This window comes from Rhipicephalus sanguineus, chromosome 1 (assembly GCF_013339695.2).
Source record: "Rhipicephalus sanguineus isolate Rsan-2018 chromosome 1, BIME_Rsan_1.4, whole genome shotgun sequence".
NCBI classification, from domain to species: domain Eukaryota; kingdom Metazoa; phylum Arthropoda; class Arachnida; order Ixodida; family Ixodidae; genus Rhipicephalus; species Rhipicephalus sanguineus.
In genome coordinates this window covers 327,258,516-327,330,604 of record NC_051176.1, presented here as the reverse complement: position 1 = coordinate 327,330,604, position 72,089 = coordinate 327,258,516, and the positions used below count along the sequence as shown (strand labels likewise).

Sequence of the window (72,089 nt, the reverse complement as noted above, 5' to 3'; positions counted from 1 at the left end):
ACATATGTTCCCTTAGCCTTCTGTTTATACATCTGCCAGCCTGCCCTACGTACACATGACCACACGTCAAAGGAATATTGTACACTACATTGTTTACACATTTAACAAACTGCTGCTTCTTGGTACACATTTAACAAACTAGTAGTGATTCGTTACGTACGCGGGCTATCTCACAGAATAAAAAAGGTAGCTGGAAATTACAAAGTTAAGGTGGTGTTTTTGGCCAAGAACAAAATCGGAGGTATGTGTGCTTTGGTTGACCAGAAATGTGAGAAACTGAAAAGTGTACAGGAAGACTACTGTGGTGTTAAATACAAGCACCAGTTTGTTAAATGTCCAAACAATGTAGTGTACAATATTCCTTTGACGTGTGCTCATGTGTACGTAGAGCAGACTGGCAGATGTATAAACACGAGGCTAAGGGAACATATGTCGAGTCTGAAAGGTCGCCCTAACACACGTTTAGCGTTGCATTGCAATGAGTACGCATGCACGCCTTGTTTAGTAGCACCACCATTGAACACAAGCAACGCAATCAAACTTCGGGGAAGATAGTGGAGGCATTTTTGATTGACAAGCAAAAAGAAAAACGTGTTAGCCACCTTTCTGTTGCTTTGCTTGAGAAAGAAATCTTGCTGTTGTCATCTGTACGTTAAGGCATGTGATCACAAGCTGTGCCATGTGCGCTTTTGACGAGTTTTTTTAGGCCAAATCGCGCAGATCGGAGGTGTGTCAAGTGAAGGTTTTCGAAAAAATAAACCAGTTGTTAGATTGCGCTCGTCGTTGCGTATCTCTTCCTTGTCTCCGTGTGCTTGTGCGAATCCGTGAAGGTTGTCTGCTTGCTTTTGCAAGTATCTGCACTTAAAATATTTTGATATAGTTGAAATCTTGATGGCATCTGTTGCATGTTCTTCTTTGTCCGGAGTTTTTTGAGGAAGGAAAACCTGAACTGTGCCATTATCCGTCATGGTACCGACATTCGTGGCGTGCGAGCCTTCCCGAAGTTCAATAAAAGCATTAAACCTGAGCATTCCAGCATTGTTGCAATGGTAGTCCTACATTTAAAAATTAGCCCCTCAGTTTGTATGTTAGGCTGTATGACGAGCACGTAGCAAACGTATATTTTCTGCTAGTGTTGCCTAAGTGGGTCTTAATCAGCTACCGTAGTTCACTGATAGGCATTTCTCAATGCACGAAAATGGATCTGTGTCCCGTCATTTTTCTTTGCCTAAAAAGGCAGAGCACAAGTCCCCCCTGGAACCCGTGCAGCGGGTTGTGAATCCTCCAAGCGTCGTAAGCTCCGCGCCACAGCGGCAGTGTAGCGCCACTACGAAGCCCGCCTGTACCCATTTGAAACCGCTGGGTGGGCGGCCGGCACTGGGGATCGAACCCGGTACCTCCCGTATTGGAAGCTCACGCCCAAGCGTTTCGCCACCAATGCGGTGGCAGAGCACAAGTCTGCAACAACCATAGTGAACTTAAATCATGAAATTAGGGAAATCCTGTAATGAATTGTTCTTGCAGTCTCTTCCAGGCACTACAGTGCTGCCCAAAGCCTTTCGGAAGAGGAAGCGAAACAGGCCGCCCAGAACACCAGGCTTTTCGCTGTCCCAGAAGACAACCAAGTTGAGGCGAGGGCAGAAAAAATAAACAGAGAAGTCATTTTCATTTCCAAACTACTCTGTAAGGCTTATGTTTTCGCCCGTGGCCATGTAAACATGCATGTTTTCATTCAAAATGCACTTAAGGAAAGGCAATTACACCTGGACCCGTCGTGCAAAAACACACCAGCCCCGTTCTTGCCAAAACACGCCAGTCCGAGTCTCAACAAAACACGCCAGCCCGGTTCTTGCCAAAACACACCAGTCCGGTTCACACCAAAAACCGGTCGTATACACCAGACCCGGGACACCCGCCAGAAACCGTGTCTGAATTCCCGCTCTGGTGGGAACGGGAAAAACACACCAGACACGGCCTGGTGGATTTTTCGACTGGGATAGCCATTTACAGAAGCGGCAACGAGCGCCCCAAGACCGTGTCATGTAAATCATGCCGTACCTTACATGCACGTCATGATTTGCATGTTAAAACCTCTCATTTATGTTCGTCATGCCTTCTTGTCACCCATTTTGGTATACATCATCTTAAATAAACGGTCGCGATAGCACGAAGACCCCAGCATATCAATCGCGCCGTTCATGACATCAATATCATGATTTTCATGTTACGACCTGTCATATATGTTCGCCATAAACGCTTGTCACACCGTACCACTTTTGGTATATATCTATTTAACCAAACGGCCATGAGAACACAAAGGCGTAGGCGGCTAGGTAGACAGATAGATAGATACGCTCAATGTCGCAGAATTTCAATAAGCAGTGTTTCACTTTTAAAAAGATGGGTGACACGTATTCGAGGCACAAGCGCGGCACGCGCAGTTCCGTTTTGGATGCCTGCATCGGTGTGACCTCGCGAATCCCAACAGGGGTGACTACCCCTGAGCAGCCTACCACTCTCAGACAACCTTCCGCCTGATGCTACCTCGTGTAAAATGGAAAGCGCAGCCCTCACGTTCGTCTGCCCACGTTCTGGTGCATGTGGAAACGCTCCATAGTTTCGGTTCATCCAGGTCGAAGCTATCCTCGATCTGCACCACGTGACTTGGGAGATATCTCGGTTCCACCATTTGCTTTGCAACCTGTCTCCTAAGGTGGCTCAAGAGGTCGCGGACGTCAAAGCTCTACCTGTGAACGACGCCGCGTACTAGCGACTGAAGCAGAGCATTCTAGACCGCATCAAGGCGTCTGAAAGCGGGCGCCTACAGCAGCTGCTTACCTCTGAAGAGCATGACGATCGCAGCCCTCACAGCTGCTCAGAGGCATGCGGCAGCTCCTCGGCGCAAGCGACGTCGACTTGAACCGTGCGCTTTTGAGAGAGCTCTTCCTGCAGTGCTTGCCGCAGCCTACCCGTCTTGTCTTGGCTGCTACAGCAGAGTTGACCCTCGATCGCCTTGCCCTGCTCGCTGATCGAGTCCACCACGCGACTTCTCCTTCATTCACCGCATTCTCACAGCAGAGGCCTCCGCCGTGTCTCAGTTGGAGTGCCGGATTGACCAGCTCGCCGCTTCCGTCGACGCCTTTCGGACATCCTATAGCGACCAGCGTGGTGTTTCCTCGTGCGAAAGCCGTCGTTCGTCGTCCTCGAGTGGTGCTTGCTCGCGCAGTACTCGAAGCTCACCTCTGGCATCATTGCACTTTGTAGCATCGCGCCCGCGAGTGCATGTCTCCATGCAGATGGACGGGAAACGCTCGCGAGATCACTGACGGCGGCACGTGACCTCACGCTGCAACGCGGCTGCCTCTTCTTGGTCATACACCACATCCCCGGCATACGCTTCCTCGTAGACACTGATGCCGAGGACAATGTGCTGCCTTCCTCTAAGACACCTGGACCTACGCTCCGTGCGGCGAAATTAATCCCATCGCTATGACCAGCATCTCACTCTCGACCTGGGTTTGCGGCGCACGTTACGATGGTTCTTCATAGTAGCCTACGTAAGGCGGCCCATCCTCGGCTCCGACTTCCTGACATATTCGACCTGGACTTCAGTATGCGTCGTCATCGCCTCATTAACAGCAAAACGCACCTCTCCATTACTGGCGTTTTTTCAGCTGTCACTCCCACTGGCATATCTACGCTGATCACACCATGCCCGTACGCCAGGATCCTCGAAGACTTTTATGATTTCACGAGGCCTTGCAATGTAAAGCAGCCACCCAAGCACAGTGTAACTAATGTAACAAATGTAACCAATGCAACAAATGTTTTAAATGCAAAGCATTTCTAAACGAACTTCAATGACTTTGAGCATGTCTATCTATCTATCTATCTATCTATCTATCTATCTATCTATCTATCTATCTATCTATCTATCTATCTATCTATCTATATATCTATCTATCTATCTATCTATCTATTAGGGGCGTAGCCAAGGGGGGGGGGGGTTCGGGGGATTCAAACCACCCCCCCCCAAATTTTCAGTTTTGCTTGCGTATATATACACGCACACATACAAATGCACGCACGAACATACAAAAAGGTACGGTTGAACAACCCCCGAAAAAATTTCTAGCTACGCCCCTGCTATCTATCTAGCCACCTACGACTTTGTGGTCTCGTGGCCGTTCGGTTAACTGCACATATACAAAAATTGGTATATATGATGAACATGTCCTGGTCTCGGGGCACTCGTGGCCGTTTTATTAAACGCATATGTACCAAGATTGATATGGCGAGACATTTCTGTATGACGAACATAGGTGACAGGTCATAACATGACAATCATGACATGAATGTCATGAACAGCATGATTTACATGCCACGGTCTTTGTGCTCTTGTGGCCGTTTGGTTAACTTGATATATACCAAAAAATTGGTATGGCGTGACAAGAGTGTATGACGAACATACGTGACCGTTCACAGCGTGCAAATCGAGATATGGATGTCATGTACGGCATGACTTACATGCCACGTCCTTGGTGCGCTCGCGGAGGGTTCGCTACCTAGATATACACCAAGATTCAGGGGCGTAGTCAAGGGGGGGGGGCGTTGGGGGTTCAAACTAGAGGTGTGCACGGGCTCCGGGTAGCCCGAAAGCCCGAGCCCGACCCGGCCCGCGGGCAGGGCTCGGGTGGGCCGACGTATTTTCACCTCGGGTCCGGGCCGGGCTCGGGCTACTTGGAGTTTTACTTGGGCTACTTGCAAAGCCCGACTCAAGCCCGAAATATAGAGAATGAGCGGGAATTGTTTTCCAGCACGCATACAGCACCTTTTTCGCGACCGCCCTTTACCGCTTTTCCTTTCCATTCGCTTCTTTAAAGGGGCCCTGCAACACTTTTTGAGCTGGGTCAAAAAGCGCTGCCAATCGGTAGTCGAGGCTCCCGAGAACACGCGAGCCAAATGTAATAGCGAAGCGAATTTACAATAAATTCTCAAAGTCAGCTGAAAATCGCTTCCTCTTCTCACGACAAATGATGTATTAGTCCGCAATATATGACGCGATTGTCGGCAGTTCCACCATTGGCTGATGTTATAATTACGATAACACCCTCATTATTACCTTAGTTGTTAATTTTGAGTTCAATAAGTAGATAATATGTATGTTTATATTGTGTTATGCCGTTAAAACACCGTACAAACATTAATATTAGCACTTCCGGTCTCACCGACAGCTCGTCTGCTCGCAGTTGCGTGGTTGCGTTTCGGCACCATGCGCAGTGCCGAAATCGTGAATATTTCTGTGCTTTTGACCATCGCTGGTTGCCTTTGAGAGTGGCAGCCGTTCGAGTGTTGCCTCGTCAGCTGGAAACTGCATCGTCGGCACGTTCTCACGAGCGACCGAGGCAGCGGTGCAGCATTTCTGCGATAACAATGCTGGCGCCGGCTAGCTTAGGATACCTGTGTTCGCTGTATGGCGAGAGTCCCATTCGCTTTCTGTTCAGTATGTCATCGAGCCGTACCTCGGCGTATCCTCCCCGTAGTCTCAGGTTCCCGAGAAACCGCGACACAGCAACCAAGCAGACTCGCATTTTCAAGGTAGCTGCAGACAGCCGGGGGATGGGTCCGCGCCGGCCCGATGCCCCACGATCCTTTCTTCTAGTCTTTAGTTCTTTGTTGTCAGCCCGCACTCGCTGTGCGCCCGCATTCGAAGAGCAAACAGCATCGAAGTACCGCCACTGGGAGAAGGGTGCACGCAGCTTTGCCGTGTTGAATACGATTCAAGCGCGAGCAGTGCGACGAGCGACGAGGCGGTGTATCGGAGTGTGGGTCGAAACCCATCTCAGCTGTCATTCGTTCCAAACGCGCACGCAGGTTTGCGCCCATGGTTGGCAGAGCAATGAAAACACTACGGCAGTTCGAGGTGCACACCCAACATTACCAAACCGACTCGCAGTTTTCAAGCACGCGCGATACACGGTGCGATGGCCTTCGCTCGACGACGAGCGCGCAAGCCGACCGAAAGTGGCGCCACAGACCACGTGGTTGCGCCGAGACGCCAGAGAGAAAAAAATGAAGAAAAAAAATGCCGCCGTACCTCCTCGCACCTCCGCCCTCCCTCCCTTCACGCCCCGCGCGGCTTTCCGCGCGCTCGCGGCGTAGAGTTGAGGGAGAAAGCTGCGGAACGTGATCTCTATAATTTGGTAACACCACTTAGACCTGACGGATTGGAAAATTTTTTGCGGCATATGACTCGTGAAGAGTCATACGTCAATAATGAGACTATTCCAATATAACTAAGAAAGGTGTTGCAGGGCCCCTTTAAACAAAAGGGGAGCAGGTAAAGCACTGCCTCTGTTGCACTCCGACAAACAGAGAAGTGGCGCCACCTGAGCTAGAGGCGGCGCCACGCGACTGTTCGCGTTAGATTTAAGGCCAAATCCCATATGAGTGAAAATGTACGCGACAGCGACGAGCGACCCGACGTAGATCGCCTTCGTGCAAGCTGACGCTTGCATGGGCATACCCCATACACGTGACGGCTTTGGCGAGCGAACTCCATTGTTGCTGGCATGAGGCCGTCTACTTGCTTGCTGTTTTTGCACGACAATTTGTAATCTGTGTAATAGAGACTGTTCGTCGTGTGTCGTTTGATCACATTTGCTATGCTCAATAAAACGCCAAATTACCGGAAAACGATGTTTTGCTTTCGCAGCGAACCTTCAAAAAGCCGGGCCGGGCCCGGGATTGTGTTTTCGTACGTCGGACCGGGCCGGGCGGGCTCGCAGCCCTTTGCCGTCGGGCTCGGGCGGGCCTTCGACAAAGTCAGCGGGCCCGGGCCGGGCTCGGGCTCGGAAATACGGCCCGTGCACAGCTCTAGTTCAAACCCCCCGAAATTTTTCAATTTTGCTTGCGTATATATACACGCACACATACAAACGCACGCACACGAACATACATAAGGTATGGTTGAACTCACCCCCCCCCCCGAAAACATTTTCTGGCTACCCCTCTGCCAAGATTGCTATCGCGCGACGTGAGTGTATGAAAAAATGTTGTAGTGGCTTAGCTCGGCTATGCCAGGATAACGTAGCGTTAGCAAAGGTTCCGCTAATTATTCTTAGCTTTCCTGATTGCCTATGATTAGCTTGATCATCATGCTTACTGCTGCTCCAATGACACACACACGGTATACGTATTATGCGGCACATGTATCTTTGTTTTGCCAGGCAACTACTTCGGGATCCGATGAGTTAAGCTTCTCCGCTCTTCTGCGCCGTTGAGCAGCATTTGCGCTCTCCTTCTCCATGGCTAAACCACACTGGCAAACGCCAGTCAGAGGCGCTATCAAGCGGCTCCAGCGCAGACGGCGACTGCACAGCGAAGGAGAACAGCTGCGCGCACGCCGGCGCCAATACGTCTACCAAGGCTACGATGTCACTCCCCTGGAAAGCGCACACCGGCGGCGGTGAGTCGCGTGCAGTGGTGGCGGAGTTCGCGGGAGGTGCCGGCTCCCGTGCGTGACATCACTGATCCTAGCGCATGCGCTGCACTGCTCTTGCGGATCCACGCGAAACTGGCTCGGCTAAGCCAGTGTAGCTAACGCTACAAAACATAAGTGACAGGTGGGAACATTACAATAATGATGTGCGTGCCATGCATGGCATGATTTGCATGCCACGCTCATGGTGCGCATGCGACGGGTTCGCGAGCTTGATGTACACCAAAATTGTTAATTCGTGACGCGACTGTATGACGAACATAAATGACAGGTGGTAACATGAAAATGATGGCATGCATGTCATGTACGGCATTACTTGCACGCCACGCTCATGGTGCTCGCGGCCAGCTCACCATCTCCTATACACCAAGGTTTCTGTTGCTCGACGTGACTGTATGACGAACCTAAATGACAGGTCCTAACATGCAAATCATGGCATGCATGTCATGTACGGCATCACATGAGTGGGTGACGAACATAAATGTAAGGTCATGCACTGTATATACCACAATACACGTTTTATAAGCATCTTACATAGTAGATTGTACTAGATACATGCATTCATGAAAAGCATGCAATATACAGGGTGTCCCAGCTATCACGCAGCACGATTTCAAAAAAAGGAACGGTGTTACGCGAAGCAAACCTACTGCATATTGTTCCTAGCACACTGGAGTAGCCACTGCTATTTTTTTTGTTTTATTAGGTTTGAATAATTAGTCATAATTATATTTGCAAGTCGACAAGTACTCACCTAATTGTCAAAATGTCAATGAGGCGTATGTAGACATGTTCAAATGGCATCTAACTGCGCTACTTTCAACAACGTGCTAATTGCGTGCTCGTTTTTTCCGCTTGATCAAGTAAGCCCGCGAAATATGAAAACTGACACGTGACTAGACTGTTGTGCGCGTCGGGAACCAGCGCTCTCAAACAGGCTCCTATGAGGTAGACAGTATCAAAGAAAAAATGCAGAAAGAAAAAATGCGTCGCCCTATCTGCCACTCCCCGACCTAAGAAACGCACCGCTTGGTTTTACAAAGTCAGGCCGTAATGAGTACACCTGCCCCGTTATAAGTGAGAACAGTCGGCCGTGAGATATGGATAATGATTGTGGCGTACTATGGAACGGAATGAATCTCAGCGACATTGCACGCATATCGTTGGCGCCCGACCTGTACCAAGCGGTTGTTTGTAGTAAGCTTACTCGAGGGCGCTGGTTTCCTTTGCAGGTGGGAGCGTAGCCACGTGTTAGTTTTCATATTTCGCGGTCTTTCTTTATCAGCCGGAAAAAATGAGCACTTATTAGTACATTGCTAAATACTGCGCAGATAGATGTCCTTTCAACAAGCCTACATACGCCTCATTGACATTTTGACAATTAGGTGAGTACTTGTCCAGTTACAAATATAGTTATGACTAATTAATTAAACCTCAATAACGAAAAAATAGCAGTGGTACTCCAGTGTACTAGGAACAATATGCAGAAGGTTCGCTTCGCGTAACCCCGTTTTTCTTTTCTTTAAATCGTGCTAAGTCAATTTGTTAAATCAATTTCGAGAGTATTTTAAGCCACTTGTTTTAACGTACTAGTTACCAGCGGGGCGGCCCATTAGATTTCTTTATATTAAGCTTAGTTTTGCCACAGCTCATATTTACTGGGCGTATAAGGCACGTGCCAGCAAGCCACTGCTCCCATTTGACTCTTGTCATTCAAAGCTAGTGAAAAGGTCCATTGCCACAACATGCTTCATTAGCGCTCTCAAGAAGTCATGTTCGCAGGTAATTTCAGATACCTTTAGTAAACAGCTCGAACGTCTCAAGGCGGCAGGGTATCCGCTACATCTGTTAATTTCTGTCGCAGCGTTCCTTCTAAAAAAGCTAAATGGCACCCAGGACAGGCAATTAGCATCAGATTGCAACAGAGATCCAAAGTTCACTGTTATACCATATATGCATGGGATTGCGCATAATCTGAAAAAGATAGGGCAACATGCCGATGTGAGAGTGCTATTCTGTGCGCCAAGAAAGCTATCGTCTATGTGCGCAAAAGTGAACAACACAGCAAGTAAGCAGCGGTACTGCGCAATAAACCATAAACTCAGCTTCGTAGAATGCGCGGCACATGTGGTGTATTCGATCCCGCTGTCCTGCGGTAAAAGATACGTAGGTCAAACAGGAAGATGCTAGAATGTAAGGTTGAAAGAGCACGAGCATAGCGTACAAAAAACTATCAGCGGCCACCTCGGTATCTATTGTAGGGATTGTGGCTGCGTACCGAAGTCTCGCGACACAACTGTCATTGCCAGACATAAAGAAAGAAGAACTAGATAAATATTTGCATTATAGAAGCAGCGCTAAAAGACGTAGACGAAGAATAAACAAGCACACAGGAATGCATACGTACCAACTAGCCCAACTTTCTATCCTCCTGCAGAAATATTTGAAGCAGCCGAAATAGTACGCCTTAAAGAAAAATGTGTTAGTATGCCATCTGTAACCCTATCTGAAAAAGAAATTGACTTTTTTATTATTGAGATGGATCACGCTTGTTTGTGACACCGAGTGATGATGCGGTGATGTCGATGTCAGGGGCATGTTAGCACATTAATGTCAGTCACGTGTGTGTACACTGACATGGTATAAATGTGCGTACTTCACAGAAATAAAGATCAGTTGTAATCAGCGCCTGTCGTCGTCTGTCTCCCTTTTGTGTTCGTCCAAAGATTCGCGCTGCTTTCCCTCCTTGCACAATGAACCAACTTGCCCAAGCCTTAAAGGAGTACTGACATGAATTTTAAAAATTTTCGGGTTGTTGCTCTAAATGAAAGCACGGTTGTCGAGAGCCCTAAAAAGACTGTCGTGGTGCCTGGGGATACATTGCATATATTTTTAATACCGCTTCTTTCAACCAGCAGTTTCGGTTTCGAGAGGGCGGCTTCATAGTGACGTGTCAAGTCTGTCCGTGACGTCACGGGCAGACTGCAACCCACGAAATATGCACCTGCTGTCCTTTGTTGTCAGTCGAACGTGGTTAACGATGAGTGAACTGTCGTCCAGTGCCTCCGACAGCGATTTCTGTGATTTAGGCTGCATGCAGAACCCAGACTTCGCAAACCAAGTGAGCTGACTTGAAACGTCATAGGGCTCTCCATGCGGTGAAGCTGCCTTGCAGATGCTGGGAGATGAAAACGTTAAAATCAGACTTAAATATTTATACGTGTTTCCAGGATGCGGTGTGGGGAGAGCGTTAACACTACATGCCAAGGAAACCAAAAACGTTCGTTGTGCTGCACTTCAAAATCGTGTACTCCTTTAATCCTAGCAATCGAAAAAAAGGTTGAGCGGGAACGTACATCTGCTGAAGGCATCCAGCTGGAACGGCAGACGGATTTTTGTGGCGCTGGCAGGGCTCACAAGCGGCGACATAGCGTCAAAAAGAACGGGCAAATTCAGGCCAAAAAAAACGACGACGTACACGGTCGTATGTGCGGGAAACGCCCAAGTCGCCCGCCAAGGGGCGTCATGAAGTTGGTGAAGGGCATTCGAACGCAGGTGTGCTGGTATGACGAGAAGTAAGTCGGAGCCGAGTGGATCGAGGTTGCGGTGGTATAGGATCCCGTCTTTGACGAGATACATTCGTAAAGGCGCGTCGCGAGGCGTTGACTCAAGTTGGTCAATAATGGCTCGTAAAGAAGAATCCTGGCGTTGCTCTTCGCCAATTTTGAGTAGCTGCGACACAGAAAAAACGTCTTCGATGTTGTCAGTATCGGTTACTTCCTCCACAAAGCAGCGCGATAAACAATCCGCATCCTGATGCAATCGCCCTGTTTTATACGTTACAGAGAACGTGTATTCTTGCAGGCGTAGAGCCCAGCGAGCGAGTCGTCCTGTGGGATCCTTGAGTAAGGCTAGCCAGCAGAGCGCGTGGTGGTCGGTGACGACACGGAATGGGCGCCCGTATAAGTATGAACGAAACTTGGCGACTACCCCCACAAGAGCGAGGCACTCGCGCTCCGTGTTTGAAGAGTTACGCTCGGCGGCAGATAGCAGTCGGCTTGCATAGGCTATAACACGGTCGTGTCCACGTTGGTGTTGCAAGAACAATGCTCCTATGCCATGCCCACTAGCGTCAGTGCGGACCTCGGTTGAAGCTGATGGGTCGAAGTGGGCCAAGACTGGAGGTGTAAGCAGGGTCGTCAATTGAGGAAACGATGAGGCTTGATCAGGGCCCCAGTAAAACGGGGCGTCTTTCTTCCAGAGGTCTGTGAGGGGGCATGCAATTGTCGCAAAGTCCTTAACAAATCGCCGGAAGTAGGAGCACAGCCCCACAAAGCTGCGAACATCCTTTGGGGACTTCGGAACATGAACGTTTATGACGGCGCGAATTTTCTCTGGATCTGGGCGCACGCCTGTGGCATCGACGAGGTGGCCAAGCACGATGATTTGACGACGAGCAAAGTGGCATTTGGAGGAGTTCAATTGAAGGCCGGCTCTACAGAAAAGACTTGCCTCTAAACGACCGAGATGTGAGTCGAATGTGGGCGAAAAAACAATAACGTCGTCGAGATAACACAAGCAGGTGGACCACTTGAACCCTTGCAGCAATGAGTCCATCATTCTTTCAAAGGTGGAAGGCGCATTACAGAGACCGAAGGGCATCACCTTGAACTGATAAACTGAACTGGTTACATTATAGCCTCGGTCAATTGCTTCCGTGAGAGTTTTCGAGACAAGAAAATGTGAGATTGCTGGAACTGTTTTGTTTTCTTTCTGGCTATGCACAACATGGTACTTGGGGAAGGACCACTCTGGTTTTGAGAGTGTGAAGGATTCTTCGGTGCGCCACCTTTTCAGGCGGGAAAAAAGTTGGCCATACGGAAAATTTAATGTTCGGCGGCGATGGTGGCCACCCACCACCGAGCCCAACATGGGGACGCTACAAGGTACAACACTTCAAGTTGCCAGCCATGCATCGCCGCTATAACCAAATATAACTACCCAAGGTTCAGTAACTACGCAAGGTTAACCCTTGCCGCCAGAAAAAATTGGAAGTTAACGGAAGAAAAAAGTAGACAGGAAAGATATAAAGTGAGAGAGATACACGAAGATGTGGGGAGAGAGAGATAGGAAAAAGCGACTGCCGATTCCCCCCGGGTGGGTGAGCCCAGGGTTGCCGTCTGCGTGAAGCCAGGGCCAAAGGGGTGTGTTACCTCTGCCGGGGGCCTGGAAGGTCCTAACACCCGGCGTCGGCTCAACCCCCCCGATCCCCTTTTCCCCTGACACGGCTAAGCCACGCACGGCAAGGCGTGGGAGGGGGTGGAAACCCCTCCGTTAGTTTGGCTCTGTGGTGACGCCGATCACCAAACACCTGCTTGCGCGGACGACCCTGCGGGGTATGAGGCCATGTTTAGTAGCGCTAAAGTGATCGCAAGAATTTGAGATCACACCACTGGAGAAGTTGTTGAGGCGCTAACAAAAGCAAGGGCTGTGTATGTGATCTGTTCGTTGTGTCAAAAAGTGTTGTTGTCGCGGTGGCAGTGTTGCCGTAAAGTGATATGTGATGCGAAGGTGATATTTACACCCTTTCCCTCTTTCTTGTACATTGGGATTTATGCTGTTACCATGTGCAATAAAGCTCAGTTGTTAGTAGCGCTGTGTACTCCTGTTTCCTTGCTGTATAACAACATACACCGCTGTAGATCAATTGGTAGAGCATCGCAGGCGTTATCCAAAGGTTGCAGGTTCGGTCCCTGCCGACGGCGAGTTGTCTTTTCGTACACATCAATTTCTTGATATTTACATCTTAAGTATTAAAATACACTTAAAAGACTACAAATAACGCCCCATGTACCTTCTTTGACTTCAATGTCTGTTGGAGTTCATTAAGGTTTAGACTAATCTTTGTAACTGCTGCAACTGCTCTTTGTAACCTCTTTTAGTGAATTCGTCATTGCCGTGTTTTTGTTTGTGTTCATTCTTTTTAATGCCCATATCTCTTATAATGTCCTATTGGCACCTTCAAGCTATAAATGAATAAATAAACAAATAGACCACCTGGGGTTCTTTTACGTGCATATAATTTTGTGTACACGGTACATTTTACCACCATAGAAATGCGGCCAGCGTGGCCAGAGCTTAGCAGCTGGCCTCGTGAGCAATCACGGCGGATATGAGTGAGGAACACCAACGGAGTCTGAAATACTGAAGGGGTTTAAAAAGGCGGCAGCCGCAGTCGTGTGATGACGTTCGGAAATTTGCGCCATGTGGGTTTCAGAGCCAAAGGAGCCCTGAGGAAGCACCACCTGGCCTCGATAGCGTCAAGGCAACAAGGACGCATTACTTTGTCTTGTATCTTGGAACTGAGCGAATTGGTAATCCATACTAACGACAAAGCACGCAGAAAACACCAGGAACGATTGAAGAACACCACACGGGGAGATAAGTCTCTTTCAGTGTTGTAGGGAACGGTGTTCCAAGGAACGACGCTCCAGGAACTAGTTCCTTTTTGGAGGAACGGAGGAACGCCACCGTTCCATTGAGGATCGGTGGAACTGTAACGGTAACTCGTTACGCTTGCGTGAGAACGGCAGAGGGAACGGCGTTCCTTCTGTAATCGTTCCTCGGCATTGAACAGGCTCACGCACGCAGCACATCGTGCAGAACAGAACGGATGGGCGACCGCGTGAGGTGGAAGAATATACCGCTCGCCTTTCACTAGACTATGCTGCATCTTGGTTTTCACTTTAAGGCGCCTGCCGGGGGCGCAGGGAAGCGCGCGATGCCGAGGAGGAAAAGCAGATTTTTTTTCTTTTTTGTGTGAGCCAGTGTGACAGCAATGAAGGGCCATTCTGGAGTGTAGACACACCTTGCAGAACATTTACTTGACATTCGAGACTCATTTAAAGGGGTACTGACACCTTTTTTCGAAGGCGAGTTTACTCTGCCATATATATCTCCTGTATGCAGAGACGGCTCTGAGCAAGTGTGAAGCTCAACAAATGCTGATGAGATATTTTAATTTGATATTAAAGGGGCCCTGCAACACTTTTCGAGCATGCTCAAAAAGCGCTGCCGATCGGTAGTCGAGGCTCTCGAGAACACGCGAGCCAAATATTATAGCGATGCGCACGGCCTGGAATTTACAATAAATTCTCAAAGTCAGCTGAAAATCGCTCCCTCTTCTCTCGACAAATGATGTATTAGTCCGCAAAATATGACGCGATTGTCGGCAGTTCCACCATTGGCTGATGTTATAATCACGATAACACCCTCATTATTACTTTCGTTGTTAATTTTGAGTTCAATAAGTAGATAATATGTACGTTTATATTAGGTTATCGCGTTAAAAACACCGAACAAACATTAATATTAGCACTTCCGGTCTCACCGACAGCTCGTCTGCTCGTAGTTGCGTGGTTCCGTTTTCTTCGCCATGCGCAGTGCCGAAAACGTGAATATTTCTGTGCTTTTGACCATCGCCGGTTGCCGTTGAGAGTGGCAGCCGTTCGAGTGTTGCCTCGTCAGCTGAGAACTGCATCGTCGGCACGTTCTCACGACCGACCGAGGCACGGGCGCAGCGTGTCTCCGATAACAATGCTGGCCTCCGGTAATGGCGGCGCTTCGGGGTCGTCTGCCAGTGCCGTCTTACGAGGCGGTGTATCGGAGTATGGGCCGAAACCGATCTCAGCTGTCATTCGTTCCAAACGAGCGCGCACGTTTGCTTCCATGGTTGGCAGAGTGATGAAAACACTACGGCGTTCGAGGTGCACACCCAACATTACCAAACCGACGCGCAGTTTTCAAGCACGCGCGATACACAGCGCGATCGACTCCGCTCGACGAGAACGACGCAAGCCGACCGGAAGTGGCGGCACAGACCACGTGGTTGCGCCGAGACGCCAGAGAGAAAAAAATGAAAAAAATGCCGCCGGCGCTGACGTCGCCTCCTCGCACCTCCGCCCTCCCTCCCTCCCCTCACGCCACGCGCAGCTTTCCGCGCGCTCGCTGCGTTGAGTTGAGAGAGAAAGCTGCGGAACGTGATCTCTATAATTTGGTAACACCAGGCCCCGGAAAGTCGCAAGTTCCAGCGATCGCCACAGAGGGCGAAAAAATCGACCGCGGCGAGTTCTAGCTTCAAACACAGGGAGTGGATCTACTAACCTCTGCGTTAGGATAACATGGCGACGTTGTGGTGGCCGCCATTCGCGCTATTTGACTTTTTATGTAGGGGCGCCCTCGTCGGGCCCAAACTTCAAATTAAAATATTCTTGAAATAAGGAAGTTTAGTTGTTTGCTTACTGTTACACTTCAATAAACAAATTGCTGTTTATACGAAGTGGCCTTGCCTTGCCAGTTACCACGTCATCAATCTTTTGTAATAGTTTTTGCTCCAACAGACTCGTAGTTGTCAGCAGCCTATCGGCATCATTATCTTCATTTCAAAATATACGGCGGCAGAGGCAACGTAACGGCAGGTAACGGCTCACGGTGCATTCGGATGGGTCTCGCGCTCTTTCGTTTCGCTGTAAATGTTTCCAGTCACTGCCGGCCGAGACACTCGCTTTCGTTCTATTTGTTTTGACTCGTTGAAATGCTTTCGCGAAACGCATTCAGCAGACTTCGGGAGAACGAAGGGACCGTTGAAGCGTTCACCGGATGAACACTCGTTTCAAGCTCGAGAATATACGAACCGGTGAGTATAAAAACCCACTGCTTCAGCTTTTTACCAATGACCGTGTGGGTGTCACACGGAGGCGACGCACTGCAATATTAAAATTTTCAACGTGTCAAACTCTGTCGATGAGAAAACGTGCGATCCTTGAGGCGTGGCTTCAAGTGGGAGCAAGTTGCTGAGTTTATCGTTCGGTTCACATTGACCAGGCCGCTGCAATAAAGAAAGGCAACTGCGTCACCAACGTCTCGCACGTATCTTCGTAACTAGCCCGCATATCAGTGCAAAAAAGATACGAGTTATATTTTGCCGCAGTCGCGTTTGAGAAGCCAGGTTTAGAGGCCTCATTTCTCCTATTGTCAGTTTAGGTTATTTTTACTGCACATTTAGTGCAACGAAAGCTTCACATAATTGTGAGTGCACATTCACTTTATTGTGATGAAGAAACCGGCACTATAATCAGAAATATTTTTTTTTCTGCCATAGTCTCCTGGTCTGACAAGGAAACAGCTGTGTGCAATGAGCAAGGCACCTGTTACATGACACGCCTGTAAAGAAGCTAGCCCGAGTGAAACAACATGCATTATAAGGTACGTTTACATATATGTATAACAAACCGCTGTTTTTGTTCACTGTGTTTATACGTTTATTTTTCCAAAGGTTTATTTTTCCAATACTTTATTATTCACTGATAATGCTTATCAATATCTGGTGATGTCATTGTTTTTCCAGGATTGCCGGGCAACAACAGGATGACTACCCCCGAATGTCCACCCTGCAAGTGCGGCGAAACAAGTGAACGTCTGCTACAACAGGTCATCTTGAACCTCACGCTTGCAATGCTGTATTTGTGAATGATTTACCAGGCATCTCATGGAGGTGTGCCTACAATCGTCCACAAGTATTAGCTGTCTACTGTGTCATGCAGTCTACACCGCAATAGCGTTGAAATTGAGCACTAGCTCCGTGCATTAGTTACGTTACCTGGCACTGCTGAGCTCAACGACGCAGGTTTTATACCCAGCCACGGTGGTCACATTTCATTGGGGGCGAAATGCAAAGACGCTCGTGTGCTTAGATCTGCGTCTGAAGTTCAGGGAAAGACGGAAGCTTGAAGAGACGAAGAATTTGTTAACAAGAGGTGTCGCTGGAGCAAATGTTTCGACAAGCAGTCTTGTCTTCTGCAAGGCTACAACTGCGTTTGTTTAACTCCAGTCAGTTAGAATCAATCTAGAGTTGCCCACTACTGTATGACTCATAATAATATCATGGTGTGTAAATTATAAATTTAAGGGTAAATATATAGAAGTCTGTCTGGCTGGGCAAGATTATAAGAATAAAAACACTCTCCAGCCACATTTAATCATTAGTCTTCTTAATTTAAAAAAACTAAGAGACCAAACGGGTCTCGAAACGTAGGGTCAGTTTTTTTTAATTATAAATCGCATTACAAAACGAACATCACGGCAGTGAGGGGAATTAATAGTCTTTCCAACATCTAATAATATGTAGGGTTTAACGTCCCAAAATCACTATACGCCGTAGTGGAGGGCTCCGCAAATTTCGACCACCTGGGGTTCTTTGACGTGCACCTAAACCTAAGTACACAGTAAGACAGATAACTGGGCAAGTTGGTATGGATCCATAAATTTAAAATTTTTTAGCGCGCACAAAAGACAAGGACAAGCAAGAGACACACGAGCGCTAACTCTCAACTGTTTATTTTTTCAAAGGAACGATACATATAAATACCCAAAAAACCAGCATAGAGCATGTGCGGCGCAAGTCATGTGACAACTGTCAGAAGGGCTAAACAGAATTTAAAAAAACAAACTCTTTATCTGTTAGAGCCACCGAAGGGTGACTGATGCATTTCTCTGCACACCTATTGATATAAAATGCGTGTTAGTTTGTCTTTATCTGCAAACAAGATATCTGTATCATGAAAAACGGGTTCACAATGGCATGATTTACAATGATCAGACAAGTGTGAAAATGTTTCTTTCCCTAGTGAGTTAGCATGCTCTTTTAGCCGTGTGTTGATACAGCGGCCAGTCTGTCCTATGTACATACTTCCACAGGTTAAAGGTATGCGATATACCACCCCTTTTCGGCATTTTGTTAACTTCGATTCCTCCTTTAAGCCACAGCGGCATTTATTTCCCCCCACTCTGAACTTTTTTGCAACGGCCTGGCACAAATGTTGCGCCTTAATGTCCTTGTCTTTTGTGCACGATAAAAAAAGTTTAAATCTAAGTACACAGGCCTCAAACATTTTCGCCTCCATTGAAAATACAGCTGCCGCGCAACGTAAATGCAACATTTAGTTGTGCCTTATGATACAGTTTACACACTATGCTGAAAACTGTTTTGCCTTAATTAACTGTGTTTAGATCATAGAAGTTTACAAAAAGATACGACAAAGCTTTACAAGGCTGTGCTCAATTACATTAGCCTTTGCACATATGTTCAATAGGCTCCTTCAAATTATTTACAGCTAATAAACAAATTATAAGTGTGACGAGCACTTCTTCCAGCACAGCTTCACCAAGCACGTTTACGTTGTCGTGATGAGTGAGATTGTGTTCAGTGAGTATGGTAGTGTTTTGTTTTTTACATAGCAGAGAAACGTGCCAAATTTGTTTGAACACACCTACTTCTGCTGTTTGATTAAATTAACATGTCACAGTTGTAGCACCTACCACTATGAAGTGAAAGTCTGTAAACTACTGTCACGAAAAAAAACCTAGGAAATCGAAGAGGTAATTTAAAACATACATGAACTTGGACTTATCCACAGCCACACTACAAGATTTTACGTATTGTCACTGGGTCGTCACGTCGACAAAAGCAGCAGTCGGTGTGTCCAAGATGAAACTTTTTGTTCGGCCGAACTTGTGGCCGGGAAACGAAAAGTCAAACTACAACAATACACACTGCACACTGATAGCGGCGAACAGGCGTTGGCCGTCGATAAACTGATCTGTGGCAAGGCGCGTCGGCATTTATACCTGAGGCATCGAACATTCCAGCATTATCACTGGTCGCTGCGTTAGTTCGACAATAAACTGAGCTGTTTGCAATTGCACGTTCCAGCCTAACAGAAGATCCTAAAATAATCTGGAATGTTCCCAGACATTCTGGCACGGTTTGTGCAATGCAGTAACTACACGTGCAATTGGCCAATAACATAAAACATAGAAAGAAAGGAGCGCATGTGACAGTATTTCAAGCCGGAGCTTCTAAAAGTAGCAGGGAGAATACATACTTGTGCTCCCAAGCCCAAATATATTGAAAAAGTAAATAACACAATAACAAGTATGCAATATATATATGACCTTTATTTATCCAGCATTGGCACAGGTTCACATCGTGCCCCACAGTTTGATTTCGTGAGTGTTTGCTTGCAACAGAGTGCTCAAGCTCTATCGACATGTCTATGTGATACAGAGATTGTGCTTGCGGCTGAGCAGTTGTTTAGTGTTCTGTGCGAACACCAACGAAGATGTACACTGCATGCCTAAAGCTTATTTTCTTAGAATTGTGCTTCTAGAATCTGTAAGCACTTGCCTTATATCTCTGTTTCTTTAGCATTCATCTACGCTGCATACTCAGCAGTCCGATTACTACTAGCGCCAAGAAATTCTAGCTGTAGAAACTGTGTAACTGAACTATATCGAGGAACAAAACGAGCCTGAAATATTTTCTTCCACCTATTACCTGAATACGTACTACCTATGGTATGGCTTCACGGCCGAAAAATTCGTGCCTGCCCTGTAGACACGACGCGATATTCCTTATTTGTAACGCATTCAAGGTGACATCGCAGAGCGAGAAAGATGCAGAACTGTACGCATCCGCGATTGTTTACGTAAAAGATTAATCAAAACTACATTGCTCTCACTGCGCCAACTATCGTCGGCGTAGCGCACGTTTCGTTTCCGACTCCACACCATGCACTCAAAGATCAACACAACCTGGCAAGCGCCGCATAGCTAAAGGAAGGATCAGACCCTTGTCCTAAAGCTATGCTGTTAAAACTCGGACGCTGCTACACAACGAGAGCAACGTTCTTTCAGCGATCTCGGTGTTCAGTTATATGCACATATTTGTTAGCTTTCAGACTGATTACACACGTACGGGTTGAAAGCTTTCGACGTGTATGAGTGACTTGTTTTGCTTGGACCTGACTGTATACATTGCTTGTACCAGCTTGGGCACTCACAATAAACGATGCAAACCTTACTTGATTGACGTTGTTTTTGCCAGTCGAGGCCAGTTTGGTCACCTGGCGATAAATATTACACACGCGAGCAGCGATTAGCAACGACAAAGAACAAAATACCATAAAGAGCAAAAAGCGCAGTAGCGCGACCAGGGCGAACCAACCGCAAAAACGCGTTTGTCTAATGATGATGATAGTACTTGCAGCGCCATCTCGCCTCGCTCTATTGCAGTTCAGTACGCCGCCGCTACCCTTATTTCCGTACTACAGTCAAAGGTACAGTTTCCGTTCTCTAAAGTGGTAGATATTCTCTGGTAACACCACTTAGACTTATAGCAACCGCGCCGAGCGAGCGTGCTCGGCGCTCGGAGTCCACGTTCGCATCGTGTTGTGTTTACTGTGCGGTCACGGAGAGTGGCCTGGGAACTCGAGTTACGGCAGCCGGGTCGGCCGGGTGTTGTAAACACAGCCGCCGGGCCGAAGCTACGCCAGTCGCCCCGTCGCTGCTGCCTCGTTCGCCTCGCAGCGCTTTTGCTTAAATATACGAGTTCTTATTGTAGACGTGCCTTTGTCTTTCTTTGCTTGTGAACACGCAATATCATCGCGCAACCAACGCCCTGGACGTCTACAAATTGGTGACCACGGACTATCGAAATTTTTACAATCATTTTCCTGGCTGCGACGACGATGGAAACCACCGGCGACTCCAGACAAGCATCCCCCGACCCTGCAGCGACGCAAGCAGTCTCCGCCGTCTCTTTTCGGCTTCCGCAATTCTGGCCTGCTGATCCGTCTCTCTGGCTGGCGCAAGTAAACAGCCAGTTTGTCACGGCCCGGGTAACGACTCAGATATCAAAATTCCACCACGTGGTGCCTGCGCTTCCACCGGAGATCGCCAGCGAAATCAGAGACCTCATTCTGGCCCCACCGGAGACGAACCCCTATGAGAAGTTGTCGGCCGAGCTCCTGAAACGCACTTCGTCTTCAGAGAGGCAGCGTCTCCAACAGCTGCTTTCTGCTGAAGAACTAGGCGACCGTAAGCCTTCACAGCTTTTGCGCCGTCTTCAGCAGCTTCTTGGTGACAAGGCCACCTCGTTCGATCAGGACCTGTTACGAGAGCTCTTCCTACAGCGCCTGCCTTCGACCGTCCGCATGGTGCTCGCCGCTGCAGCGGACTTGTCGCTGGAAAAGCTCGCGCAGCTTGCCGACTCCGTGATGGAATTCGACTCCCCAACTGTGTCAGTGATCGCGACCACTTCCACAACAAGTGAGGCATCTCGCCCTTCGCCACCAGACCTGCACGCCCTACGCGACGACTTTCGCAGCCAGATCGAACAGCTCTCCGCTCAGATAGCTACCCTGTCTGCGCGCTCTCGATCCTCGTCACGCCGCCGCTCCTCTTCCCGCCGGCGCTCCTCATCACAGTCTCCGCATCCCGGCGAGTGTTGGTATCACCGGACCTTTGGTGCAGCCGCCCGAAAGTGCTCATCTCTCCTGCACTTTCTCGGGAAACGCTCCGACTCACCACTAGAAGCGGCGAGTGGTGGCGGTCCAGCAAGCAGCCGCTTGTTCTTCGTTTTGGACAAGACATCAGGGCTCCGTTTCCTCGTGGACACGGGAGCCGAAGTTAGCGTTGTTCCACCCTCACCCGCATTCCCGAAGAATCGCCGATCTGCACTTACGCTGCAAGCCGCCAACAAGACCACCATCATGACTTACGGTGAGCGCGCTCTCACGCTTAACCTTGGACTCCGTCGCGTTTTTCGTTGGGTTTTCCTCGTAGCGGACGTTTCTTACCCAATTCTCGGAGCGGACTTCCTTCGTCATTTCGACCTGCTCGTGGACATCTCCCGCAAGCGCCTTGTCGATGCTAAGACACACCTAACGGTGCAAGGTATAGCGTCAACAACCGGCATCACCGCAGTTATCAACAAGCCACCTTCGTCAGTGTACGAACAGTTACTCGACGACTTTCCAAGCTTGCTTCGCCCGTCCGATTTTCTGCGCCCTGTCAAGCACGATGTTACCCACCACATTATTACCTCAGGGCCACCTGTCCATGGTCGTTCACGACGCCTCGCACCAGATCGACTCAAGGTTGCCCGAGCTGAATTTGATCATATGCTCGAGCTTGGCATTGTGCGACCTTCATCAAGTCCTTGGGCTTCTCCGCTGCACATGGTGCCCAAGAAGTCCCCAGGTGACTGGCGACCCTGCGGCGACTACCGCGCTTTGAACAACGCCACCGTTCCTGATCGCTACCCACTGCCTAACATCGCGGACTTCACAGCACCACTGCATGGAGCAACCATCTTTTCGAAGATTGACCTGGTCAAGGCGTATCATCAGATACCTGTCGAACCCTCGGACATTCCCAAAACTGCTGTCATAACACCTTTTGGCCTTTTTGAATACCTGAGGATGCCCTTCGGGCTCCGTAACGCCGCTCAAACATTCCAGCGGTTTGTAGACACAGTCACCCGAGGCCTGCCGTTCTGCTTTGCGTACATCGATGATCTCCTCATCTTTAGCCGCAACGCAGACGAACACCTTTCCCATCTTCGACAGCTCTTCGAACGCCTTGCCGAGTACGGCCTCATCGTCAACAAAACCAAGTGTACGTTCGGCGTGCCTGAACTTGACTTTCTCGGACACCACGTTGATTGTCATGGAATCCGGCCACTCCCTTCCAAAGTGCAAGTTGTTCGAGACTTCCCAAAGCCATCTTCTTTGCGTCAACTGCGCGAGTTCCTGGGACTGATCAATTTCTATCGGCGTTTCATTCCCCGCTGTGCTGACCTGATTAGACCCCTTGCTGACCTGCTTCAGGGTAAGAAGAAGAAGTTTACTTCCATTACGTGGTCTGAGAATGCATCAAGCTCCTTTGAAGCAGTTAAGACAGAGCTCGCAGACGCCGCCCTGCTTGTTCACCCAACACCAGACGCTCCACTCTGGCTCATGACGGACGCGTCGGATGTGGCAGTTGGAGCCGCCTTACAACAGTTCGTTGACGGATCGTGGCAGCCTTTGGCATTCTTCTCGCGCAAGTTGTCACCCACAGAAAGCCGCTACAGCACTTTCGGACGTGAACTCCTTGCTGCTTATATGGGTGTGCGCCACTTCAGGCATTTCCTTGAAGCCCGATGTTTTTTCATCGCCACGGATCACAAGCCGTTGACTTTTGCCATCAAGTCTGCAAGCAGCAAATTTTCGCCCCGTGAGAGTCGTCACCTCGCTTACATCGCGGAATTCACAACCGATCTCAGGCATGTGCAGGGATCTGCGAATGCTGCAGCCGATGCGCTTTCTCGCCTGACGGCTTCCGTATCTTGTGCCGCAGCGCCGGCAACTGTCGATTTCAGCGCCCTAGCGTCAGCGCAAGCACAAGACGAAGAAATCGATAAACTTCGCCTATCCCCTGGAACACTCAGGTTTCGTGAAGTAACCCTTCCGTCCTGCACCGTTCCTATCTTGTGCGACATGTCTACCGGCAACCCTCGACCAGTTGTTCCGAGCGATTTCCGTCGGGCTGTTTTTGACTCCTTGCACACCCTTTCCCATCCTGGCATCCGCGCTACTCAACACCTTATCACCCAGCGTTTTGTCTGGCCGGGAATTAACAAAGACGTTCGTGCTTGGACCCGTAGTTGTTTGCAGTGCCAGCAGTCCAAGGTTTATCGCCATACGTGCTCTCCGTACGGCACCTTCACACTGCCTTCAGAACGTTTCGATAAAGTTCATCTGGACATCCTCGGACCATGGCCTCCATCGGATGGAAACGCCTACCTGCTGACATGCATTGACCGTTTTACTCGGTGGCCAGAGGCGTTTCCCATTCCCGACATAAGAAGCGAAACAATCGCTAAAGCTTTTGTATCGGGTTGGGTGTCACGCTTTGGCGTTCCCTCTACAATCACCACCGATCGCGGTCGACAGTTCGAGTCTGCTCTTTTCAAGAAGCTCATGGTTATGCTGGGAAGTTCGCGGATTCGCACAACAGCATACCACCCCATCGCTAACGGCATGGTCGAGCGTTTTCACCGGACCCTGAAAGCATCCTTGAAGGCGCAACCCGACACGGTCAACTGGACAGTTTCACTGCCACTTGTTTTGCTTAGTCTTAGGACGACGTTAAAGCAAGACATCAAGTGTACACCTGCCGAACTGACCTATGGTTCACAGCTCCGCCTTCCTGGAGAATTTTTTGATGCTTCAACTACCTCGCCTTGCCCTGATCCAACCGAGTATGTGGTGCAGCTGCGCTCCGCTATGCGCAGTCTTTCTGCCCCACAACCTCGCGTAAAACACAGTGTTCCTACCTACATCTCTCCTGACTTGGAAACGGCGACACACGTGTTTGTGCGCCGCGACGCAGTCCGAAAGCCTTTGCAGCGCCCTTACGATGGACCTTACCGCGTCATCAAGCGCCATGAGAAGCTCTACACGCTTGATTTGAACGGTCGTCATGATACCGTGTCTATCGACCGCCTTAAAGCAGCCATCGTCGAGGACCCACTGCCCCGTGGTATTCCAGATTGCGCCACACCTTCCGCCTCCGTTCCCACCACTTCATCGCACTCTTCACCTCCTCCCACCACTGCGACGAGGGAGCGTCGCTCTGTATCGTTCAGGCTCCCCCCTTTCAGCGGGCTCCTTCACTAGCGGGGGGCCTATATAGCAGCCGCGCCGAGCGAGCGTGCTCGGCGCTCGGAGTCCACGTTCGCATCGTGTTGTGTTTACTGTGCGGTCACGGAGAGTGGCCTGGGAACTCGAGTTACGGCAGCCGGGTCGGCCGGGTGTTGTAAACACAGCCGCCGGGCCGAAGCTACGCCAGTCGCCCCGTCGCTGCTGCCTCGTTCGCCTCGCAGCGCTTTTACTTAAATATACGAGTTCCTATTGTAGACGTGCCTTTGTCTTTCTTTGCTTGTGAACACGCAATATCATCGCGCAACCAACGCCCTGGACGTCTACAGACTTGACGGATTCGAAAAATTTTTGCGGCATATGACTCGTGAAGAGTCATACGTCAATAATGAGACTATTCCAATATAATTAAGAAAGGTGTTGCAGGGCCCCTTTAAAGTCAATTTTTCTATGGCGCACCTACCGACATCGACACTAGCTTGACGTCAGGCTACAGTACAAATTCTGGTGACTTCACGCAGCAGTCTGGCTTGTTGTGATGGCGTTAGGTACCGAAACTTCCAAGATGGCCGCTTGTACGTCATCAAAACTTCCAAAACGGCCGCTTGTGCGAGGAAACGTCACTATATATTGTGCGAGCACGTGACGAGAAGCTCATACCGCGTTGTGACGTCAGGGTACAGTAGGAACCGAAACTATCTGTTATAAACATACTGTAATTACTTTTTCAGGGCGCACTCGCGCTTAACACTACCTTTTCTAGGCTCTTGAGCGCTTGACCTTTCATTTGACGCATAAAAACGACAACTGAAAATATTCATGTCAGTACCCCTTTAAGCCAATTGCAAACCACTGCCAGGATACGGCACGCTATTGTTGTTACCTCGGTGACTTTTTGTTCGGCCCACTCGAAAGTAGATTTGTGTGTGTGTGTGTGTGTGTGTGTGTGTGTGTGCGTGCGTGTGTGTGTGTGTGCGTGCGTGCGTGTGTGTGTGTGTGTGTGCGTGTGTGTGTGTGTGCGTGTGCGTGTGTGCGTGCGTGTGTGTGTGTGTGTGTGTGTGTGTGTGTGTGTGTGTGTGTGTTCGGGCGGTTCTGCTGCGCGTCCAAGTTGGGGAGCCGACTTACCGTAGCCGAGGCGCCTGCGCGTGGTTCCGCAGAGTCCTCGAACGGCGCGAATCATCGTCGAGAATCTGGTGTTTCACGTGCATGGGGTAGACGAGCCAATCACAACACTAGAGGTCGCGTAAACCCAGGCAGCACACAAGCTCGGGCCGATATTGGTTTTACGGCGGCTGTGCGCGGCCCCACATCGGGCCAGCATTGCCAGCCTGGCGCCGACATCGGCGGAGCCGGTGACTTCTGCCGGCAAAATTGGCCCGATTTTGCCGCCTTTCAGCCGATGTTGGTCTTTCACCGGCAACATTGGGCCGAGTTATCCGGCCTTCTGCCGTCTTCCCGCCGATATCGGCTTAGCCGATTTCTTTCAGCGGCAACATTGGGCCGAGTTTGCCGGCGTTTTGATGTTCTTCCGCCGATATCGGCTTAGCCTATGGCTTTAACCGGCAACATTGGGCCGTGTTAGCCGCCGTTTTGCCGTACTTTCGCCGATATCGGCTTAGCCGATGGCTTTCACCGGCAACATTGGGCCGAGCATGCCGTCATTCTGCCGTGCTTCAGCTGACATCGGCGGAGCCGATGGGTTATCGACGATGTTGGAACTTTCTTGTCTCCCTTCAGACAGTTATACATGCCCTGTTGAGAACGTCCTCCTGCGTCGCGGCGCTCCAAAAGTCCTCGTCACCGACAGAGGTACGGCTTTTACGGCAGAGCTAACGCAAACCATCTTCAAAATAGAGCCACACAAGTCACCGACCGACATCACCCGAAGGCGAATGGCCTCACCGAGCGGCTAAATGAAGCCCTCGCCGACATGCTGGCAATGTACTGCACGTACGTCGAACACATGACATGGGACGCCATAATATCTTCCGCACATAACCTGAAGTTAACACGGTAGTGTAAGAAATGGCGCACATATGACGCCGTTCAATCTAGTTGACGGAAGCCCCTCAACGATGCTGGACGCTGTGTTGCCGGCCGTCAGTGACGAGAATAACCTCGACGTTGCGCTCTACCTTCAGCCCGTCGAAGAAACACGGCATCTCGCCCGCCTAGGATACAATCGTAATGCAATAGAGCATTAGGCGCTTGAATATTTGTAGCTTAAGCTGTAGAATACCGCTACATGGATTGCTGTACTAGCACAAATAACAAAGTTCAAATATTGTACCGTGCTAATGCCGCACGTACGACTCGGGGCGCGAAGTATCGCCGACTGAACAGCTTGCATTCTCTTATTAGTTTCTGCTATGACAATGACTAACAACTATCACTAGCACAGTTACTTTTCTACCAAAAAAGATGGTCTTTAGAAGAAAAACTGACTGAAAATAGATGGCCACTTCGTTGACCAGTTGTTCAACGCTATCAAAAATGTTGAAACGTTATAACACATACCATTAACTTCATGGGCCAAATTCGAAGTACTTCTGTTTTGTAAATGTTTTTGCCACTGGTCGGCCGACTTCACTGATGTATCCAGCATCAAAATTCACCCAAACATTCCCGCACGAATGCTTTTAGCGGAAGAAGTTTTATGTGAATACTAATTCTGTGCATAAATCGAGCCTGTCATCATATTTATAGCGCTATATCCTTTCAGCCGCTGAATGTCTGGCGCGAGCGCTCATATACTACACGGACAGTTTCCGATCTCTGTGTTTACACGTATTTACTCACGTGCGTGTCTGGGTCAAGCGTAACAAGCGCATTTGCTTCAGTGATGTCACATAATTTTACTTTATGAAATTAGTAAAAAGCTCAGCAAGGCGTGTTGCTGAGCTAGTTGGTTCATTAATTGAGAAAAATAGGTATGGTGCAAAAAAGACCGGGCGAAGTGAAGACACGTTTTTTGGCGTTTGAATGCTTACAAATCAACTAGCCCGCTGACCATCTTTAACGAACTGACAAACAAGTGTTTGCCACGTGTTTGTCAGTTCGCATTTGCACTTCGTTGCCGTCCATTTTGTGACATACATATCTTTTTCAAGTAAAAATCTCGCTCAACGATTGCTTCCCACGTGCTTTCAGAAACAGTCGTATAAAATTATTATGGCACGTGAAATACGATGAGAAATGCGGCTCCAACGTGGTGTACGCAAAGTTTTCATGTAGCGACATGTGGCAACAAGTGATGCATTGAAAATTCGACGAACGCCTTTCTCAAACGGCATGCCCATAGACATGCTGGGGGGATCGCACACCATTGTGTGCCATGCTTTCAAGAAGGGAGAATTCGCATTTTTTTTTTCGTCTCCTTCAACCTCTACCCCCACCCCTGCCTCCCTTCCCCTCGTTCAGCGTCATTGTCGCGAAACTCGCTTGACCAGGCAGGGTAGGGTAGCCGTCCAGACGGAGGGACAATCGTAGCTGCGGGAGCAGGTTTTTTTCACTCCGACCAGCAGAATTCTTCAAGAAGTGCGGTGTGTGGACATGTGTGGTGGAAAGTCAAAATCGTGCACGAGACGGATACGCGGCAGGATTCCGGCATTGTTTTCGGCAGAGATCACCGCAGCGAGAAACCAGTGGCCCCCTGCGTCCATGTTGAACTCGCTCACCTCATGTAAGGCCACCACGCGTTTACTACTGTTACGTGTCATCAGATTTTTGTTCTCTTCTTCTCGCGTATTCTCTATTGACCATCGTGTTTTGTGTATTCTGATATGGTGCGCTTGCATTTTTTATTCGCTCGTGTTTTAGCGATCCAACGGGCACACGTGAGTGGTTTTTATGCACGATTCCTCTCTGTTACAATCTTACCTTTAGATTAGGAATGCGTGCGTGTCTATCTTGTTTAGATGTAGAGTTCATGGGATCTTGTGGTACCACTCGCAATGTTTCTCGCGTCGTGTGCAGCAGTTTATCCATCTTTTTGGCCCTAAAGTTATCACAGAAAAATTGCAATTCCCGCTTAAAGGATAACGCTAATTTAATTGCCAGTCATGTGTTGCGAATGCCTACCGTTCCTTGGTGAACTTAATAAACGTGGGGGGGGGGTGCTCCTTTGCTCGTAATTAGCTCACGCGTGTACACAATCTTCTAGTCTAGTTCTCGCTTTTTCGGCAAGCCGCCTAACATTATCTTTCTTTTCTTCGGGTCCGTGTTTAATCCTACTTTAATGCTGCCTTCGTTTACATCTCCAGAATTTTTTTCGTGATTCGGCACCGTCGTTACTGAAAAGCGCGATATCATCCGCAAAACGCAAGTAGCTAAGGTATTCTTCGTTAATCCTTATTCCTATTTTTGTCCGTTTAGTTCTTTCAATATTTATAGTGAATGTGCCGCGCATAACGTTGAAGAGATTGTAACTCTTCGCATAGGCGTGCGCACAGTGGGGCAGGGGGGCGGCCGGCCCACGTAGTCACCTAAGAAGAGGTGGGCGCAAGGTCTGCCAAACACATTGACTTAATAGGGAGGGGGGGGGGCGATGAACCTTCGCCCCCCCACCCCCTCTGAAGGGGAACCCTGCTCACGCCTATGATTTTGCGCCTGATCCCATTCTCGATTAGGATTGTCCTGCTTTTTTTGAGGAATACGGTGGCTGTGGGGTTGTTTTAGATGTTGGCTACGGTATCTATAGATGTTTAGATATTCCTTTATGGCATAATTATTCCGGAACTGCTGGCGTGTGTTGATATCTGTGAATAAATTTGTGTTTATCACCTTGCAAATGTGTTGCTCCTTAATTTCTCAGACAGTTGGTGCAGCAGGCCTTTCATCAATTTAGTTTTGTTAGAGACACTATTGACTTTCGTTCTCGGCCTTGCACGGTTCGACAGAATTGTGGGTCTTAATCGCACACTAAGACATCAGTGGAGCAGTCGTTCTAATTAGGAAGCATTTTTCGAATATGGCACCAATGGTAGTTGATGAATTCCGTTGGGCCGCGAATAGTCTATTTTAGCGCTGCTGACTTACAGTACAGTAACCACAGTAATACCGAACTGCCGTGGTCGGCACGCAGCCATTTTACTTTATAACACGTGTATCAGCCTGCCTGATCAAGTTACTTTACGCATCGAGCAACTACCGCCGGTGTCTCCATATAAACTAGCTATGTGCCGACCACGACGGTACAGTACTACTGTACTTAACGCACGGTAAGCCACCACTGCTAAAACATAATAACGGGTGTAAACGGTCACGCCGGCGGCTACCCGACGTCGGCGGGGCCGACGCCGCGCCAGCATCGGCTAGCATACATAGGCCCAATGACGGCTTGCCATCATCGGCTGAATAACGGCAGCCCCGTCTCGGACCGACGCTGGCTAGCCCACGTCGGCCCGAAGCCGGCAAGCCCGCATCGGCCCAAAGGCGGCTAGCCGACGTCGGGCCGATGCGGGTGAAAGTAGCGCGAGCGTGATTTGCCGACGTGGGGCCAATATTGCTGCCGTCATTGGCCGACGTTGGGCCGAGATCGGTCCAATGGCGGCGTGCTGCCTGGGAAGTGAGTGAAGCACCAACGTGCTAACCACCGAAATCCCGCACGGTGGCCTCCCAATGCGTACGAATGGTCTTCGGTCCCAATGTAACGGTGGCGAAGTTACATTTTGGTTCTATCTCTTGGGAGTGAACGCCTTCCGCCTGCAGCATATATACGCTTCCGACGTTTTATTGGTTTTATATCCCCGCGTTTGCGGACTGCGAAACTTCGGCTCAATTCCTGGGAATGTTTTCCTCGTCACGTGGTATTGAGCGGCTGGCTCGATCCTCTCTTTAGTATCTCGTGCATGCCCCGCCGGCAGCTATCGGCAAATGTCTTTTTACACGGTTGCACGGATGGTGGGGAAGAGGACCGAAACGCAGTGGACGCTCGTGCCGCAGTGGCGCCTGTCTGGTGCCTTCGATGGTTGCTGTGCTGCCATCTGTGAAGCACTGTGAGAAATATGTGTCGACTCTTGCACAGGGAAGTGCTTTAGATCGAAAATTACTATAGATACATCGCGCGCGCGCATGTGTGTGTCTGTGTGCGTGTGTGTGTAAGGATACACATTAATAAGTATACACTTAGTGGTTGAAGTGCGCCCTAGGGGCCGGATTTCGCTATCGCGTTCAACACTTAAAGGCGAAGCTTAAGGGTCCCCCAATTTTTTACTATACATATTAGCTACTAAGACCATGGGCGTCCTTTAGAGGGACTGGCAAATGCCCAAAACATGAAGTGAGATGACTCCACTGATGGAAAGTTTGTCCGTCGCATCGACTCAAACCAACCCTGTTTTTTTTTTCGTGAGAGGTGGATTTATATTTTTATTTCTTAATTTAAAGTCGCGAAAAACGACCTGTGGTGCCTCTGGCTGCAAGAACATGAACGATCCGATGTACCCGGCCTCGTGACCGTTGACTGCTCTACGCGGTCGACGATATTTTTGTTAGTATTCAAATATTGTTTGTTTCTTTATATTAAAAGGTATTACTCCACAAAAATGTACATATAGGCCTGCGTTAGTAATATGCATTAAAGTGGCGCTGCCTTTGCGTGACGTAATGGTCCCATGCTCGTCAGAGCGTCTTGAGCAACTTTTCAGCGTGCTCAAGCAGCCGTGCACGCAGTTTTCATGTCGCTAAGATTCTGGGGCGACAAAGCTTTGCTACCGACACTTTGTCTTAGAAATGACGCGCGCTGCTACTCGGGGCGGCCCCGCATATCCGTAGTGATGTTTGATGAGTTGGCTTGGCTCTTGCATCGAGAGAGTAACGACGCTGGGACAAGGCATCATGATACGCGCGCAGACAACCTTGGACGCATGCGCACAAAACGCAGTACAAGAAATTGGGGGGCCCTTAAGCTTCGCCTTTAAGACAAAAATTTGAAGGCACAAAGGACAACAACAAGGCCGCCAAGGTGCCTGAGAAAAACAACAAGGCCGCCTGTGACATCCAGCATGTAAAACCGCATTGCCCATGTGTAGTCGGGGTGGTTTATGAAATATCCCTCAGCTGTGGTAGGACGTACATCTGCCAGACTGGTCGATGTCTAAATAACCGAATAATGGAACATGAAGCCTCCCTTAACAATGTATCTGGATTGCACTTACCTTCGCACTGCAAATGCTGCGTATGCGCGCGCCGGTTTTTCAAAACCAGGGGGCTTGGAAAAAGTCGAAACCAGATGGCCAGAGATTTGTTGGAGGCTTCTTGCATAAATAAGAAGGGTGCCCAATGTATTAGTGTGCCACCTTTGAATTTATATTGCAACTAATTCCACTTTTTAGACAAGTCTTGATAACTAAAGGTAGGTTGTCATTCTGTTACGGTGATTCTCAATGTGACTCGCGCATGCGCCTGAAGTTAACTGGGATGCAATGTGATTGCTAATCAATGAGTTGTTAGTTGGCAATAGTCCCGTCTTTTCTTGTCCTGTTCCTTTGTGCCATCAAATTTTTGTCAGACCATGCACCAACTAGCCCAAGAACGCGTCTTAGTCGCCTCTAAAGGGACCGACAACTGCCCAGAACATGAAATGAGATGACTCCACTGATAGAAACATTGTCCGTCGCCTTGACTTAAACCAACCCTGTTTTTTTTTTTTCGTGAGAGATGGATTTATATTTTTATTTCTTAACTCCTGCGAAAGCGGAAAACGATAGCTTTCAGAAATCGCGAGAAGGGCTGGCGGCATCGCTATTAATTCTCAGCGTTGCTGGAGGAAAGCTGCATCCGTATTTAATGTCTTTCATACAGAAAAATATTGCTTGTGAAATAACTACGTGCTTTTGGGAATAACTACCGCAGCTACAAAGACTGTGAAGGGTGAACTTTCTGTTGCGCCGTAAAAAATGGGTCGAGAAAAATCAGTTGTCAGTCCCTTTAATGCCGCGTTCACACTTGGCCTCGATGGGGGCGAAAGCGGCAAAACTCACCGGAAATTCACTCGCTTCGCCGCCTAAGCGGCCGGAAAACCACGCCGCGAGGCGGACGCGAAAAAATCGGTCCGAGACCGATTTTTCCGCCACGCGAAAGCGGATCGCCTTTCCGCTTCACGGGAAGCCGTACTTTGGCTACGCTAGCTCAAATCACGTGACGTAAACAACAGACCGCAAATTCAACATGGCGGCCAAGGCGTCGGCGGTGGCTCACATCGGCGCATTTGCAAACTACCCGTCCAGCACGACAAGACTCACAGCCTCGACAAGGACGCGTTCCTCGAGAACCTGGTTTGGATTACGATTGACAAGAACACTGGAAGTAGAAAAAGGTGTAGCAGTAGCGAGTCGGCGTGCCCCAACGTGTCTCGCTTCTTGCAAAGCCGGGTGAATCCGCCGCCGCAGCCACTGCTGCCGTGTCCGCTTATGTAGTTTCTGCTGGTGTATCTCCCGAAACGGCGGTTTGAAAAGGTGAAAGCTATTTATTTTCCGTGTTTTGCATGCTCAATTTGAATTCGGTACGAAATTAAATGCTCAGGAAACGGGGAAAAGAGAATGAATTCTCGAAGTGGCGAAGGCGGCGGCGGCGGCGGCGGCGGCGGCGACAGCATGCTGGAGAGGCAGAACAAATGTGAACATTTCCGACGCGCGCGAAAACGGTTTTCCGGCCGCTCTGGCGCTTTCGCTTTCTCTTCGCTTCTCAAGTGTGAATGCGCCTTAACCCTTTCGGCCCTGGCGGTGTCAATTGACACCATGATACAACATTTCCCCTAGCACCTCGGAAATGAAACCAAAACTCGCCATTCTTGAGGGAATACTTCTTCAGCGATCCCCACTGCATTTGACACCAAAATGGTGACATGCTTGCGGAGCTGGGAGCCGTAGTGAAGAAGAAGCTTGACCGAAGTCATGGGTGACGCCGTGGCGGGTCAGCTGAGACGGCTAAGCACAATTTTCGGGTCGACGTACCGAAGCTGTTTCAATGAGTATCACTTTGAAAAATGAGACGTGGTTCACATTTTGTGTACTCTAGTGAATAGCGGGAAAAAAAGATGCCATTTTTCTCATTTCACAACCGCTGAGCCCTGATGACCTAATTTGATGTCATGTCTGTAAATCCATTAATAATTGCACCACTGGCTCAATTTTTCGTTTGTGGTCTTCTGAGGACATAACTATTAGGAATACAAACACAAAAAATGTCCCCGACCAAAATAAAAAATCCAGGGCTGAAAGGGTTAAGAGTTGAACGCGATAGCGAAATCCAGCCCCTAGTGCGCACTTCAACCACTAAGTGCATACTTATTAATGTGTGTTCTCACACACGCACGCGCGCGCGATGTATTTATAGTAATGGTACAGGTTGTCGATCTAAATCACTTCTTGTGCTAGAACGGCGAAACCATATTCGCAACTCAAATAAACATGAGAGGGCGCTGCGGAGTCTGGCACGGCCTGGCCACACTGTGCAGCATGGCGGATTCACGGAAGTCCCCGCATCCACTGTCTCTGACACAAATATTAACTTTTTTGTAATGTGACTGCAGTTCGCGATGTTTTGTAGAAGGGGAGCGGGTTGTCGATGCTGAACATCTCATTTTAGTAGGAACCAGTGGTCTTGCAAGCGCGAGTGGCGTGCTGGAAGTGGTCGCGTTGTGTGTGCAAACATCTGGCGTGACGGCGGACCCACACGAGATCCTCGTTCGGATCGCCGGTGTTTTCCGGGTGCCCCCCATCACTGAATCGAAGTGTTCGTGCACAGCTGGACTGTCCGCGAAGTGCAAGCACATTTCGGCTGTCTTGATCCACTGCTACAGGTAGGTGACCCGTGACTAGTTACATCGACGTGCATGGTAACGCAGAGCAAGCTGACTGCTTCATTGCTTTTGAAGCAAGGCTGGTAACGTAACTGACCCTTCTCCTATTCCGAACTCGTTTTTTTTTCCTTGCCTCTAACGCAGTTCGCGCTTCATCATTCATCGTGTCCGACGCACAAAGAGCTGCTGCATACGAGCAGTTTGGGATAGCAATAAGGCCTATGAAAGGAGTCTGTTGCATTACACCGACAAAACTCACATTTTATTTTAAACATAGTCAGAAGAACAACAATACTATATGGGGATACCATTCCACACTAAGCGTGTAGCTAGGCACTCGGACGCGAGCTCAATTTACTTCATCATGCGGCCTAGTTCAGCATGCTTTGTGAGGCTGCGGCAAAGCATCACCTCTAGTTTCGCGTTTCAAAAATTCTGTTTTCCATTTTATGCTGAAGGTAAACTCATGGTGACTGCTGCTTCGCCTAGCCGCAGTTAATGCTGTAGATTACTCTCTGCTGATGTTGTAGAAAGAAACAACGAAAAGAAATCGCTGGACCCCTTTACAATAAAAAACCTTCGGACATCAAGTGCACATTTAAACGGTTGTGCATGACGTTATCGTAATTAACTGCCTCTCTCGAAACTATGCATTATTTGATGCACTGATCTCAGACTAGGCAGCAGTTAATTTTTACAATTTTTTTCTTCTTTGTTGTGTAGTGCATATCATTTTCATTCCAACTGCCCATTATTGGCAAAAACGAGTCGCCTACATGGACAAGGTTGCCACAATTTAGGGGCTTACACTGACATGCAATACATGATCATTGCTACATTTCAAAGCATTCTTTCTAAGGGCATCTTACTAGACAGGGACTTTGGGCACTACAAACCACTAGTACATAAAGCTGCCTGTTCAGTGCTGGTTGAGAACATTATATTGATGAATTTTGCAACTACAACTTGTGTATCTCAGCTATGTTTTGTTACTAAAAATGGATCCTGGGCACTAGATAGTACACACCGCAGGTACATAAAGCTTTCTGTTCACTTCTGGCTTAGAATATTATGCTGATGAGTTTTCCAATTGCGACTTGCGTATCTCATTTATGCTTTGTAACACGAAACCGCTTCCAGATCAAGCCGTGGGTCCCTGCCTGCACTGAGCTGCACAGATGTGGCTTGTGCATGGAGCCAGAAAAAGAAACTGGTGCAAAACATGAATGCACCAGTACCGATCCGGACGTATTGTCATGTGAAGCTGCTTGTCCCTCCCCTACAAGTCCTTGCAATCGATGCCACACAGCTGTTGCAGGTCCTCCAGCACAGTGGCCCAAATTCTGCCATTGCAGTGTTCAAGTAAGCGTGTACCAGTATTGAACTTGTGGAATCACCTGTTTTCAATTTAATGATAGACAGGCACTGAAGCCAGTGTTTCTCACATGTAAAATGAAACTAAAATATCAGACACACTTTACTGCTAAATTTTTTGTACCTATTGTGCTCGTACATGTCTGCTGATTTATGGAATCCAAAGAGGTTGAAGGTATGAAAGACTAAAGCAGCCATGTCATCCTACGAGCAGTTAAACTAATGTAGTGGCTCTAGTACCTTGCTGCAGTGCATGAGTTGAAAGTTTTGATTTTGGATGTTGCAGCCGCATTTTAGTGTAGGTGAAAACTGAAAAAGGAGTGTTACTTAGGCTCATGACAAGATACCATAGGTGTCCAAAAATGACTTTGGAGCTGCGAACTACAGTGTGTTGTGTGGCCTGGGTGTTGGATCGGATGCTGAAACAGTGCATTATTCAAACCACCTGCACACAGCACTCAAACATCTACCTGGCGCACAGTGGCGACTATCATTAGAAAAGTGCCATTAACCAACTTATTCAATAATGGCGACTGTAGCACTTGGTCATTGAAACAAGGAAAATAAAAGACACTGATGAAAACTTTTTGTTTGCAATATCATAGCTGTTTCCAAGTGACCACTTTTACCTTGCACTTGCTGCTCAGTGAAAATGTGCCAGCGAAAGTGTGGTGAGCGAATGCAGCGTTCACACAAAACTCCGACAAGTTGTTGTGTATACCACGCGCAGTTTTTTGTAGGTTTTACTTCCTCAATAACACCACTGAACTTCAGTCGCCACTTGGAAACGAATATTTTGCTGTGTTCATGTTCTCAGAAGTTCCTATGTGTTGCTGTATTAAGCTACTTAAGGATTGACTGTTCCAGGATTGCCATCTTTTGGGCTTGTTGGTATACTGAATTAGAAACCATCTTCAGCGCTAGCAGACAAGGACGAAGGAGAGACGACACCACAATGCGCTAACTTCAACACTTTTATTTCCAGGCAACAGCAATCTATTTATCCATGCACAGTGCGCCACCTCATTCTACACTCTAGCCAACCAGAAAGGCCCTCTCCTTATCCAAAAGATCAACTGACGGTGCGCTCACACACATGTCGCTATTGCGAGAGATAGCTTGGGCTTCAATAATCTCCCGCACGTCTTTATCTTTGTGCTTCGCCAGAACAGTGCATGAAGCATACAATGGTGCGCAACCGCACTCCAAACAATGCACAGACAAATGACTGTAATTATTCTTGTTAGTAACGAGCATAGGTTAAACGTTACTAACAAGAATAATTACGGTCATTTGTCTGTGCATTGTTTGGAGTGCGGTTGCGCACCATTGTATGCTTCATGCACTGTTCTGGCGAAGCACAAAGATAAAGACGTGCGGGAGATTATTGAAGCCCAAGCTATCTCTCGCAATAGCGACACGTGTGTGAGCGCACCGTCAATTGATCTTTTGGATAGGGAGAGGGCCTTTCTAGTTGGCTAGAGTGTAGAATGAGGTGGCGCACTGTGCATGGATAAATAGATTGGTGTTTCCTGGAAAGAAAAGTGTTGAAGTTAGCGCATTGTGGTGTCGTCTCTCCTTCGTCCTTGTCTGCTAGCGCTGAAGTTTCTGACTGTTCCAAACAGCCTTAAATGAATGAAGAAATGCGCCATCTGTGCCAATTCAGGATGCATTTGTAGCACGGTAATGGCTTCCTCCTAGGTCACACAGTTGCTACAGGAGCTGTTATGGTAGCAGGTTGACGATAAAGATTAGGTTGCTGAGTGTTGTGTTTTATTCATTGCCCCTATCATGTTCTTTATTGCTATGCAGAAAGCGCAGGCGAGAGCCTGACTGCTCAGCCGCGGAGCCTTGTACCAAGAACGGTGAGTCTCGCAGTTGTCATGTGTTACTGTGCAATGACAGTTTTACACTTGATTCTTCCCGACTTCTGCAATGGCCGCACTGGAGAGGCACGTGGGTGTTCCTTTGCCTGAGTGCCACTCCAGTGTGGCCATGCCTGTGCACTTGAGTATGCTGTTGATACTCCATTATTTATAAAGAAACCATTATTAAATTAGAAATAAATAACGTGTTTGCACCTTAACTAAAGGTAGTGCGTTTTGCAGCTTCCAGATATATGCCTTCAGAAAAAATTGCATATAATTTGGAAGATCCCTGTGTTAGATCATTAGGTCAATCAGAAATAGTTTCCAGAATATTGAATACCTTATCATAAGTAGTATTACATGAAACACATTTGTGCATGCTATGAATGCGTACAAAGTTTTAGAAAGCTGTGCATGTAGGTGTTGCTATTTTCTGTGTATTTTGTCTAAGCACTGCTTTGAGGTCGGGTTAGTTGCTAATCCATCTCCAACCGCTCCTGCGCTGTTTCTTGAGATAAGCACTGCTGCTCTAAGATTTTAAATGAGCTGCATCTCTTTGCTTGTCTTGGTGCATGCTTGAACATCATATTTGAGGTTTACGTGTGGTAAACAGTGTTAAAGAAACTACTGGAGGGACTGATGTGTCGGGGCAAACTATATAGGGCCCATGCTTGGAACAGTTGCTTTGACACACTTGAATGATTATGCAGTGCGCCTCTTCTGAACTTGAATAGAGAACTTTAGATTATTCGTGAACATAAAACATTTGTAAAACTGGGGCCGAATTCACAAAACTTCTCTTTCTGAAGTGTGTTTTCCCATTGGTTAGCAGGCTGCATTAATGATATGTCCCGCATCGTGATTGGCTGAAATAATCTCTTACGAACATTTTTAGCGTAAGATGTTTTCGTGGATACGGGCCCTGATCTTTACATAGACTGCTGTTATTAATAGCTTGTTTGTCACGACCAGTATGAACCGTGGCTCATGCTGGTGATATTCATTACAGAGAATCCCAGAAATTCCTTTCCTAGAACAGCACGGCACCTCAATGTGAAGTGGGGCCCATGGTCACACCGAGTTAAGCTCGATTTCTGTGCAGAGAAAGCCGAAACTTGCTAAGCAGCGAAAAGGAATGTGTCATAGCCAATTGCATTGCATCCTGGCATCATAATATTGAAAGCATCACTTTACAGTGAAGCATGCTTCAGTTTTTAAGGGCCACTTGTCTGCTGCACATGTTACGGTTGCTGTTGAAAAGGAAGTTTTTAATCGCAATAGTAGCAAACAGCAATTTAGACAATATATATTTTGTATTAATGCCCATGAATAAATATTTAGGTCAGGCTTGATACTCTACAGTTGCTTTCTTTCGCCTGGATCTGACTCAAGCCTCTGTTCATTTTTACAGCTAAACAAGGCTGCCGTTCCGGCCCAATTTCTATGCTGGAAATGCTGTCCATTAAGGCCCGTGAATTCAAGGAGAAGGCGCCAGAACAAGGTTTACAGAATTTGTGTGAAATGTATAGTGGGCAGAGTGCTAGGAGTGAGATTAAATCCATCACACGGGAACAGTCGAATTCTCGAGTGTGGCACAGACATCGAAAGGGCCTCGTCACTGCAAGCATCGCTCATGCTTGTATGACCCGAGCGAAGACATTTCTTTGTTCGAAAGGTACGGCCGACATTGACCCTTTTCTTTCACTCATTTTAAGGAGCAAGATGGTAACTACGCCTGCAATGCGTGCTGGCATTTTTAAAGAGAGCGCAGCCCGTAGTGCCTATAAAGTGTGGCATGAAGCCCTAGGCCACACAGTAGAAGTGCGCCAAAGGGGGCTCATTCTACATGACGAGTTCCCTATTATAGCTTGCTCACCCGATGGTTTAGCAGTGTTTTCATGCCAATGCTGCAAGGGCAAAGAAGTTTTTTTGGAGATAAAGTGCCCCACCAAACTCGATAATTCATTTAAATGTTTCGACAGCCTGGAGCCGAAGTTGGAATATTGCACCCAACTGAACGTGCAAATGGCTGTATGTCATGTGAAGGAGGCTCATTTTTTTTATTGTAGCGATAGTTTGTTTTCCTGTGCTGTCATGCAGTATGACAGCTGTGCATTTGAGGAGTTCAAGGATGTGATTATTAGTGTATACAAAGAATCAGTCATGTCGGAGCTCCTTTTGCGGCTAAGCCATTAGGTCAGTTTTTGCTGGCGCAGTTTAAGTGGAGTGGCAACTATTTATATTGTCTGTGTTGTGTTGTGTTTTTCTTTTGCTATTGTGGCAGGCTTTTTTTTCAGCTTAGCCAAACTGAAAAGGGCCCTGCAACTTATTCTCAAGTAGCCATGGAGTGGCTTTACTAAAGGAGCCTAATTGCCTAGAGAAGTGACCGCCGCAAAAATTTTTAGAATTCGTCAAGTACGAGCGGAGTTACATACCGACGAAAGCGCCAGAAGCTAAGCAGGGAGAAATGGGACGGAGAAGAAGGTACGTCACACGCCTCGTGGCCTTAAGACATTTTTTTTCTTCACACGCGTGGCTTACTTTCAGTGTGACTGTGCGCTCCGTGGCGGCCGCAGTAACTACGGAGCCTGACATGCTCAAATCAGCCAATGGTGTGGAACTTGAGTATATAGCATCATTTGTTAAGAGAAGAGGAAGTGATTTTCAGCTGATTTTGAGAATTTATAGTAAATTCCAGGCAGTGTGCCGCGCTACAATGTTTGGCTCGCGTGTTCTTGGGATCCTCAACTACTGATTGGCAGCGTTTTCTGACCATGCTGAAAAAGTGTTGCAGGGCCCCTTGAAAGGAACCCTGAATTGGTTTTGATTATTTTGTATTTAGCCAGTAAACCAAGTCCTAAGAAACATTTTCTGACTGATCTAAAGCTCTCTGCGTCAGTTGAGAAATATACTGCACGACTTTAAGCATGCGAATCGTTTTAGATGACAGCAGCTCAAACGAGTTTTTAGCTGTTGCATCCTCCTTACGTGTGTATCATTGTTGCTCGTTACGTAGCATGGGCAACTGATCTGATAGGATGTGTCCAGTCCACTTCACTGAACCTCCAGTGGGCAGCGAGCGTCGTCTGCCTGTGTCACAATATGCTCCATGTAAAAGTGAGCTGCACGACAGTGTTTATCTCGAGGTTTCTTCTCTGGGACAGCATGAATTGCCCTGGCCGAGTTGTGGTGCAAATGATTTGATAATCCTAAACGCTTCCAAAATTTCATTAACTGTTTCAGGGTATTTGTAAGTGACAGGAGATAAGCCAAAAATGCTATTACGTAGCCCTGGCATCTTTTTACAGTGCATTCAGTCTTTGGCATTGCGAAGTTTAAAGGGACACTAAAGAGCAAAACGATTTTTCTCGCATTAGTAAAGTAGTCTTCCACGATACCAAAAACACCACGCTTGCTGCGAGAAGACGCTTAATAAGCGAGAAAATGCGGAAAAAGAAAATACAGGTGGCGACGTCACCTTGGAATTCCCGCACCATTTGCCGTGACGTCACATATTTTTGACGGCGCCTGCTTTGGCCTACGTAGTCCCTAATCGGTTAAATCGAAGTATGTTGTCCTCTGAAGGGGCCAGAGACTTGACATAACGAGTTAGTGGAAATTTCGTCGAGCCAGTGGCGCCAAAATACGTTAAATGCTCTTTAAAAGCTTTTACGTCACGAATTACAAAGTTCGGCGCGAAATTTAAAAGTGAAACTTTGAACTTGGTTTTCTCCTCTAATAATAAACCTATGGTGGTGAAATAAACTACACCAGAGTTCTCCGAGCACACTTTATCAATCTAAGCCAATTCATTGTTTCTCTTTAGTGTCCCTTTAAATGAACGATGCATTGCTTTCACTGTAAGCATTGGCTTTTAATTTATAACATTTTATGTCTCATTTGAGGTTCTCGTTAATCCCTGTAACATTTGATTTCTACGTTGTGTGTCAGTGCTGTTCGTATTGTAAACATTGTATAAATGGAATTGTCCTGTGCATGCACCTTGGTAGATAGAAGAAATGAGCCCTATTGTGTGCCAAACTGTATCATAGCTTCTTGCAATGTGCAGTGCCGAGCGCTGTCAGCTATGTATGTTGATGGGTCTCTGCAAGTGATGCATGCAGCTCCAGGTGCCGATACAGATGCAATACACGCATTGTTTTTATTAGAAGAATGTTTCCTGCTGGCATGACGTTTCATAAATTTTGATATTTTTGTTTGAGGAGACCCCATTTGAAAGAGCCCTGACATTACCGCGCTCTGTAACATACGTAGTGTGAATGCCAGAATGTGCAGTGCTGAGCGCTCTGGCTGTGTGTGTTGGTAGGTCTCTGCAAGTGATGCAGCTCCGGGTGCCGATGTAACATCGAGAGTGCTGCTTGTGCATTAACTAGGAGTCGCAACGCGATGACAAAAAAAAAAGCATAGCTTCTGAGCAGGGTCATGCCCCCTTATTAGACCCAGTGCAGCTTTCAGTGCACTAGTGGAGACCAACGGAAGGAAAGTCAACACATTAGTGCAGTTTATCTGTAATTTTTGCAACAAAGGATTCCTAAGGCTATGTCACAGTGATTAGTAGGGTTGAGAGCTGGGCTAGTTGGTGAGATATCATTTTAACATATGGTGTAGTAGTGCAAATTCGACGGGGACAAAGAGGGCAAAAAGAAACACGACACTCGCTACACTCGCAACTAATTTTATTTCAGAACCAGCACTTCATATATAACCCAAATCCCTAGCGACACAGAAATGAACTACGAACGCTGAATCATTGCCAAAAGAACCTTTTGCGCACACTCAAACGATAGTACACGGAAGTTATGCCTAAACACTTTAAGATGACATAACAAATAACAGCGCTGGGTAATATCAATACAAAATACATTGGCGGGAATTCACACGTGCTTGAAACAGAATTGAAACAACATGAAGTATGACACATGCAAACACTAACTTCAATTAAAGTCCTTCGAAGAAGCTTGCTTTTCGGTTACTTAACGAAACTGATGACTGATAAATGCAGCCATCTTTTCTTTTGTTAATGTGAAAGGCTTCCCTGACGTTGGTTCCCATGACGGAATACTACGGTTGTGTCACTGAACAGTGGCGAGCAGCCACACTGAGAACAGTGTCCCTTTATGTGAGAATGAATGTTAGTTCCTAATGATCGCTTATGTTCTAAAAGTCGTGTGTTCTAAGAACGACCCGTCTGGCCGATGTATACCTTTCCACATGATAGCGGAAAGCAATACACAAGCAATATATTGTGTATTGCTTCTGCGAGTTTGAGCGTATCTATCTATCTATCTATCTATCTATCTATCTATCTATCTATCTATCTATCTATCTATCTATCTATCTATCTATCTATCTATCTATCTATCTATCTATCATCATCTATCCATCCATCCATCCATCCATCCATCCATCCATCCATCCATCCATCCATCCATCCATCCATCCATCCATCCATCCATCCATCCATCCATCCATCCATCCATCCATCCATCCATCCATCCATCCATCCATCTATCTATCTATCTATCTATCTATCTATCTATCTATCTATCTATCTATCTATCTATCTATCTATCTATCTATCTATCTATCTATCTATCTAGCCGCCTACGACTTTGTGCTCTCCTGGCCGTTTCGTTAATCGGATGTATAACAAAATTGGTATAGAATAACATGACCGTATTACGAACATAAATGACTGGTCATAACATGAAAATCATGACATGCATGTCATGAACAGCATGATTTACATTCCACGGCCTTCGGGCTCTTGCGGCCATTCCGTTAATTTCATATATACCGAAACTTGTATGACGTGACAAGAGTTCATGGCGAACATAATGACAGGTCCTAACGTGCAAATTATGACACGCATGTCATGTGCAGCATGATTTACATGACATAGTCTCGGGGCGCTCGCGGCCGTTTAAATGAAGGGATACATATGAAAACTGGTATGACGAGACATTTCTCTATGACGAACATAACTGACACGTGGTAACATGAAAATAATGATATGCATGTCATGTATGACATGATTGACATGCCGCGCTCATGGCGCACTCGCGGCCGTTTCGCTAGGTTGATATACACCAAAATTGGTATTGTGCGATGTGACTGTATGAAGAACATGAATAACTGGTAGTAACATGAAAACCATGATATGCATGCCATGTATGTCATGATTTACATGCAAAGCTCGTGGTGCATTCGCGGCCGTTTCACTGGCTTGATATACATTAAAACTAATATTGCGCGACGCGACTGTATGACGAACTTAAATTAGAGGTGGTAACATGAAAATCATGACAAGCGTGTCATGCACGACATAATTTACATGCCACGCTCATGACGCACTCGCGGCCGTTTCGCTGGCTTGATATACACCAAAATTGGTATTGCACGACGCGACTGTATGACGAACGTAAATTATAGGTGGTAACCTGAAAATCATTACATGCGTGTCATGTACGACATGATTTACATGGCACAGTCATGGTGCGCTCGCGGGCGTTTCGCTAGATTGATATGCACCAAAATTGGTATTGCGTGATGTGACTGTATCAAGAACATGAATAACAGGGTAATGAAAACCATGACATGCATGTCATGATTTACATGCCACGCTCATGGTGCATTCGCGGGCGTTTCACTAGCTTGATATACGCCAAAATTGGTATTGCGTCACGCGCCTGTATGACAAACGTAAATGAGAGGTGGTAACATGAAAATCGTGACAGACAAGTCAAGTGCGACATGATTTACATGCCGCGCTCATGATGCGCTCGCGGCCGTTTCGATCGCTTGGTATACACCAAAATTGGTATTGCGCAACGTGACTGACAAACATATATGACAGGTGGTAACTTGAAGATTATGATATGCATATCATTTACGACATGATTTACATGCCACGCTCATTGTCCGATCGCGGCCGTTTCGCTAGCTTGATATACACCAAAATTGGTATTGCGTGATGCGAATGTACGACGAACATAAATGACAGGTGGTAACATAAAAACCATGACATGCATGTCATGTATGGCATGATTTACATGCCACTCTCATGGTGGACTCGCGGCGATTTCGCTCGTTTGATATACACCAAAATGGGTATTGTGCGATGTGACTGTATGACGAACATAAATGACAGGTCCTAACATGCGAATTATGCTATGCATGTCATGTACGGTATGATTTACATGACACTGTTATGGTGCTCTTCCGGCCGTTTACATGACTGGATATATACCAAAATTGGTATGGTATGACAGGAGTGCGTAATGAACATAAATGACCGGTCATGCAGTGTATATACCAGAATATACGTTTCATTGGCATGGTATATACCACATTGTGCATGCACGCGTGCATGGCAAACATGCGATATATGATGAACTAGATGCCATGGCATGAATGATTTCATTTGGCTCAAAAATAAACAAAGGGATGTATGCAGCTCTTTTCTGGCTGCTTCGCATTACATCGATTCCCACAGTGCGTGGGACCTGCCGGATTTTTTCTTTAGCTGATGACTAGCACCACCTACAGCACATCAAGCAGGCCTCATTCTCAATGTATGCAAGCCTAGACGTTGCTTGCTTTTCATGCTGCCACGTGCCAGCCGCTTCCTCCGGGCAAACGCGTGCTTTGTGTGAAAGACGTCACGGAGAGGAAGAAGTGCACGTGAAATGCCGGCCGCTTTCTCCGGGCAAACGCGTGCTTTGTAAGAAAGACGTCATGTAGAGGAAGAAGTGCAATGTCGGTGTGCACGTGAAATGTTTCAAGGCTTACCACACCCGCACATAGCACCCCTAATGCACAATGTCCTATATGTGTAGGACGGCTTGAAAAGCAGTGTTGCGTTTACATGGCAGCAAATAAAGAACTTGTGCTTTCTTTTGAGGCTAGAAGTACACTTTTTGTGAGAAAAAACTATTGGTTCTGTCATTTCATTTGAGTTTGGGCATACATGAATTAATGGGTTCTTAATATTTTTAGGCGTCACTTATTTTTCATTTATTACATTTACAGCAAGAAGAGCTCCTCTGTGGAGTTCAATAATTATCATTTACTGAGAAGTGAGCACAAATGCCTCCCACCTTGTATTGCTGGCTTTTCATTTTTTTATGCCTTCCAGTAAAGCCACTTGCATTTTATTTAGCAGAAATTGAATGGAACTTGGAACAGAAACTTGAGCTTGTTCGCAGGAGTCCATCATGACAGGAAGTTATGCATGCAAATACAAACACAACAGAACGAGAAAAGTTGTGTTGTCCTGTCCTCTTGTTTTTACGCACCTTACCGTCTTTCATAATCGAATGAAACCACTTATTCAGTGTACCTTCTGCTTGTTCGACATCTTTTCAAATATTCATTGTATACACATTGGACCTTGCTTTATGTTAGAGCTTGTGTTCTGTTCGGCTAGATAAATCGAGTGTGATTACATTTAGAAGGGAAACAACAACGGGTCAGAGCAATATGAGTTCGTGTGGTTTATTTTGCGAAGAAATGAGAGCAAAGCAAGGTTTAATAAACCCATTGAAACAAAGCCACGATGCTGCGCAGACATATTACAAATTATGAATAATGAAATCGCAACTATATCATAATACCATCACACGAAAACTTGCGTCAAAATGTGCAGCATAAATGTTCACTTCAATGACGAATACAAGCTGCAAAAGGGCACAAAAACATAAAACCATGCCTGTAGTAGCTGATCTGCAAAAAGTTTGCCGAGGGGCTTATCAGCAGGTTTGGCTGAGAAAAAGAAAGAGGTACAGCACGTAAATCACGTAGTGAGAATCATTACTGAAAGCTGAAACGGCCGAGTGACATAACTACACATAGTGACGCAGGTTAAAACAATAGGAAAAACGTTTACAGCAAGGAGTGTACTAGCCTCTTATGTGCTTCAATGGGGGCCGAAATGCAAAATAATACCCGTGTGCTTAGGTTTAAGTGCATATTAAAGAACCCCATGTGATGAAATTATTTCAGAGTACTTCAATACGACATGCCTCATAATCATATCGTAGTTTTGGCACTAAACACCAGCACTTGTTATAATTGACCTCATGCAATATGCTCAAAAGAAGCTAATTCCGTATTCAGCAACTTTTGTGATCTGAAGTATTTTATGATAAACAACTGTGTGACAAAATCACTTGACGTATTCACAAAAAAACGATGTGCTGCTAAAATTGGGGATGACAAATTTGTGATACCAGCAGCCACTATCACAATGTCATCAAGTAGTCCCACCATGCTCCAGGGAATCCTTGTTGACAAGACTTTAAATATCTTCATTCGCTGTATAGCACGCTCGACGTGGACTCTGGCCGACGCTATCTTTTGTGTTCGAAGTGCGTCACCTCTTGACACCTGCTTTTGTTGTTTTTTGAATGTGGCCTGATTAATTCAATTAAATGGTCTGCACATATGTCGCAATCAGAAAGCCGCTGTCTGCCATGATGGCATCTGAGACTGGATCTAGTTGATTAATCAGACAGCTTTGTTCGAATATAGCCTTGTCCGATGTTCGGCCCCCATATCATTTACTTGTGTAGGCAATTAGACCGCTTGGTGTAACAGTCACCATGTATTTGACTGTGAAGCCCTTCTTTTAGAAGGAATAGCTCTGCAACGCACACCGCAGACAGTTAAGCTGGCTTATTGGAATTTCTGTACAGTCCAGAATGACACGCACGTTGCTGAACTGTTTAAAGCACATGGGCAAATGCTCAACAACTTCTTATTTTGGTGGTACAGTCACACTTCATGTCAAAAGTTCTGACAAAAGCTGAACTGTTTCTGCAATTATGTTGCTGCAAGTAGTCAGTGAACAGTTAAAAAGGTGACTCAGGAAAGGTGTAGAAATATTATGCTTCAATTTTACCAAAGTTAAAGCAATTCATTCTTTTGCAGACAACTGGTGCCGTCCTGAGAGCGGATGAATCATTGTGTAGCATTTCACTAGAGCATCCAAAACTTCTATTGATGGCAGGCCTGTTAAAATATTTGTGTTGTTGCTATTTATCGTGTCCACAAACTTGTGTGGAAAAGAACCTGATGTCACTTGGATGGCTTTATGTTCGGTAGTTCGAGTCCCCGAAGCCAGATCTAGGAGGAAATGTGCCACATCTTTTTTCTCTCCAGAGAACTCTGCCACTTGTGTCCGGGGGCCAAGTTGGCAAGCACATTCCTGTCACAAAACAAAAGCAAGAGTTATTATATCTGGAATAACCGATAGCGCTGACGTCAGACGTAGAGACATATCTTTTTTCTCGCTGCTTTTTTCCAATAATCTATGTCAGCATGTTAAATGAAAAGTTTGAAATAGGAAGTCCAGAGTTTTTGTGTACGTAAGTTAAAGCACAAACACCTCACGATAAAAAGCTTTTTGCAAAGTAAATCCAGAAAGCATAACCCATACTCTGAAACGATCGCGAAAGACGACAGTATTGCTTTTCGTAACGTAGAATCTGATGTGTTCAGTAACCAGCCAGGGCAACGTCATTGTTGCACTAGCTGTTGGTGTTACGAATGTCTCATAACACAGGATTAAGCATACTGTAAGAGCGCAGAGCAACCCAAGTGCGGCATTTTCGAGTGTATGCTGGCTTCCATACGCTGTGGTCAGGCTTAGCTGGGGTTACTTGAAATGCAACACATGTTGAAAGTGCTTTCAATGTTTCCTGTGCAGTAGTTTAAAGTACAGTATAATATTTAAAGAATGCCGTTTTGCGTGAAATGTATTTTTGCTGAGAGTTTAACTTGCGTACTCAGAGAGGTCAGCTGTCGTGTGCCACCGCAGCGACTTCGTCTCAGAATCTCAACATGTTGGTGGCGTGCGATAAACCTGCAACGCATGGTTCATGTTCTTGGAATGTTCAAACGACACACAAAAAAACACGTATTGGAAAAAGAACGAGTACTGAAAACACACCGAGGTAATGCTTGCTGAAAGCTTCAGTGCAAAAATTGCTACGCATTTCCACCAAGGCTTGAATACAGCCTATTTCCCCGAGATGCTATACTTCACCACCAATTTACAATGATCAGGGGTGTTCGTTTATTCCAGGCATGTGTGATGCAGGTTCTTTTTATTGTTGCTAATAGCTCTCTGTGGCTGAGCCACCGAGAGTTTTAATAAGGACAAGGCCGTTTGTTTAACAGAAACCACACAAAACATTTAATAAACAAATAAAGCGTAACAACTATCTATCTACATAAAATTAAACATTTTACAAAAAGAGTCAATGCACACAATAAAACACTCCTAACGACAAGCTAAATGAAAGTTCACAGACTCAAACTAAGCTTTACAGTTCATCGCGGACGAGCGGCGGAGCAGCGGAATAACTGGTGGTCAGTCTCACCATGTCGTTTATTCTGGCTGACCTTTGAGAAACCGGAACGCTGTGGCTGCCGCTTGTGGAGTGGACGCGGGCTGGCTGGCTGCGACGTGGAAAAGGTGGCTACTGGGCGACCCCTTGAGATGCCCGGAGGAGCAGGCCCAGGCACTGGGGTGCACAGCTCGGGCCCGTAGCCCAACTGCTGCTGCTTGCCTGTCGGACTCGAACTCCGCAGGCCTTGAGGTAGTGTTCGAGTACCATGGTTAAGGTCTCGTCGCACAGGAGCGAGGCGGCAGGATGCTCCGGCCGGTTGAAGCCCTGGAGGCTCGGGTCCGCAACCCGACTGCCCGTCTTCAGCGCCCAGTCCGGTGACAACCTTCTCTTCGCCACGTATCCTCGAACTCCCCCGGAACCCTCTGAGGCCAGGCTTTTTCTGCCCTCGGGCACACTTGTCCACTCCTCATTGGAGACTACTGGATCTCGGTGTTGGCAAATGATTGGCCCCTGACATTACCCGTGTTGTTTCCTTATTGGGCCACTTGTCCGTCGAACCCTTGCGCCTCGCGCCCTCGTGAAGGTATTCGTCGTCGTTGTCTTCGATTCAGCACTGTTCTCACCTCCGCGCGCGCACTCCTTGTCATTTTTCTTTTTATGACGCGCACGTTTCAAAGGCGCACAATTCAAACGCGCACTCCACTCATCACAGCATGTCAAGAGCACCGTCACATCGATGGAAATAGAAGATAGCATCCGCACGTTCCCAGTTTTGCTCAATATCCAATCAGTGCGCACCAAAGGCAACACTTATGCCTTTTTGCGATTGTTTCAGAATACAGCCCTATGATGGAATCTTGTTAAAACAAGTTACCACCACAAATGTACAATAAGATGTTACCATATTTTCCAAGTCATTGTTGGTTACGTTGTGCACAAGGCTTTGGTTGAAGCCATTGTCATCAAGGGATGGGAGATCATCCTGTAATGTAATATCGAGTTTAGTCAAAGAAAACAGTGGGCTGAAGTGTAAAGAAGTTTCAGGCAGCCAATTTACCATGGTTGGGCTGGCAGGACAAAGTACACCAGGCAATGCCTTTGCTTCCGGTTTGCTTTGAGCAGTTTGTTTGCTCGATTCATTCTGTAATGCATTAACAAGTGTTGACATTGGTATTTAACCCATATATGTAATCGTGGCTTATGTACAGGGATGACCAAATCTGTGGTGAACACGTCATTACTATTCAAGCTGATAAAACTAGAACAATTGTACTTCGCAAGGAAAATATCCAATATATGTGCAATCATGTTGTCGATAAGCTCAATAATAGTTTTAAGAGTTAGACACCATTAGGTATCAGCTTCTATGAGTGTTCACCTTAGATGTGCACGATAAGTTCTGTGTTATTCGGTCAAACTAACTCACTCTGGCTGACCGTTCAGTACGTCGGCGAAGTCTCGCCTGTGAGAGCTCTCTTAAACGAGCATCTTTGTTCTCATCCTGGCATGATGTCTTAGGTAGGTTCTGGCTTGGACGGCGTTGTTTTTTAGCCGTCTTCGCTGGCGTGGGACATCTCAAAAATAAATTATTTAAGCTTTATGTGTCGATGTGTGTTGCATTTAGTTTTTCACAACAGAAACACAATGTTTTTAGGAAAAAGAAAGGGCACTTGCAAGCAAATTAGGGTCATGTTTGGAGTGTTATGAAGCATTGCACACCGAACGTAGCATCTGCAAGACACAGTTTAAAGTTGCTTGTAACACAATAAAATGATGAATGCTTATGACGCTGACGTCAGCATTATCGAAATAATCTACATAACGCTACTTTAGGTACTAATACTGCACGTTTAATACGGTATACGCCAGCAAAAAGTGGATGCGGTTGGTTTTCCTTAACATGCAAGGGCGAATAAAGTTGTCGCGATGGTGGCGTGCATGTCACCAGTTACTGTAATAAACCGGCTGAGTGAAATACCAGCATCATATGGACACATTCGTGCGTGATTGGAAGACAAACCCGTACTCGTGCGTGGAGAGCTTTTTGAGTGCACTGCGAATTCGTCCGTGCCATGCAAGAGACTGCGCTTTCAGTAAGTGCCAAGGTTACAATGATCGCTTCCCCGAATTTGCTGGTACGACAGTAGTAAACACTAAGACTTCCTACACCCTTTCACGATGCGCGAGCGTTGTGCTGGAAAGTGCATACCTGGATGCCTGGAAAGTGCATACCCGTGGCGGCAACCCGGATGCCTTCTGGGTTGCCGCCACGTGTAGTGCAGAAGACGCGAACAACGCAGACACCGTTCAAAGGTCGCACATGTGCTCGAACTGCGGCATGATACATGCAGCAAATAGTTGCAAGTGTGCCCAATAGATCAAGTCCTCGTATTCCGGTTAACATACAAAGAAAATAAGGTATAGCTCAAGCGCAAGTGTAATGCACATAGCGTACCGAGACTTCGCAGTGCCACATTTCTGGACATACTTCAGGCGCCGCAGCGACATGTAAAGTCCTTAGATACAATGGTCATGTAATAGGTTCTAGTTCACGAGTTTATACTTGTGTCTCACCTGGAAAGAAGAAATCATCCCGTGCAAAATGCCGCGAGCAAACGGTCATCTTCGGCGTCACAGCCTTGCCGATGCGAAGATTCGCAATCCACCGGGCTCTGCGGCTTCGGTCTTTGCCCTCGGAAGGAAATGCATGAAAAGAAATAGCGCCATCTTTCCATCTCGCAGACACGCACTGAGGAACACAGCACAACTGCTTGGTCGTTCGTTTTTTTCTTTACTGGCGGCTCCATCTTACCACCCACGACTGCAGCCGATACGGTACTTATGGCGTCCGGACTGTTTTGGACCTCCGTGCGCAGTTTCCTCCCACTGCGGCTAGGTGCCGCATGAGTTACTGCAGTCGCGAATAGGCTCTTCTGCAGTCGAGACGGGTTTCTCACAATGCCTCACAGATGGCAGCACATTATCTAATGTTTGCTGTTTGCTTGATATGTTTTCCGCTAGATCGACACAGTTGTCCATTTTTGGAGCTGTTTCAAAGTTCGTGTGTGTTCGTTTTTAGCAGCGATGGGTGCACTATCCCGGCTTTTTTCGAAGCTTGGCGTGGCGCAAGAAACGTAGTTTTATGAAATCGCCAATGCGCCTACAAATCGCCGAATGGGCTCATTTTCGCCGGGACACTGCCGAACAAAATGCGTTAAAGAGTCTCTTTCCACAACATGATATTTACGTAGTGTTTTTTTTTCGAAGCAGTTGCAAGTAACATCATGGCTCTGTGGTAGGACACCTGCTTGCCGCGCAAACGGCCCGGGTTCGATCAATGGGACCGGAGATTTTTATTGTTTACTTTACTTGCATCTTTCCCGATTTTTAGGTCACGGATTATTTTTCGCTCACAACCAACGAAGCCGTCACCGACGCCGACGGCGGCGGAATTCCTGCGAAACGAGCTCTCTAACGCTATCGCGTTAATACAGGGAAGGTGTATAATGCCACATCATCTCATTGAAACAGCTTGTTATTTTCAAAAGTTGTTGAAAAGCTCCAAATAAAGGTGGTTAAGCTTCGTTACAGAAACTCCTGCGACAGCAGAACAACGATAGCTTTCACAAATCGCGAGAAGGGCTGGCGGCATCGATATCAATTCTCAGCGTTGCTGGAGGAAAGGTACGTTCGTGTTATAGCCTTTCAGCTCGAAAAATACTGCTCGTAAAATTACTACGTGCTTTTGGGATTAACTGCTGCAGCTACATACACTGCGAAGGGGGAGCTTTCTGTCGCGCCGTCAAAAATGGGTCGAGCAAAATCAGTTGTCGGTCCCTTTAAGCTTGCTCACCTCATGGCGTCTCCAGTAAGGCGTCCAAATGCTGTGGTGCCCAAAAGGTAGCCCAGACTGTCTGGCAAGAAAACAGTTCCTACGAAGAAAAATCATAAGCCATATAAGTTTATGAACCCACCTCGAAGATTTATCTATTTGGACATTCTATAAAAGGCTCGGGTTAAAAAATACACAAGGGGGAAGGGGTATAGTAAATGAAAAAATGAATAAAACACGAGCATATCGCGTGAGTACCAACACTATAACGACCCCATCAAACTACGCGTCTCGTTACTTACAAGTCAGAAAAAGAAATTCACAATTACACCCGAAAGGCAAAGCATCCAAAGTATTAGACACAGAATAAGCTTCAACCAAAACAGTAGGCTGATTATACAAAGTAAGATTCATCAGGTATATAGAGTAATCATTCGCAATGTAAGTTGCGCGCGAGGACTCACAACGCTGACGTGAGCGGAGTGGGCTAAGGCTCACTCTAAGGCAAAAGGGCGTAAAAAGGGTGTGTGATTCGTCCCTTCGGCGCCGCACCATTAATTTCTTTAACGACAAACTGCACCGGGTATAACCGTTACTCCCCACGCAGCTAGATTTAGATCGTTTTGTGTAATCACACCTAGTGGTCCTGTTGGGTAGCGCGTATTCACCTGTTTCCAGTGTCTGCGCATGTCATTGCTGATCATTGTTATTCTGCATACCGCTATGGTCAGTGCTTGTTGTTTGGCGTTTGTGCTCTGATCTTTTGATATGATATTTTTGTTGTTTTTATAGGCACGCGTCAGGCTGATGTTTTAAATGCGAAGCATTTCTTAGCGAACCTCTGGCACTTTGGGCGTTTCTATCTACGTATCTATCTATCTATCTATCTAGCCGCCTACGTCTGGGTGCTCTCACGATCGCCTCCTCAACTTGGTGTAGACCAAAATTGGCATGGGAGGGTAAGAGGATTTGACGAATATGACTGTCTGGTAATGACATGTATAACGTGGAAATCCTGTCGCGTACGTCGTCAAACCCTTTCCACTAGACACGTGTGGCACATACCCGTTTACCACGGTCCGCGGTGTACGGGTATGCGCCACAGGTGATTGACAGTTTATATCTACCCAGGAACGGCGAGAACAGACATTGTTAACCTAAACGGTAGAGCGCTAAGGAAAACCAACATCGGCAGCGTTGACTCAACGAATGGAAAGAATTAAAATTAGGATCCCAGCAGGAATCGAACCCAAGCATTCTGCGTGGCAATAAGGTATTCTACCACTGAGCCACGCCAGGTCTATAAATTGGTTTGGAAAAACAGCCTACGCAGGCGTATAATAGCGGTGCAACGTCAATTGTGGTTGTGGTGCTGGCTATCTAATTTTACAAGAAAATAATGAACACTACGTGGTACTCCTACGATGTCTACTCCTACGATACAGGAATCATATCAGATTAACGTCTGTAGTTCCAGTGTTGGCTCCGCTTTATAGCAATCTAATAAACATTACGTTTGTATTCCTATGATTCAGCAAGCTATATTGAAGCATTGCTCGACCCCGGAGGAATACATTAACGAAAGTTACATATGATATCCACATCACCACACCGTAAAGGGCGCTTAGTCCGCCAGAACGACGCAGTGTCCTCTTCATTTCTTACGAGGCTGGGCTGTGGCCTCATGCTGACCGAGGATGATGCCAGATTGATTGACAGCCGCTTTGTAGACTAGGCTACGTAGGCCACATACGCCCAGGTAGTCTACAAATACGACAAAAACAATCCACTAATGTTGGTCTACGTAGCACTATCCAGGTCTACCAGCCTCGACGGCCTATACCTCACCAACGCGAGGGGTGGCTTCAGGTTCCGGCATGTCGCCGGCTCTGTCGACAGACAATTTGTCGACGAAATGACCGAGGCATCCACGAATTCCAACAGCTCTACTATACCACATATTTCACTACACATGGACCCCTCGTCACCACGACCACGACCGGATCCTATGACAAGTCATGACCAGCTGCTGGTGCTCACTGATCACGGTGATGATGTCCTTGTTCAAGAACTGTCAAGAACTTCTTGCACACATGCACACGTGTTCGTGAAACGTGCGTGCGTTCTCGGGACACGTATAAGCACTACATATCAACTTACCGCTTCTGATGTTGGTAATACCCACGTTGCCATTGGCAGCGTTAGCCAACCGTAAACTGGTTATATAACACATATGCGGCTCTTCAACATATATAAGTGTGCGTATAAAATTTATACAAATCTTCAGCGTCATTTTGTAACGTGTCGCTCAGTAAAAAAAAGTTACGCCACAGTCACCTACCCGCCGCATGCTTCGCATAACATCGACTCCCACGGTACGTGGGATCTGCAGAATTTTATTCATATTGAGCTGCTTTGACCTTCAGTATTACAGTTGAAGTTTGCGCCCGTCCTGAGTACTTCCCTTCATCCGTGTTTTTTTTTCGCGCAGCCCTGATATATATATGTGTTCATTGACCAGGAGCAGCAATGACAAAAATCTAACAGATGTGAAAGCTTTTTTTTTTGTGGTAAAACAAATGCTAGATCTACACTGTCAGTTTGTGTGTTATGCACTGAATTAGTTCTTGGTGTTCCAGTGCATTAGGATCATAATGTAAGAGTCAAAAAAGCGTTACACCGAATTTATGCCAGTTATCTGAATCAGGTTCTGGTGTGCTTTACAGCTTATCAGTGCAGCATAAAATATTGAGTCACTAAAAAAACGCGTACATTTTTTTTACGTTCCAGATGGTGCTCAAGATGGCACATGCATCGCCATGGAGTTACGAACACCAGCAACTTTTTAAGAATGGCTGAAGCTCATCTAGATGCTTCACAGAATCTGGGTTGGAAGCAACAATCTCCTTCAGATAGTGTAAGAAAATGGTATCCATTGCCGAATTCTGTGATGCATACCAGTTTATAATGAATAAAGTCATTTGTACAATAAAAGCCTTGAGAGTACCACTAATTTGAGTCCAATTTCATGGTAGCTCTTATCCCAGTCACACTGATACAGTATGCAGAATCTGCACCTCCACTCCATCACAACTATAATACTATACAGAAAGGGAGAATAGGCAACCACCCGGTTGTAGGACGAAGCCACCAGGAAAGCGACCGCCCCGGAAAGGCGCTGGTCCCGGGACAATTCAACCCCGGACCCGGACGAATTCATCGGCGATTAAGAGGCTTTATTTCTGAGAAATCCGTATGGCTTCGGGCTGCAAACGGGAGTTTGTCTACTTTCCCTTTCTTCACCCTTCCGCCACCTTGCGGTATTCCGCAGGACTGATTTGCAACACTATACAGAATTTACATTGGATTGACTCTATAACAGACACCTCTAGCATGAAATTGACTGTATCATGAATGATTCATAGCGTTCTTGGGCAAATGGTCAGTATTGTGGTGCATGGACTTGGCAATGAAGTGGCATGTACATCTAGGTAATTTGAATCTCCCCAGGACATTGTTATTATGTCATTTTACTTATTTTCCACAGTTCCGAAACCATTCACAAATTTCAGACATGCATATGGGGTATAACCCTATACCCTATATCCGACCAACCCTCGACTACCCTACACTCTTAAAAAAAAGAGAGTCAAAAGGGAGTCACGTCTGCTTGACTCTCTTTGTGGCAGCCGATGACCACCTTTTTTTCTAAGGGGAGTCACAATGCTCTGGTCGACGCTCCTGAATGAAATAGATGACTCCCTTGCTCCAAGGGAGTCAGTGATGGTTCTGCATATACAGGGTGGGTTTTTTTTTAAAAAGAAAGCTTCACTGGCTGCGACCAAGATACAGTTCGCTGCTTTGGCTTGTGGTATACCGAAAAATTTTGGTTGAGAATATATAACATGGATTCGTAAAATGTGGAATTACGCACGTATTGTGTTATGGCTTCAGTTACGATATTGCTGAAACGGCGCTTCGAAAACGTCTACAAGTAAACAGGGTTCTTAAAAAATCTTGCCCCCGAGCGAAACATTCAGAGTTATGACAACGTTTAACAATGGCAGCGCTGACAAATTTGCGAATCTTCGCACGTTTGCAAGCGAGGTTTGTAGATTCCTACGACAGCATGTATGGCAGAAAACATACATTTATTAGTGAAATGGACGTGCATGGTGTTGAACGCACTGGCGATCGGGAACACATCTAATTCGACGGCCGTAAAAACATGTGCCGCAAAGCTGGCATGATAACCGCGCAGACCGGTTATCAAGGCGACGCTTTACCGCGTCTCCTAAAGAGCGACAATACTACCAGAATTATAGCTCGCGTGGTCATCATTTATGCCCGCGACAGCTAAACTATATCTTCAAGATAATCCGCGCGGGCCACCAAATCGCTCAGCAAACGTTGAGCACAGCTAGGCACGCACACACGGCCTCACCGCACTCTCCCTAGCCCCTAGAGCAGGGGATGCACGTTCACCTGCGCCCCCTCCCACCGTACAGCCCTTACAGACACACACAGGGCACGCTTCGCCTCCTCCACCCTGATATTATTCAATAGAGCTTTAACTATGCATGGATGTGTGTTCTATAGCACCAAAACAAAACCGAAACCATTTAGGCGTTCGTGGAGGCTACTTTAATCCAAAGCCGAAGCCATCAATACGAGACAGCCATTTTGGCGTCGTTAGACGGCATTGTTCGTGATCCGTCTCGTTGTGTTTAGTCCGCCAGAATAATCTGTGTCGTCAGGCGTGATTGCAAGTGATTGTTTTGCGTGACTTTCTTCGTGCTATGCATTCGTGGCGTAGTATCGTATCGTCGGCTCGCTCTTGCCGTGTCTGGCTGATCGTTTTGCGTGACTTTCCTTCCGTGCTATGCATTCGTGGCGTAGTATCGTGTCGTCGGCTCACGCTTGCCGTGACTGGCTGAAGCAGTGTCACTCAGTGTTTGGGAAAAGCAGCCTCCGGACGGAGAAGTCCCTGCAGTAAGCTTCGTTTCGTCGTGAACTTGCCTGAGCAAGATGGCAGCGCATGACGGATCCCAGTGGCACCGACAGACGAAGCCTGTGGACGACGCTCCTACGGTCGTTATAGATTTCAGGTGAGTTCTGCCGGCTTCTGCCTACAACTCTTTTATTCGCTTCACACGTAGCTTTGCCACTTGTTTTCTGATGTTCCAGTTGCACGGATTTTGCTATCGTGTTTCAATGGCTTGGCAACGACGAAAACCGCACTGGACTATCCAGTAGCGGGTAAAACGGAGTGGTGCGCGCCAATATCGTGTTTCCTTATTCCATACATGCCAGAAAAACATAAAATTGCGAGTTGAAATCTCGGTTGCAAGTCGAGTGTGGTGACACGTAGAGCAACGTTGCACCGATATATATTTGAAGGGTAAGTAGGATCAGCTGATCAAAATCAATCTAATGCACCCGGCCCGAACATGCCTGATATCCAGATCATGATTTTGGCTCGTGAAACTCTAGAATTTAGTGTTTCTTTCCTTTGCTACCCAGACGTTGAAACACGTTTAATACGTATTTATTCGCTGCATATTCGAACTTCTCGCCGTGTTTGCTTGCTTGTTTGTTTGTGTGTGTGTGTGTGTGTGTGTGTGTGTGTGTGTGTGTGTGCGCGTGTGTGTGTGTGTGTGTGTGTGTGCGCGTCCGTGCGTCCGTGCGTGCCTAACTGCTATAAAACTTTGATGCAATAGCTTTTGTAGCACGGTTTCATTTAATTGAAACAGTGGTGACTTGATCTTATGATGCTAAAAATTATCATGCAACAAAGGTAAATGTGAGTTCACTTCAAAGTTGTAGTTTTTTTTTTTGTCCACAAACTGCATACGAGCATAACCTCATCCTCCTGTGATACTTGCTTTGTCTAATGTGGTGTGGTGCTAGTACCTAATAGTAAACACAACACCGGCTAGTAATAATGGCAGTAAACATACTGCTCAAACGCTGTGTTTCGTGGATATTGGATGCCTTTGTTATACCAGCCGTGGTTCAGTTGGTTATTATTTTTAACACAAAGATACAGTCTACAGTGATGTTGTGGGCAGTGGACAAAAATCCTTTAAAATGGACTTGGAAGCGTTACGCTGCGAAGCCCAAGGACGCGGGTTCTATTCCTGACCCCGGCAGCTGCATTTAGAAGGGGGCGAGATACAGAAACTCCCATGCCCTCTGATTTGTGCACGTTGAAGAACTCCAGGTAGTTGAAATTAATCAGTGATCTCCCACTATGTAGCACCGCTTAATCGCATTGTGCTTTTCGCTCATAAATCTCTAGCAATTATTGCTTCGTCATTATACCTCGAAACACTCGCTGTATCATATTTGAATTCTATTCGCCATAGTCTGCAATGTATATTTAGCACTTTTTACAGCAGGGTACCTCATTTGACATTCTTTTACAATGCACCTTAATTGTCCCAATTTCGTGCCATAATCAGCTGTTGTTTTTAATATGTATATAAGTCACTTCAGCACTGTTCCTTTTTGTTTGACCGCTTCTCATCACCTCGATTGTTTGAGGTTTGAGGTGATGTTTGTGCTGCACAGTTTGCCCGAGTTTGCTCCCAACCCTCTATACTGGTCAACGCTGGCTGGTGGGTTGTCCTTCCAGACAAACGGAAAAACGAGACCTTTGCCTGTTGATATAGATCTGAAGAAAAAATGGCATATTAGGCCTTTAGAATAGCTGCACCTTCGTGCAGCTGTTCTGAAGCCAGGCACTAGAAGGGCACGCTCACAATGATGCGACAGAAAGAAGGCAGTGAAGGCAAGCCTAGTCTTGTCGTACATTCGCCATATTTCGTGTAGCTGTATACACATTTTGCCGTTTTCTTTGTTAAACTAATAATAACATTTGGCGTTTAACATCCCAAAACCACGATATGATTGAGAGACGCCGTAGTAGAGGGCTCTGGAAATTTCGACTACCTGGGGTTCTTTAACGTGCAGCTAAATCTAAGTACACGGGCCTCAAACATTTTCGCCTCCAACGAAAATGCAGCCGCCGAGGCCGGGACTCGATCCCGCGACCTACAGGTCTTCGTTAAAATACTGCTAGTCTAGTGGTTATGGTGCTCTACTGCTGACCCGCAGGTTGCGGGATCGAATCCTGGCCGCCGCGGCCGCATTTTCGATGGAGGCGAAAATGGTTTAGACCCGTGTGCTTAGATTTAGGTGCACGTTAAAGAACTCCAGGTGGTCAAAACTTCCGAAGCCCTCCACTACGGCGACTCTCATAATCTTATCGTGGTTTTGGGACGTCAAACCCCAACAATTATTATTATTATTATTAAAATACTGCTGCCATGCTATACAGGGTGATTTTTTTTCAGACATTACATATCTTTTATAAAAAAACTCTATGACAGTCACGCTCCAGTAGTACTCTAGTTCGAGGCGGAAATATTCTGCCGCAACAAAAAATGCGTTGACGGGACTAATTAACAAAAACCCGTTAACTAATTTTTATTTATTGACTTGAGGGCAGTTGTTTATATTAGAAATTTGTAGTGCGTGCCGCTTTATGGTATACCCATTTTTCAGAAATCATGAAAGTTTTACGTAACTCGAGATATTTCTTGTGAAATTTTAAGGGCTAAATCAAAACTGATCGTGTCCGGCACACAGAAAACGCGGTTTTTCTGTTACGTCAGACCGGAGCTGCCCGCGACAAGGGAGTGACAAAATTTGAATGAAGGCGCGTCGTGGTCGTACCTTTTCGTGAAAACTGGCAAGTCATCTAACTTGCGTCAGCGGATCGCCTTACCTTTGCATGTGGCGTTTGGTGCTCATTTGTTTCTTTCGAGTTGCGCGCATCCGAAACGGCAGTAATATCAACCTTTTCTTTCTATGTTTACAGATAAGTACCACACATCGCACCCAAATAATAAGCTGTTTACTTGTGTATTTCTGAATGCTTGCAGATTTTCCTGATCACATTCTGCTTCGGCCCACCTTCATTAAACTATCATCACCTTCTTTTCACGTGTAGCTCCGAGCTTACGTAACAGAGAAGCGACGTTTCCTGCACGTCAGGCGCTATCAGTTTCGATTTCGTCCTTGAAATTCAAGGATGAATATCACGAATTACGTGTAACTTTCGCGATTAAAAAAATGTGTATGCCATAAATTGGCACGCGATACAACTTTCTAATATAAACAACTACCTCCAGGTCAGGAATTAAAAGTTAATTAATGAGTTTTTGTTAATTAATCTATTCATTGCCATTTTAGTTGCAGCAAACTATTTCCTTCTTGACATAGAGTGTGTGCGCGAAAACATCTTGAGCGTGACTATTATACAATTTTGATAAGAAATATGCTTTCTCTAAAAAAACATCCTTCTAATTGTACGGAGGTCATGCAGCGGAAACAGTTGCAGCTGGCTAAGGGAGTAACAGACCCTCAAAGTACAGCAAAGTTAATGAGTATCCCTGGTTTTGTTCATTGCCATGACACTTCATGGAATCTGGTGTGTGAGCGCTGCCCTTGTCAGATTAAAAGGTGATCGATCTGTCTGTCATCATGTGTTTATTTTTGTGCACTTGACTATTTCAGGTTGCTTCAAGACTGCACATTGAAGCTCTACAGCTGCATTTGACCAGAAAGCCTCCTTGGAAACTTCGTGTCTCGAGGTAGTCAAGACGTGTCCAAGAATTCGGAATAGCCACGCTTAAGGTCTGGCCGTGAGTGGTCTCGAATCAGTGCAACCTGCTGTCCTTTTCGCCAGAATGCCACCTGACCCTGACATGGTCTGGGAACACGACACTGCCAAGCTCATGCACGCAAGCTGTGTCACCTATTGGGGTCCTGTATCTCAGATGACTACATGAGAATCCTGTACTACATGAGAACTACACATGTTGCATGTTTTGCGCTGTATGCCACATAAAATATGTAATGGATGTCGCAAAGAAGTGCTTGATGGCTGGCCATTGATTCCTATTCATAAAAACTGACTGCTGGCTATGCTAATGTTTATGCCAGGTCTAGCATATTGCCGCATTTGACAGTAATGAACGATGTTAGCGAAACTATTGCTTTTCATATCTCACTCATTCTGACAGTAATGTGTCTCGCTGTATTTCTGGACGGTGTTTCTGTATTTCAGTTCTGTACAGAACTCTCCATACCACCGCTAAATATATATATTTATATATATCATACCTTATATATATAAGGTACTTGACACACGACGTACGTTTTAGCATTAGCATAGTGCTCAAACGTACGTCGTGCGTCAAATGCCTTCCTACAGTATCAGGACCTTCGTGATCTTTCTGTAGGTCTTATATTTAAGGGTCATTCCATGCCAAGTGTCCCAGACGTGGCGCTCGCACATGGCAGCTTTTGCTGATAAAATTTGTGCCTTTTTCCTGTGCCACATGGAGTATTGTGGCAAAACATTCTTGCTCGAAAAAATTTTTGACGGTCCTGGCACCCCCTCGAATTTCGCTTCTATTTATTAAACTGTACCTAATAGAAAAATGTGTATAAAATCTACTTTTGTGTGTTGAGCTTCTAAACTGCGCTTGCGCTATCGCAGAGGTTTGGTTTAGTTGTCCCATTCATTATTTCCGAATTTTTGTGTTTCACTACCAGCTACGTAGCTTCAAAAACTACAAAAATCTTCAAAGTTCGTGAATTTTTCTTGAGCTATCTGGAACTCACCCTAACCAATATTAATAATAGCCTGATTTCCAGGAAAGTGTATTTTAGTACAGAAATGTTTAGAGGTAAAATAGACTTCAGATCTTTCCGAAAAAAAATTGTGAAATTAGAGAAAATGTACGATTTGTTGCATGTTTGACCATATTTTTCATACTGATGCGGTCAAAGTAAAAATCCTCGTCATGCGGCGTTTGATAAAAGACTTCATCGTTAAGTAATGAAAAAAGTCTTATCAAATCATTTTTTTCTTTTAAGGAAGAAAATAATTTTTGAATTTGGCCCTCCGAACGCGCAGTGCATTTCATTTTGTTGCCACTTCGCCGCAAAGCACGTGGTAGCCCTTGCAGCTGACACTCGTCACAGGCAACGGCCAGATGCAAGATGTATGTCAGTGGCTCGTGAGTGGTCGAAAGTCTTGTCACGTTGATGTCAGGGCGACGAGTAATGAATTCGCGTTACAATGTGAGCTTGCTTGACGGGCCCAATGGGAAGTATGGACGCCCGAGAGCAGCCTATGGCGTCGTTGGCACATTGTGCTAGAGGCCGTCTGTACAACATGTATACCCTGAGAAAGAAGTGGGTACAGTGTGCATTATTTCTTTCAGTATGTGTATGCTAGTTGTGAGACGGCCCTCTGCACATTGTGCCAACGACTCCACATGCTGCTCTCGGGCGTCCATATTTCCCATTGGGCCCGCCTAGCAAATGCTCATTGTAACGCAAATTCATTACTCGTCGCCCTGACAGCGCGACAAGACTTTCGACCACTCACGAGCCGCTGACATACATCTCGCATCTGGCCGCTGCCTGTGACGAGTGTCAGGTGTAAGGGCAACCACGTGCTTTGCGGCGAAGTGGCAGCAAAATGAAATGCACTGCATGATCGGAGGGCCAAATTCAAAAATTATTTTCTTCCTTAAAACAAAAAAAATGATTTGATTTGACTTTCTTCGTTACTTAACGATGAAGTCTTCTATCAAACGCCACATGACGAGGATTTTTACTTTGACCGCATCAGTATGAAAAATACGGTCAGACATGTGACAAATCGTACATTTTCTCAAATATCACAATTTTTTCGGAAAGATTTGAAGTATATTTTACCCCTAAACATTTCTGTACTAAAATACACTTTCCTGGAAATCAGGCTATGATTAATATTGGTTAGGGTGAGTTGCAAATAGCTCAAGAAAAATTCACGAACATTGAAGATTTTTGTAGTTTTTGAAGCTACGTAGCTGGTAGTGAAACACAAAAAAAAAATCGGAAATAATGAATGGGACAACTAAACAGAACCTCTGTGATAGCGCAAGCGCGGTTTCGTAGCTCAACACACAAAAATAGATTTTATACACATTTTTCTATTAGGTACAGTTTAATAAATAGAAGCGAATTTCGAGGGGGTGCCATGATTGTCAAAATTTTTTTCGACCAAAAGTGTTTTGCCACAATACTCCATGTGGCACAGGAAAAAGGCACAAATTTTATCAGCAAAATCTGTGATGTGCGAGCGCCACGTCTGGGACACTTGGCATGGAATGACACACACACACACACACACACACATACACACACACACACACACACACACACACACATATATATATATATATATATATATATATATATATATATATATATATATATATATTGAGAGAGCATAGGCATCGGCAAGTTGGTAATTCATGTTTGACTTTTTGAGCGCGCAAAAGAACAGGGACGAAAAACGACGCAGACACAGCACTGACTTCCAACATATGCTTTATTTTCTACAGTGGTACATATAGATATAGACAACAAAAAGCAACGCACGCGGGCGCATTATACAGGAAGGCTTCATGTAAAACCACAAATAAGTATGCATGATAAGCAATCAAACAACCTGATACCGGATTTTTTTCTTCTTTAAGAGATCAAGCGGTCATTCCTGACTACCACTATCGTCTAGTCACCCTGTGGGCCTTGCTTAGAAAGTCTAGTTCTTTTTGGATAGGTCAATTGAAGGTGCACTAATGCACATGTCTCCCAAACTTGCAATCTTCGCCGCTTCAATTATCTCACGTGTTGTTTGTGCCTGGCTCCTTCCTGTCGCAGTGCACTGCGAATACATGGGATCGCACCCACACTTCCTGCAGTGGAAAGCCAAATGTCCCACACCTCCAGTTCGCACGTTATTTGCGTGCTCACGCAGCCTGTCATTGGCACACCGTCCCGTCTGCCCTATGTATTTCTTGCCACAGGACAGCAGTAACTTATAAACGATGTTGTTCTCACATTTAACAAAGCTTTCTTTGTGCTTTTTTTGGCACCTGGGTTTTTCAGAACCACTGTAGGAGGCCTTGCACAGATTATAAAGCTTGTTTGGTGCTGAAAGGACGACTCTTACGTTGGCGTTGTTTCCTATCTTTTTCAGCCTATGTGAGACATCGTGAAGGTACGGTATGACGGCGCATTTCTGCTTGACAGGCTCCGTTTCTGGTGAAGCCTGCTCCTCACCCTCGCGAGCATGTTTGACAGTCTTGAGAAGACCCTCCGCCACAGATGTGACGACATACTGAGGAAACCCCGCCTTTTTCAGGCAGTCAGCTTGCGCCTGGAAACTACACGAACACTTGTGAGGACATGAGCGGCGAAGCGCATTCATTAGGGTTAATTTTGCAATACCCCTTTTAACTAGCTTGGAGTGGCCCGAAGAAAACGGCAGAAGCGGCTTATTGGCCCTAGGCTCGTACGACCAGCAGACCTGGTCTCGCTCGAAGAACATTCGTAAGTCAAGAAAACGCAAGGCGTTGTTTTGCGGCATTTCATGCGTGACTGCGAGCGGTTGCAGGAAACGCGTGAACAGATCAAGTACGTTTGAAGAATCATTGCCAAATTCGCCTGGACTTGATTCTAGAAAGACAACGTAGTCGTCTACATATCTAAACACCTTCTTTATATTTGTGCCTGTTAGCTCTGTTTCTAGTTCATAGTAACAGGCACAAATGTAAAGAAGGTGTTTAGATATGTAGACGACTACGTTGTCTTTCTAGAATCAAGTCCAGGCGAATTTGGCAATGATTCTTCAAACGTACTTGATCTGTTCACGCGTTTCCTGCAACCGCTCGCAGTCACGCATGAAATGCCGCAAAACAACGCCTTGCGTTTTCTTGACTTACGAATGTTCTTCGAGCGAGACCAGGTCTGCTGGTCGTACGAGCCTAGGGCCAATAAGCCGCTTCTGCCGTTTTCTTCGGGCCACTCCAAGCTAGTTAAAAGGGGTATTGCAAAATTAACCCTAATGAATGCGCTTCGCCGCTCATGTCCTCACAAGTGTTCGTGTAGTTTCCAGGCGCAAGCTGACTGCCTGAAAAAGGCGGGGTTTCCTCAGTATGTCGTCACATCTGTGGCGGAGGGTCTTCTCAAGACTGTCAAACATGCTCGCGAGGGTGAGGAGCAGGCTTCACCAGAAACGGAGCCTGTCAAGCAGAAATGCGCCGTCATACCGTACCTTCACGATGTCTCACATAGGCTGAAAAAGATAGGAAACAACGCCAACGTAAGAGTCGTCCTTTCAGCACCAAACAAGCTTTATAATCTGTGCAAGGCCTCCTACAGTGGTTCTGAAAAACCCAGGTGCCAAAAAAAGCACAAAGAAAGCTTTGTTAAATGTGAGAACAACATCATTTATGAGTTACTGCTGTCCTGTGGCAAGAAATACATAGGGCAGACGGGACGGTGTGCCAATGACAGGCTGCGTGAGCACGCAAATAACGTGCGAACTGGAGGTGTGGGACATATGGCTTTCCACTGCGGGAAGTGTGGGTGCGATCACATGTATTCGCAGTGCACTGCGACAGGAAGGAGCCAGGCACAAACAACACGCGAGATAATTGAAGCAGCGAAGATTGCAAGTTTGGGAGACATGTGCATTAGTGCACCTTCAATTGACCTATCCAAAAAGAACTAGACTTTCTAAGCAAGGCCCACAGGGTGACTAGACGATAGTGGTAGTCAGGAATGACCGCTTGATCTCTTAAAGAAGAAAAAAATCCGGTATCAAGTTGTTTGATTGCTTATCATGCATACTTATTTGTGGTTTTACATGAAGCCTTCCTGTACAATGCACCTGCGTGCGTTGCTTGTTGTTGTCTATATATATATATATGTACCATTGTAGAAAATAAAGCATATGTTGGCAGTCAGCGCTGTGTCCGCGTCGTTTTTCGTCCCTGTTCTTTTGCGAGCTCAAAAATGTCAAACACACACACACACAGATATATATATATATATATATATATATATATATATATATATATATATATATATATATATATATATATATATATATATATATATATATATAAAATGCTTAACAATTGTGGTGACGTGGCTAAGGACTACGCATTATTCGCAGGATGTTGTGCCTATAGTTTCGGTGCTTACTGATAAAACAGTAGGTCGTCATTACAATGTGAACATGTATGAAATGGCATGAAGTGTTTAAAACCGATTCAAAGAATAATTTTACGAATCGCAGAAATTTCAGTTTGTTTATAGGATGAAGGCATGCAGATGTGAAAGAGAAGACACAGACAAACCAAACGCTAGCGTTTGAGCTGTCCGCATCTCTTCTGTTTCCGTGTTGTATGGCTTACTTTCTTCTAGAATCAACATTTTTTGTTGTTTTACGCGAGCGGAAATTGTTCTGAGACTCATCTATATAAACTTCGAGTAGTCTTTTATTTCCCCCAGAGGAATCGAGTGCAGCACTGTAAAGTTGCTACAGAAACTTGTTGCGGCTGTCATGCATCCACCACAGTGTTCCTGTTCGAGTAAACCCGGTGGAAGTGCCTTGTTGAGTAACAAGAGGTAGCGGCACCAACTTTCGTCGATTGTCAGATAAAAACCCTAATGGTGCTCGCTCTGATTTCAAGTTCTTTTGAAATTCTTGATCAATCTCTATAAAACTTGTTTAGTTTATGTGTATTTGTACGCTGATTTTGAAAATGCAAATATTTTTCTACTATTATATGTCCTGTTAAGTATATCAAACATTTCATGTGCCATGTTAGGCCTGCACGAGTTACAAAGTAAGCATATCACAATAATATGAAATGGGAACTGTATGCAACATAACCAGAATGCATGTCCTAAACCCACTTAACAATAGTCATAGTATGCTGAACATTGACCAGTAAGTGTATGTCTAGCTGGTGATTCGCTCACGAGAGTTCAATATTACGTAACTTTTAACTCAAATGGGTTTAAAACGCGAGTTTGTATGTGGGCTAGTGGGTTCATGAACATTATGCCAGAACAGCGCAGTAAACTCCTTTAAAACTATTGCATACAGTTTTTATCCCCTAACTATAGCGATATGTCGATTTACTTTGTAACTCCAAGTTTGGAAAGGCTTGCTCATCAAGACACATGAAATTTTTATGTGTAAAAACTGCGTTTTCTTCCAGATAATTGCATATTTGAAATCGCCACATAAGTAAACCTAAACTCAGCAAGTTTCATCAATATCGACCAAGAAGAAAAATAAACGCATTATTTGTTGCAGAGTGTCTCATTGAGCACCACGAAGTGGTCACACTGACTCTTGCCAGGGGAGTCATGTACACCACTGTCCTTAAGGACAACGGAGTCAAAGGAACGCTCCAGTGGGGGTCAGCGTTACCATGGCAAAGGGGTCACCCTGACTACCTAGAGGTACTAGCGGGAAATAAAAGGTAGTCACGTAGACTCCTGCGTTGGGAGTAACGTAGACTCTCTGCTTGTGAAGAAGGGAGTCGTTGGTCTGAAGAACGAAGGGAGTCGTTTGACACCCCAAATTGTGAAGAAGGGAGTCGTTGGTCTGAAGAACGAAGGGAGTCGTTTGACACCCCAAAAGGTGATCATATGTGTAGCGAGGCGATTAGCACCCAAAGGTAGTCAGTACAGACACCCTTTTTTTTAAGAGTGTATATGTATAAAGCCGCCCTCAAACTGAAGAAGGTTGCGGGCATACATAATGTTCCCGTGATGTTTTCCGCACCTAACAAGCTCTCCCGGCTATGCGCCCGCGTTTCTGTGAAAAATGATAGGGCCGCCTGTGACACACAGCATGTGAAATCGTATTGACCTTGTGTAGTTGGTGTCGTTTATGAAATACCCCTCAGCTGTTCTAGGACATACATCGGCCAGTCTGGTCGATGTTTAAATATCCAATTAATGGAACAATGTATCAGGATTACACTTGCCTTCGCACTGCAAGTGCTGCGCATGCGCCGTTTGTCGAAACCAGGGGTGCTATTCTGGACTTCCGCCATTTTCTGTCAAATTTGACGTAGGCGTGACGTGTACACATTGATGACGCAAACACATGAAATGCTTGCGAAACGTGACGTGAAGGCGACATAAGATGCAAAGAAACGTGCAATTAAATAGTATTTTGTATCTGAAATTGTTAATGCAACAACAAAAAAATAAACGAAAACTGAAGCGTTTAGTTTTCAAGTTGTGAAGCAGATGATATCGGCTGCAATTTAGCGCCATATTTGGAGATAAGCGACAGAGCCATAGTAACTTTTTTAGCCAATAAGCGAGCCATCCAAGCCAGCGTCGACATTGCCGACATCGTTATTTCGCTGGTTGTTTTGTGTAGGTATTCTGGGGTTATGTCGGCAGATCGCCGAACAGTGGGCCGCGATGTTGCATTTTTTTTACCAATCGTCCCCGTATGGGGAGGGTGGTTTGCGACTTACTACCGGAGGTACGACGGGAGCCGTGACAGACGATGACAGAGCGCCTTTACCGCCTGGGCCCCAGCAGCAGGCCGTCGCCGGAGTGGCGGTGGCTATGGCGAACTAAAGTGGCGACAGCTCGAGCTCGAGGCGCGGAATGACGGTGCAGTCGGGTAAGCTTGCGTTTCACTCGGGTGGTGTTGACGTTTCAGCTATGCACATGCTTATTGCAGGGGAACAGGCGGAGGGCCGTTCGATTTGGCGACGCACGTTTCGGTGGACGACGCCCGCATCGTTACAAGAATGCGCGTCGACCCCGTCTTGGGCTGCGGTGGCCCTTCGTTCCCAGGGCCCGCGGCGTCCAGAAGCGCTGCCGATAGTATAGAGATAAGGAGCTGCACAGCATTGCAAGTAATTATAATGCCCCTTCTGTTCCATCTGTCTTTTTTGTTGCGGTGGCGGTTCCGCGTCTAGTTTATCTTAAGTAATGTGTCAACTAGCCCAACAGCCAGCTGAGTTATTTATAACGTCTCCGATGCGCGAAGTATCTTCCTGAACTGTCGTGATCATTAAGATGGTGCTATATGTTTTGCTGAGGATGCGTAAGGAGTACTGTAAGTAAAAGTTACAATCATGTAAATATACATAAGCAGAAGCAATAAGAGTTAAGTTTCAGGACCTCACGTTACGCGCGATCAGTTGAATCTGAAAGATAAAGTCTAGGCGAATCTCAATCCACAGAAGTGATGCATCTCCGAAGGTGTTAACTGTGGAAGGTACTTCCACGTTGCTTACAATATACGGATAAGAAGTGCATAATGGCCACAGATAAAGAAGAGGAATTGTAGTATTTCATGCAGTTGATGTTACATTGGACTGGCAGCACTCAGAAGTGCACAAACTGCATTCAAAGAGATGCTTTTATGCAGATGTGCTGGTTTGAAAACTGGCTGGTACAATATTAGAGGCATCCTTTGTTGTTGTTGGCAGCAGTGAATGATAAGACAATGATGTAAGCACTGAGACAACTTGACTGCTTTTTATTATGGCAAGGATGATGAATTGACTAACAATGATGAATTGACAGAAGAAGATCAATTGACTCATAATACATTCTGAAATATCATGTATTACTCTTGCATGTAAACTTTTATAGTCCACCAGAGAAACCAGGACAGAAAGTAGCTACACAGTGCTGTGTCCACGTTGCCCCTTTCGGTACTGGTTCGTTGTGTGCCTATAAGCGTTTACATAAATTATCAACCACAGCAAGCTTGTGCTCTTGCATGTACGAGTGGCTACTACATGAATACAGCTTTTGTACACACCTGCCAGACTCGTACAGTCATCACACGGGTTCGCATTGTGAATAAAGTGCTGAAAACAATGCTCTGGAATCGCATTCAATGTTGCATGCACTGCTGCAAAATAACACAGGCTGTTTACAGAGTCACTATGGTCTCAACAAACTAGTCCTGCTATGATTTGCGGCAGAAGCTGAGCATGCTTTTGCCTAACTGCTTGGTACAATTAGCATGCTCTCAATGAACGAACACAATGAAGCTTTTGTCAGAATACAATTCCTGCAAGAACATAAGTACAGGGGATAGGTATAGGATCGAACACAATGCAAGTGGCTACTTTGTCATGAGAAACAGCAAGAACTTCTTGTGTTTCACGTTTCTGTGCACATCTCGCAGGAATGTAAACCCCATTACATAGAGTCGTGCCCAGCTGTGAACCACTACAGAGCGTGATCCTGCCTTTGCCTACCCGCCTGGTACATGTCTACTGCAGCCGTATCGTCGCTATTGTTGTAAATGTCCGCATACTCTCATTCGAGTTCTTCAGTGCAAGGGATGTCGTCTGGCTCAGGCAGCTGCTGCCAAACACCGAGGTTGTGAAGCACGACACAAACTGCGATGATCTTCGACGCGAAGAGTGGGCCATAGTACAGTGTTCTGTACCTCTGCAAGCACCGAAAGTGGGCCTTGAGGACTCCAGTGCACAGTTATACAACGCACCGCAGTGAAGAGTGGGTGCGGTGGAATCGGGCAGCAGAGGATTCTGCAGGATGTGCTCCAGGGATGGGATTAAGCAGCCAAGGTTGAAGCGAGTATGCACTATCACCTGTGGAGGACAGTGTTCCAATTAGCATAATATGAATGTATAGATGAATATGTACTATTCCTTTCTCACTTCTTTTAACTTATTCGAAGACATGGTGTCGCTGATATGCACTGCTTTCCTTTTTTTTACAGCTAGACATATTGACAGAATTGCTTGTCTGGTTAGGTTACATAATTACGGCTTTTGAAATGCTCCAACGAAAAAATGGCTTTATAAACTCAATTCCTTCGTCAGGAGGAATGACAACGAAGCTACTGA

General features: G+C 46.3%; 1 protein-coding gene and 1 pseudogene across 1 annotated transcript; one reads left to right on the top strand and one right to left on the bottom strand.

The window, feature by feature from the left end:
• The first annotated feature begins 21,552 nt into the window (after nucleotides 1-21,552).
• On the top strand, nucleotides 21,553-39,145 carry LOC119383946 (uncharacterized). The gene is made up of 4 exons (XM_049413303.1): nucleotides 21,553-22,120; nucleotides 22,184-22,294; nucleotides 38,033-38,085; nucleotides 39,098-39,145. Exons 1-4 carry the CDS (start codon nucleotides 21,553-21,555, stop codon nucleotides 39,143-39,145), a joined length of 780 nt encoding a protein of 259 aa, XP_049269260.1.
• Nucleotides 39,146-39,159: 14 nt separating this feature from the next.
• On the bottom strand, nucleotides 39,160-52,086 carry LOC125757634 (uncharacterized; annotated as a pseudogene).
• Between the last annotated feature and the right edge of the window lie 20,003 nt (nucleotides 52,087-72,089).

Coding starts and splice junctions, on each gene's coding strand:
- LOC119383946 (XM_049413303.1), top strand. CDS start 21,553: ATGGTGCTCGCCGCTGCAGCGGACTTGTCGCTGGAAAAGCTCGCGCAG. Junction 22,295..38,032: donor GACACACCTAACGGTGCAAG/GTATAGCGTCAA, acceptor ATTGCTATGCAG/AAAGCGCAGGCGAGAGCCTG. Junction 38,086..39,097: donor GGAGCCTTGTACCAAGAACG/GTGAGTCTCGCA, acceptor TATTCATTACAG/AGAATCCCAGAAATTCCTTT.